The 64,245-nt window shown below is 46.2% G+C and overlaps 1 protein-coding gene across 5 annotated transcripts; it reads right to left on the bottom strand.

Moving 5' to 3' along the window:
* Nucleotides 1–5,194: 5,194 nt before the first annotated feature.
* Nucleotides 5,195–55,717, bottom strand: LOC146188524 (uncharacterized). Of its 5 annotated transcripts, none has more exons than XM_084603128.1 (5): nt 55,654–55,717; nt 16,565–16,676; nt 16,178–16,304; nt 7,078–7,189; nt 5,195–5,578 (listed from the first exon to the last, which is right to left on the bottom strand). In XM_084603128.1, the coding sequence occupies exons 2-5, from the start codon at nt 16,571–16,573 to the stop codon at nt 5,503–5,505; spliced, it is 324 nt and encodes a 107-aa protein (XP_084459254.1). In that variant the 5' UTR covers nt 16,574–16,676; nt 55,654–55,717; the 3' UTR covers nt 5,195–5,502. The 5 variants fall into 5 exon arrangements, with proteins under 5 accessions (XP_084459254.1, XP_084459257.1, XP_084459255.1 ...); XM_084603131.1 differs by lacking the exon at nt 16,565–16,676 and adding an exon at nt 55,171–55,211 and having other exon boundaries at nt 55,654–55,681; XM_084603129.1 differs by lacking the exon at nt 55,654–55,717 and adding an exon at nt 55,171–55,211.
* Between the last annotated feature and the right edge of the window lie 8,528 nt (nt 55,718–64,245).

The following is a 64,245-nucleotide window of genomic DNA, read 5'->3' on the forward strand; positions in this document are numbered from 1 at the left end:
GCTCTCTTCGGGACAGTAAGGCTAATGTGCGGAAGGTAACGATATTCTAGATGCGAGGGCCGTTACAGCTAGCGGCACTTGATTATACATTGTCAAGACGGACGTTTCATCTATGAGCGAAATCAAGGCACCTGGCGTCGATGCCAAAAAAAAGTCATTTATGTTGTGCCTCAATCAGTAACCGAAGAATTGAAGGAAGTGATGCCATCTCCTGCCATCCCATATCCCGCTGTCACGTATTGCCATTTAGCTTGCATCGGTTAATATATTGTTAAGTTATTCCACTTCGGGTGTGACGATTGCGCTATTCTTCTTGCAACTAGCGAAAGAAGCAGCCCCATGTACTAGTGCGCACAAAATAAAACGGAGCGCGAGTTTGGGGAAAAAGCGGTCTTCTTCGTCCGGGCTGCTGATAAGGCGAACACCAAATGTGTTAAGCTGAACATGCGCATCCGCTTGCAGGGCGCGCCACGAAATAAAATTTTCCGTTTTATTTTCGGGGCACTAGTACACCCCTCTACGACAACAATATTCTAGTGGACTGCATTATCCGAAACCAGAGTTTGTTGCCCTGTTGCACAAGCTTTGTTTGTTTTTTGTTTTTTTAAAAAGCTGCCGTACACCTACTACACACAAAGGTTCTCGAAGTATTAAAGATCCCGATTCAATCAGCACTTGAAAATTCAACACTGAGTTGCCCGAAAGAAATTGACAACAGTCATGTCATAAGGACCGCTTCTTTGATATCAGAAAATTTTCTCAGAATTCTTCTTCTCAATTAACTATACCAAGAAAGTGACGGAGAAGAACGAGATACCAATTAAATAACTCCTCGTGTGCACAATCCGCGCAGGAAGATTTTTAGACTGAATTTTCTAGACGCAGGTACCATTCTGATCAATTGATGAATATGTAGTGCAATTTGTAACTTTGAAGGATAATTTTTTTATTGTTCGCCACTCTTTTCCATTCTGCTAAGCTGTTTATGCCCATTTCCTTGGTTAAAAGTAATCGCTGGACTACATATACATCTTTTGTCTTTCAACATTTCTTTTGAACGAAGCTAGAACAGCTCACTCCACTAGACGAATGCAATTTTAACTAAACGAGTAAATTTCGTTTTTTACTCTGAATCTGAGACGCACCATGAATTTTCGCCGGTGTCTCTTGATCTAAACGGAAACGGTAGCGGTTGACAGAATCTCCACCCAGCAGTTCACCATGCACTCACGTCAGGTCGCTCTACACCTGCTTACAACATCCAAAGGCACATTGCATAGCCTGGTAAATTTATTTTTCTACAAAACATAGGGGCAAAAAAAAGTGCACCCGAAGCTTCATTCGACCGTGCACGGCCGCACTGACGAAGACGCGCGCCCGCATGAGCGGATTGTTGACTGTATATTATTCCTCGTACACGATAAATGCTCGATGCTGATTACGGCCTTTGTATAAACCATAAGGGGCAAAATGTCAGAACCTGCCGGTTGCAACTGACGCGGGCGGAGCTAAGAGCGAGCCCACGTTTCCCTTGCACGTGAACGGCTGTAGCGGAGGAGCAGCAGTGGGGTGGTGGCGACCCCACCGAGGCGCGGCGGGCGGTGGAAACAGACCCCATTGGAGAGGCCGTAAGAGAAGAGAAGCGTGCTCTCCCTCGAGACCGGCCGTGTTTTGTTGTCCCATTAAGCGTCTGTTCATTTCGACATGAGCCATCTTTCGCATACACTTAGTACATTCTGAGCATGCGATATGAACCAAAGAACGCCTTGTTCATTTACGATCGAAATATTTGGTTGCGGAAGCGACAATACGCTTGTCGGTGAGCTATTTCGAGGAGCCTCCGATGAGAAAAGATGCGCATGCGCGAGGAGCAAGTGACGTCAAACGGAGCACAGCTGGAGAGTCCCATCATACCCACCGACTCACAGGTGCCGCCACTGCCGCGCCGGCTGTATATGCGCCAGGAGGGAGTGACGTCACACGGTACACAGCTGGCGCGGCGGAGTCACCACCGCGATTCTTCTGCGTCGCGGTGACTCAGAGGTGCACCGCCGCCGCGTTCGCAGCGCCGCTCATGCGCAGTGGCGTTATTGCTTTTCCGATACTCCGAAGCCCCCACGCATGCGCAGGGTGTATAAATGTTGCACCGAGCTGGTAATATGGTGCAGTTAGCCATGAAGTGGAGGCCAGCAGAGGCTGATCGCCTTAAGCGAGCAAATCTTCGTAATTCGTTGCTTAAGCAGTTCTACCTGAGGTGATCATTGGTCAAAACACAGAATATTTTTAATTCGAACAGTCGAATATACTAATCATCAGGCACAAATATGAAGCAATTTAACGATTAAAATTGTAAATCAAAAGCCACCGTATTATGCAGTTTTCCAAGGAAGGAGTTCTTTTCAAAAAGATTGAAAATAATTTCCCCCAGGAATTCAGTTTGGTGCATAGGATGATTCTTAGAGGCAATCATAAATTTCTGTGTTTAAGATTGCAGCCGCATAGCGTTAGTTGAGGATCTTGAATTTCTGCTCGCAGCAGCAGGATCCACCGGACACCAGTACTTAGAATGATCCATAGTGGTGCCACGGGAACGACAATTTTTTCCTAGTCACCAGCGTTCCTTGAAGAGTTTTATCGCAATACAAAAGGACGCATAGATCGTGACACAAAAAGTGCAGAGAAAAGGAGGAACACGTAACACAAAGAATTGTTCAAAATTTACAGTATGATTTCCTAATTGAGAATTATTATAGTATCAGTAACTATCGTGCACGATACAACAGAACAACGAATATGAAGCTAATACGAATATTGGGTATAAAACTGCACAGAGATGCTTTGAAAGCGGAGCAATCAGCTTTATAGGTCGCAAGAAGGAAACACAACGGTATATTACGTTGGGTAATGCTATCTAGGCGGAAGTCGAGAGGAGCTGGTGGCACCCTCTAGCGGCCAAGTTGAAAACAACCGTCATGCTGGTATGTGCGGTTCCATTCTCGGAATAGGCGATAAATAGCATACATCAATATTTTGGAGCATTCGTATGCAAATTTTCGCTTTCCGAATGTACATGGCTGAAAGACAAAATTTTTTTTTTTTCAGAAGCAGTCCAGCCATTCGGTCAGAAATAATCTAAATTTATGCTCCTGATCGGGTAGGCCAAAACTGCAAGGCTGATTGCAACTAGTGTGTAACTTTTATGGAACAGAGAGAAGTTGTGGTGCAGCTCTGGCTGCGAGGGCGGGGAAGCAAATAATGCAGGGCTGATTTAGATCTACTTTTTATTCTTAAATAATTTCTAGAGACGGGTTACTGTAACAATTTCAGCAATGACAGCAAAGGAATGTAGCCGTTTCATGTCACGTTTAGGAGCAATGCTAGTCGCGCTACATTTGTTGGTTCAGCCGGTCATTCATACACTGTTTACTGCTCCAGCATCAAAAGAATCCATCATCCTTCTATTCTACCCTAGGCTACTTCCTTGAGAGAAAAAGCCGAGGCGGGCCGTTGAAGCGTCCATTATCGGGCAATCGAATTTCAGCGTTGCCTACATGAATCAAACCCCGGTCTGCGGATATGTGCGGGGAGTGGCAATGACTGTTGTCTGCGGCGGAAGCTGCTATCCTGCAATTTATTTGAGTGCCCGCTACCTGCGTTTGTCTGGTGGTGCCGTCATGCTGACATTCAGATAAAATAGGAAATTGAAATTTTCTACTTATGGAATAGTGACAATAAATTCTGTCCCATAATGACATGAGCTAAATTTGCTTTTATCGACAATTATATAGCCCATTTGTCATCGCAAGATTTGCTTCAACAAATGGCTGCTTTTCCCGTGATCATATTCCCACTTATTATCGGCAGAAAAAGCTTGCGGGATGTGCGTTTTAAACAAAATACGTAGACCTGTTTGACTAAATAATAGGCTGGCAGCCAATTTATTAGGCACTGTTACCTTCTAAGTGGGACATGTTCTTTCATACTCGCATGAAGCTCAGACGACTGCATCGAAATAGGTTTTCTTTCCCAGCTGGCATCTCGTAAATATTCGCCGCAAGAACATCATCCGCTTGTTGCCTAAAGGCGGCCGTTGTTGCACTAGTATTCAGTTTTCCTGTCCTCTTTCTACAAACAAGAGTGTTCGAAACTCGCACGAAAGGCTGCTAAGGCGAAGCACTTTAGTTTGGGGCTTGAAATTCAGAGACTTTTCGTCTTCACCCAACTGAATTAATTGCGATTGGAATTGCGTAGAACGACACACGCACCTATCCCCGCTGTTAACTTTTTAAATTGTGTGATTCATCACTTTTTTTCTTGTTAATTTCTTATTAATTGAAACAACAGGGAAAAAAAAGATTTGCTAGCTGCAGAACCTCTCAGGAAATAAACTGTTGCCGGCGAAAATGAAACGATCAGAGAAAGGAAGGAAAGAAAGGGGCGAAAAGCAGAAATAACAGAAAGAGGGTATGAAAAAAGCATACAGAATATAAAAAAGGCTGCAAAGATAGCGCATCGCTCGCATCAGCTAACCAGTTTAGGCATTTTGCGGCTATTCAAGACGATTTGTTTGCAAAAGACTGCGCAACGCGTGCGCTTTCATTGTAGGGTGCCCTGGAGCCCTCGCTGCTATCACCTTGTCCACACATACCAAAGAGGAGGAGCGGCGCTGCGCTCTCCGGTTAGAGGCTATTTTCCTCCTCGTTTCAAAAGCGGTCTATAGGAAGCCCTTTTCGGGCAGCGTAGTAAATTCCTTGAATATACTAAGAAAATCTTGCATGCGGGCTTATTGGTTGCACAAATATCTCAACTGTTAGCGCTTGTTCTTCACATATACAAATGAGAACACAGAATGACGTGGACACCAGTGTAGCGTACGGTATCAACCGGCGATTTATTTCTAGCATGAAGAAAAAGAAATAAACGTCACGTGAGAAAAGAAAAAAAAGCGAGAGGGTCCTTTAGATGTCTCTTAAGAGGAGATCAGCGGTAATTGATTTAGAGGGAAGGAAAGGCGCAGAATCTGTCACACACTGTCCGGTCGGCGTGTTTCGACGATACGCCATCGCTCCTGTCGCGTCAGGTTCCTTGACGCGCGTTCAGGTCAGGCATTGCAGACGACTGGAAAGCTAAACAAGAACTAATCTCGTGGATTCTCGGGGAATATGACACATCTCGAGCAAGAGATTTTGTTGGATGAACATTGAAAGGTTTTGGTGTAAAAAATGGTCCTATTTCATTTCACCAACCATAGATACATAACGTTCCATCACCAAACCCTCCATGGCCAACGACTTTCCATCATTAAAGGAAAACAGTGTTCCATGAAAAACACAAGATAACTCTTTATGTGAAATAAGGCCTTTTAGATGTATAGTGGTAACCTTGACCCTTTTTTGAGTTTGGGATACTCAATTTTTTTTTCAAAACGTACGCTTAAGTTTTAATGTCTGCATCTCAGTCATGCCGTCCACTCTTCTGCAAAGAAATCCGTACATCAGGTAGCTACGTCGTCCCGCAACAGTTTGGCCATGCCGTCACATAAGGTTCATTGAGCCGAGTTCCCTTAGGAGCTGGGCACCTGTTTTGGGATGAAAAAAATGGATGCATTATGTAAGTGGTTATTTGTAGTAATATAATGCCTAGCACAGAAACAATTTTTTTGTTCTCACTTTCATTCCTAATCCTACTTCAACCTAAATCGCCTATCAAAACCAAAAACCTCGTTATGCATTACGTTCCATGGCAAACAGTTGGTTTGCATAGAGAGAGATTTGGTTGACAATTTTCCGCATGCAATATTTTTTATGCATTCTACCCTGTATACTTAAACATAGTTTCCGTATTCAAAATGAAAGATGTATATTATGTATCAAGCAGATAAAAAATGCAATAAATTTGTTATTCGAAAAACCTGTGCTCTTTTTATACGCTGTGCATCCGCAACAAAACAGTGGATGTGCAGTGCCGATAATAGTTATTTTGTGACACAAATACTTCGAGAGATCCTTCCCTAATTTCCGTGATAACTCGAAATTGTCCAATTGTCGGGGGTACTTTTCCACGTGTCACCAAATTTTATAGACTACGATCTATCGGGGCTCTCATTTCAAGAAGGCTCTAATGCAGCATGGTTGTGCAAGGCAGAATTTACTGAAAGTTTCTTAAACACACTCTCTCTTAAAGAATCTATAAGTCGGAAGTGAGTTCTCTAAATTTTTGTTTTCCTGATGGCTTTGGTGCGCTACATCTGCATAGGACGCAATTAGGTAAAGTACCAATGAACACATTAAATCATATATAACTGAAAGCAGCCAAATAGCCTGAATGTTTGAACTGGCCGGAGCTGCAATATCAAGGTTTTACCCTTCCTTGTTTTGAATGTCGGAATCCTAAAATTACAATGCGTTATTATTGGTTCATTTAACGCAAGTATATGAAAAGTGTTGTGCACGCCTGCATTCCTTCTGTTTTGTAGCATCCGACAACTCAATCGCAACATTACCGATGTAATAAGAAGGGTGAAGAAACAAGTACGATGATGTCACTATTCTGCAAGCCTGAGATAGAATTTGGCATCCCAGTATTATTTAATGCGTAGTGGTGGGAAAATGTTAGCGAAAAGATTTTGCATTCTGCCTCCTACAAAGTGCTGAAGTAGCGACAAGGATGGAACTATTATTCACCTTCAGCATCTGAGTGCACCAGCAGAAATGCCAGTAGGGGAAGCATATAAGAAAGGCATGAGATCGGGACTCACTACTTTCTTTACATTTCCACAGTCACAAATGTTGCACTTAGGTATTGCAAGGTGGAGAATGAAATCATAGATGAAGCCGCCTAGTTTCTGTAAAACCGAAGCGCGAACGGCGCTGTGTGATGTGCGGTATCAATTATTAACAATTGCGTATCTACGCTGTTGGAAATTGATCCACATTTTCGTTTGCCTCACAGAGAATATGACAGTCCCGGCATCTTCAATCTTTAGTATAGCAGGCTTCTTTATTCGCCCTTGTTGAATCTCCACTTACTTGAACATCGATAGGAGCGAAAAGAAAAAATATGGAAGAAAAATCTTACCCGGTTAGAATAACGCGTCTCCTGTGAGCCTTGCATAAGGCTTGCACGCAGGGGTAAGTGTATCGAGCTGTCATATTTGTCGCAATGTGGATACCATTGTAGTAACACCTACCTGATAAAAATAAAATACAGGAATAAAAGTCTCAAATATTCAAATCGCCACTCATAGCTGGTAAAACATAGTTAATTGACAACAGTGCTTCAAGAGGTCCGCAAGATTTACGTGTACTAAATGCACAATAAAGAAGGAACTATACTGTTTGATTTACTCTGATGTGTATAGCGGCACTTTCATGACAGTGGTACCAAATTTGCAAAATAATTGCATGTCATAGAACGCTCTGTGTGGTTGCCCACTATTTCTCGTCAATATCTCATGTATTTGCCACATTAAAAGCCACCTTGCCACAAAGACTCGGGATGGCAGCATGCGCTCATCAAACTATATGGCTTGTAATTATTCTTACAGTCCTATCTGAAAAAGAGGCCCTCCATTGTGACACATCCGTTTGTTGATGCAGTTTTATTCTTGTTGTAAACTATATCTGCTAGTTCTGTTTAAGGAACAAAAACGTATGTACTTCCAATTTAATGGCTTTAAAGAAGAGGTTTGGGTGATTACAGCTCCTAAATTCCACATACATTATGTAACTACGCCCCGAATACGAATACGCTTACGCATGATAAACCAGCAGACGAACGTTGAAGCAGTAAGGTATCCTTGATCGAAAATTTTTGCTTGTTGAATTATATTTATTTCGCGTTTGTACACATTGCCAGACTGAGGTGTGAGTGCCTAATTTTGATTATGAATTGATTTTTTAAACAGGGAAACTGCTAAAAGAGGAGACAAGAGAAGAATGAACATTCTCTGCTTTGGTCCTTTTTTGCGCTGCTCCTTTTTTACCAATGTTAAACTAACTGGTTCAAAACTGCACCAGCTGGTGCTCCTCAGTAACCGAATAATGATAGTTGAAGGTACAAAGCGCTAAACTGAATCAAATGCAGCTGAGAGACTATGTACCTGCTGCTCACATCCTTTGTATGTGCGAAGTTGTCTCTCGTGTATTAGAATGAACTTGTAACACAAAGCATCTATTTGTTAATTGCTTCTTTCGAACTGCATGTAAAATACCATAAATAGTTTTTAAAGCACGCATTTATGAAATTCACAGTTTCATAAATTAACTTGAAGCGAGTGCTTGCTTGGAATAAAGAAAAGCAAAGTACATTTATTGCATCGAATTGCTGCAAATGCGTTTGAGCTTCACCATTTTTGAGTTGGCTTGATTGGCGTACCATGTCAATCATTGTATTTTGGGGTGAATATTTTGAGAAGCTGTGCAAGTGACATGTGCACCTGGTGATGATTTCTTCCAATAAATAAGGGTATGATTTCAGAGTAATCCGTCTATCGGCCTGCGAAGGAAACAGGTCTATAACTTTATTTACGCCATTTTTTGGCAGGCATGTAAGCACCTATTACCTCGGCTTTGAGATAAAAAGAGTAGCGTGTGCTTTTGCACACCTGGTTCTCTCCATATCAGTTTTTCTCATGTCAATTTATTTAGTAATTGACATACAATATACTTGAACACTAACTTGCTTTCTCTAGAGCAGACTGCTTTCTTTAAATACGCTTGAGCACAACAGTCGGCTTTAGAATTTGTGCCCTGGTGGCCTTATAAAACACATGCACAATATGTGCATCTAAGCCGATAATCTGGAACATTTCAGGAGAGGGAAGCGTCGGCTAGAAAGGTTCCTCTATTCTGACCAAGAATTACGTTTTAAAGCCTGGTACGTTGTGTTTCTCAAAGAGACAGAACATCGCGGCGTACAGACAAATTCGATCAGGGTTCCGTACTGTTAGGTTTGGGGTCGCGAGTGCCGGGGGTAGCGTACCGCTGCGGCGCGCGGCCCCTCGGTAGCGTTGGCCTGGCGGCTCCGTGGACGGCATCAAAGGTGCCAGCAAAGACGAGGCGTCTTTTAACGAAACAACCTTTACTGCAACATCATGAAGAAACGGGCAGTGAAGCTGACCCGGAGAGATTACAGACACTCTCACACAGCTGGTGTCTAGCGTCGTAACAACGGCGCGTCAAAGTAGTCTCTCTCTCAGCGGAGTCGGCCGCTGCTTTTTATAGTTTTTCCAGTTCACAGGGAAAGGGTAAACCCTCACAGGAAAGGGAGAGCCAAACATGTTGGTTCACGACGAATGACTCAATCGCAGGTGTTCCGACCTCATCTCCTCCACCTCCTGCAGACAGGAGAGGGCGACGCACTTTCCCTCGAGCTCCAGGCTTGGCCAGCTTGTGCACACACACGCACGCACACACATTTGGCGCGTGGCAGGAACACGCTGAGACTTGTCGGCGGGAGGAAGCGTTGCGCGGCCGATGAACGGCGTCGAAATGGCCGATCCGCTCGCGGTTCTGCCTGTTGCTATGCGGTGGCCGCGTCAGCTGTCCCACTTCTCGGTGGAGAAACGTAACAGACTGCCCCGCCGGGGAAGGGAGATCCCGAAGGGCAGGGGACTGCATCCGCTGTCCGGAGGGATCGGGATGTTGCTGCTAGCCGGGTTCATCCGACTCTGTTTCTCTTGAGCCAGTCAGCCTGAAGAATTCCTTGGCAAGTCCGGGTTTCTAAGGCACTCTGCAACTTGTCTTCAGGAGAGATTTCTGGCAATCCACAACGTCACAACTACGCTAAAACTCAACCGTTCAGCCAGCAAGCACGGCACAATCTTCACTAAGTTATGCCAGACTATTTCCCTCTTATGCCCCCATCAATATTAAAGGGCAGCTCAGCAGCACTTGGAACGCGTCCACAAATTTGAAAATCGCATTTTCAAAACAGCACTTCAAACAAAGATAATACAATACAAATGTTCAAAATCCTACGTCAGGAAGAAAAACACCGACTAGTGAATAAAGGCTTCTTCTCACGTTATGGGCTTCGACTTAAGCCATCGGCGTTACCGTTGAGATCACCTTTTTCACTAAAGCTTCGGTTGTCCGTTTCACGGAGCAACCTTACCTTCCTGTCTCTGTGCGAAGAAACACATGAGTATAAGTCACTCACTTTTCTGAACAATCTATCCCTCTCCTTACGGGTTGCGCACCAGTCACGCATTTTCTGGGCACGGGCGCATTTGTGCCTTTGGGATAGTCGCTTTCTCTTTCGCGATAGCTTACACTTTCTCCATTCTTTCTCGCGCCTGCTTTTCCGCCTTTTCCTACGGCAGCACTGAAACACATGCTTTCTGCTTTCTTTTTGCAATCGTTTCAGTTTGCTCTCCTTACGATGGCAGCGTTCTTTCTTGCGTCTGCCTTTCCGCGTTTTTCGGTGGCAGCACTTGAATACTCTAGTTCCACTTTCTTTCGGCGCGAGCTCTGGCAAGCTAGCGGTAACCGGAGCTAGTAGGACACCGGTGTCGTCTGAGTGGTCAAAGTGCGGCGCCGCGTCTGCATCGAGGCCAGCAGCGCATGACTCACCTCCAGACATGTCCGAACAACAACTGATCACGCCAGCCCTCAAGCTAGGCATTTCCTCTGGCGGCGCCGCGGCTGCACCGCATGACTCACTTTCAGTCAAATCCGAACAACCGCTTATGCCAGCCCTCAAGCTAGGCATTTCCTCTGGCGGCTCGCCACTCACGTTACACGGGTCCTCCGATGAGCCGCATTGCTCAGCGCTAACCGGCGCACGATCAAGCTCATTCGACAGCTGGGGCGCTTCGGATAGCGTGAGGGTCATGTGTGCTACGTCCGCGTTCGCACTGGGGTTGCTTTCGCGAATACAACCTAGCGTGGTTTCGGAGCACGAACTATTTTGACTCTGCTCTGGTCGCTCACTGTTGCCTTCGCAAGTCTCGCTCTCTACAGCGGACGCGCACTCCTCGTCGGTCTGCCCTGGCTGATCACAACTCGCGGTCTGCGCAGTTTCCCTGATCGGCACTTCGTTTTTCTGCGTGCCCTGCTCTACGACACAGCTGATTTTGGAAACCGAAATTTTCTCATCTCCGTTGCGCTCTCCACAAGCGTTTGCTTCCGACTCGAGAGGCAGTTCAGTTACTGATAGTTCCCCACACTCATGTGATGGAACTGTATCTCCTACAGCTACTTGGGTCGGCGTGCAGTTCACCTCGCTTAACGGCGTCACTTCGGACTTCTCGCCGATTAAGCCTGTGCTAACAGTCTCAGCTAGTGGCTCGACCAAGGTAGCACAATACTCTTCTGTTCTAGAATCGGTCGGCTCACTACTGCGGTCACGTTGCTCGGCCGCTTCCCCAAGCTGTTTCTCACACTCTGGTACCTTTGACTTTTCAGGCTCACTTGTGTCTACGGCGTACGTGGTCTTAATCTCAGCGTGCTGTACCTTCGACCCTTTCTCATTGCTTGACCGCCTCTCCGGTACTACCGCCTTTGCAGCTAGCTCCCGAGCTCTAGATCTGGTCAAGGCCTGTACGCTACCCTCTCCAAACACAAGCCCATTTTCGCGCAAGAGGTGATCGGACTTGTTTGAAAAGAGGTACGGGTACTGAGGAGGAAGCACAGATGACACCGCCGCTTCTGTCTCAAGTGCCCCGAAAGGTCCCTCAATAAGCACTTTGGCTATTGGCAAACGCACGCTGCGAGCTTCCACGGCCTGTTTGATCCACGCGCACTCACCCGTGAACATCTCTGGTTCTACGTAAGAGGAGTGAACCACATCCATGGTAGCCGCAGAATCGCGAAGCACTCGACACTGTTTCCCGTTCACGAGGAGGTCTCGAGTGTAAGGTTCGAGAAGCTTCATGTTCTCGTCACTTCGGCATAATGACAAAAACACGATCTTTGGTTTTGTCTCTGGACACTGTGCCGAAAAATGACCAGGCTTCTGGCACGTATAACAGACGCGCGATTGCCTTGCCTCGAACCTCTTTTTCCGTTCGGCTTCGGTTACCACCGTCGCTTTATCGTCGGCCGGACTGCTTTGACTCGCATCCGCACCGCGTTTCTTCTCCTTAGCTTTAAAGGGCTTGAATTTCGGCCTCTCAAACTTAGAGCCGAATTCTCCCTGTTGACCGTCCTTAGCTCCACGAGCCCGACGCGTCACAAACTCTTCAGCTAGCTCGGCGGCTCTATCCACCGTACTAACATCTGGCCTATCCATGACCCAATACCGCACGTTCTCGGGTAACCGACTGTAAAACTGTTCTAGCCCGAAACACTGCAGAACCTTATCGTGGTTACCATACGCTTTTTCTTCTTTGAGCCACTCATACATGTTTGACATGAGCTTGTAGGCAAACTCTGTATACGACTCACTTTTGCTTTTCTCATACTCCCGAAAATTCCGACGGAATGCTTCTGCTGACAGCCTGTACTTTTTTAGCAGACTCGATTTCACTTTGTCGTAATCCTCTGCTTCCTCTTTTGTCAAGCGAGCGATTACGTCTGCCGCCTCACCGGGTAACAAAGTGAGCAAGCGCTGTGGCCACGTTTCCCGAGAAAACCCTTGCCTCTCGCACGTTCGCTCGAAGTTAACCAGGAACAAACCAATGTCCCCTCCAAGCTCAAACGGCCGCATTAGGTCCCTCATTTTGAACGATTCCCGTTCTCCTGCACCGTGAGCCCGACTTGCACTACCACCGCGTCCCGCGTCTACCTCGATACGTTTTATTTCTATAGCGAGTTGACGGTCCAGCTGCTCTTTCTCTTGCTTTTCCTTACGGTCTCGCTCCTCTTTCTCTAGCCTTTCCTTACGTTCACGTTCACGTTCACGCTCACGTTCACGCTCCTCTTTCTCTAGCCTTTCCTTACGTTCTTCAATGATCTCAAGGCATTCCAAAAGCTCGTCATCTTCAGCTTTCGACTCAAGAATAGCCTTTAACACTTCTGGTTTTCTGAGTTTGTCTGACAAATTCAGACCCAGCTCCTTCGCAAGCTCTAGCAATTTCGGTTTGCGAAACGACTTCAAATCCAAATCCATGGCTGTTCCGAATGCTGCCTTCTCTACTGCCCACTATTGCCTTGCTGCAATTAACCCAGCAACAACGACAACACAATTACCAGCCCTGTTCTCTACTTAACAAAAGCCTGGCAAAACTCAGTAGAAGAAAGTCCCGCACTCACCAAACCTCGCAGCCAAGAATCCAACGCAGTCGTTCCGCTGCAGGCAACCAGTCATCACACAGGGCTCGTTGCACTGCTCCCGCCTTTCCGCTGAGCTGCTTTGATTCACGAGTCACGCCTCGGACATCTCCGCTCTTCCCACCAGATGTTGCACCTCGGTCAGGCCTGGCTCGTTTCACCGACCACGGTCACTGCTTGGTCGTCCTCGTCTCTCCGCTGTTCACCAGTTGTTGGACGACGGTATCGTCTGGCTCGTCCCTCCAACCACGGTTACGGCTTGGTCGTCCCACCGATGCCTACCAGTTGTTACATTTGGGTCGCGTGCTCATCCCACCGCTGCCACCAGTTGTTAGGTTTGGGGTCGCGAGTGCCGGGGGTAGCGTACCGCTGCGGCGCGCGGCCCCTCGGTAGCGTTGGCCTGGCGGCTCCGTGGACGGCATCAAAGGTGCCAGCAAAGACGAGGCGTCTTTTAACGAAACAACCTTTACTGCAACATCATGAAGAAACGGGCAGTGAAGCTGACCCGGAGAGATTACAGACACTCTCACACAGCTGGTGTCTAGCGTCGTAACAACGGCGCGTCAAAGTAGTCTCTCTCTCAGCGGAGTCGGCCGCTGCTTTTTATAGTTTTTCCAGTTCACAGGGAAAGGGTAAACCCTCACAGAAAAGGGAGAGCCAAACATGTTGGTTCACGACGAATGACTCAATCGCAGGTGTTCCGACCTCATCTCCTCCACCTCCTGCAGACAGGAGAGGGCGACGCACTTTCCCTCGAGCTCCAGGCTTGGCCAGCTTGTGCACACACACGCACGCACACACATTTGGCGCGTGGCAGGAACACGCTGAGACTTGTCGGCGGGAGGAAGCGTTGCGCGGCCGATGAACGGCGTCGAAATGGCCGATCCGCTCGCGGTTCTGCCTGTTGCTATGCGGTGGCCGCGTCAGCTGTCCCACTTCTCGGTGGAGAAACGTAACAGTACATAATTTTATCCCCTGCTATTGTGAAAAAACTTTCTTCAGTCAATTGGGTATTTTCGTCCACTTTTATACTGAGGAGCAGATAATAACATTGTAATAAAGGCCCCAAAACTTACCAAATTTCACATGGTACGCCTATGTTTATAAAAGGACAGAACAGCTAAATTGCTGTAATGTATGTACGCGACAGCGCATTGCGGTATTCGGCAACAGCGTGTTGTCTGATTTGTTTAAACCCTCAATGTAGCGTATTTTTGGTTTAAATCTGTGAATGACGTTGATGAGAGAGTACGAGGATGTATATCTTCGAGACTAAAGCAATGACTGTGACTACTACAACTGCTAAAATTTCGCCGTACATCCGTTGAAAGACGCAAGCATGGCAAACGATCAAATGAAATAATATATATATATATATATATATATATATATATATATATATATATATATATATATATATATATATATATATATATATATATTTCATGTAGATGGGCTAATAAAAGGCCAAGTATTCTAAAGAGGCTCCTTTAAAACTTATAAATTTGTTTGAGGATTACGTCGTAAGCAGATTTATATTATCATTTTGTGTAAAAAATATTCTCCCTGAGTGAGGAAACGCAAGAGAGCATTCCTAGAATGCAAAGTTATTACTGTTTAATGGCCTTGGTCAATCTGAAAAGCCGCCTTTCCTTTATTTAATCCCGCCCACCTTTGTCCTGACAAAGGTAGATCTCAAACAAACTTATAAAAACGTGCATAGGCTTTATACACACAAGAAAAATTACTTAACAGTCGGAAAAATAAGTTATTTAAATTGTAATTGCACCACAATAAGGGGAGCATATCAACGAACTTAGATTTCAATAATTCATGCTAATAGAGTAGATAAATTGTTTCTTGCCTAAACAAGTGTAACGTTTGAAAACAGTTTTGCATATCGCGTGAACAAGATTTTCACGTAATTTATTTTTGAGCGATTTTATGAGCTCACTACAGCCGAACGAGATACTGTGTAAACGGGAAAATGGCCTGAGCGAAACATTGATCTAGTGATGGCTAGAACAGTTTATAACAAGTAGGCCACTTCTTCTTGAATTGAACCTATTGGGAGTTTCTCTTAACAGCGGCCTTGGAACAGCAGAAATTTACATCGCTGAGAAGAATGGTTTATTAAAGATGACGAGGACCATTAAAAAAAACACTGTACATGACAAAGAGGCTAATGCATGAACTGTAAGCAAAAACTATTGCGCAGCAGACCGTGCGTGTATTTAAATGTAAAAATCCAAATCTGTTCCTTATGATTACCAAGGGCAGGATGCAGCAAAAATACACACTTAAGTATAGCCGTAAGAAAGCAAAAACTAGATCTTGTCATCCTAATGACAGCTCAGGTAGACAACCAGGTAGAAAACATGGTACGTTCTATAGGTCGCACAGGCGACATCAAGAAATCTATAGAGACCGGAGGAACAACTTTTGTTACAAAATAAGCCCACGGGAAGCATTATTGTTATTATGCAAGTACGTTATGGGGGGGGGGGGGGGGGGGGGCGGGGGGCGCCGAAATTGCGGTGCATGTAACGCGCAGTAATGTAGCAGTTATTCTTCACCTCCTGGCAGCCTCCTGTTGCGGCTTGGACGGCTGAAATACGCGCTGTGGTATGTACATAATCTCTAATACGTTCAATAATGTTAGCATAAATAGGGCTTCTCTCGAGGTACAGTTTATTATTATTAGATTTTTGTAAAATCTTTCTTACTTGCGACTACGAAAGTCTCATTTTTTTTTTAAATGTTTTCGCTCTTGAACTAGACTCCAAAATTATGTTCACCGCTGTACCAAGAGCCTTCGAAATGTTAATTGTGATTCTTTGGAGTTTTTGGATATGATCGCACAAAGTTGTTCCTAGCGTCTGCGTTTGATAAGGAACAATGCAGTGATGTAGTTCCATTAATTAAGTACCCAAATATTGCCCACTCAGAGTTTGTCACCGCACCTTCTTCAAACCGCAACACTCCGCCGTGGCTAGGATCGAAAGCAGATTCTTGTGTACGTGTTGAGCATGCGATTTTGAACGATACCACCACTATCCAGAGCAGTGTCATTGGCCAGCTCGAGGGTACCTGCAACCGAGTTTAAAATCACTCATTTGGACAAATATTCACTTATATGATGACGCTAAAATTTAGTCTCTAATCGATTATTTGTTGACTGCATTGGTCCTAGTCGCCGGCTGGAAGAAGGTGGCAAAACCAAAATAAGAGTACTGTAAAGAACGTCGACTTACCAAGAATAAAAACCTGCTCTTTTTCAACCCCTAACATACAATTAGGCATTAACTTTTATAATTGCTCTCACAGAAATTATACAGAAACAAATACACCTCAATCATTTACTGCAATCAACACCTGTTCAGATTATGGAACTCAGGATAATCAGTCCCTTCGTACTTCGTTTCACTGTGGGTCAAAATTCGGCCACCACTCAGTATATACCTGAAGAGTGCAATTAAAGGAAACTTGTTTTTTACCCTTCGAAACCGTTTGTCTTCAAGTGAAGTGCTTAATATCATCTAGCAGCATTTGATTTCCCACAATTATTTTTTCTTGGATAGAGCAATAGTTACAGGACGCCATCATCATCATCAGCCCCAATATACTTACTGCAGGAAGAAGGAGTAGAATTTATGTCGTTCGTTCCATTTCGGAAGGTTCTTTAAACCCTTCCTGTTATGTAGTTCGGCGTAGGGAAGGGCAGGAGGCGTACATGAAGGCGATGATGATAGAGCATATATTTACAGCGTGACATATACATATATATATATATATATATATATATATATATATATATATATATATGTTTCATAAAAGTCTTCCAGGATCCAGAAATATGTATAAGATGAGGTAGGGGCGCACAAACGAAAACAAAGGTTTATTTCCGACGTTTCGGCCGGGGCCCGGCCTTCGAAGGCATATATATATATATATATATATATATATATATATATATATATATATATATATATATATATATATATATATATATATATATATATATATATATATATATATATATATATACAGAGAGTAAAACTGGAAGTTGAAAGGAATTTACAAAAACAACACTCTGCGCTACTTTACTCTTTGACCTAACTGGTTACTCTTTGACCTAACTGCCTACGCATGGAGCCCCAGCTCAGACTGGACTGAACACTCTTGGATCCCATCTCGTTTTACACCTTCAAAAAACAAAGAAATAGGGGCGCTCATTTTCAGAGGCCAGCCCCACACATCAACTGTCCAATAAGGAAATATGCTAGATGGGCACGGCTTATCCTCTAACATAGGGCCGCACTAGCAATACAGATTACATCAAAAAAAGCACGGCGAAACTCTTTCCGTGGTGAGCGTGTCGAACTATCTCCTCTCGGGAGACTTTCTTCCCACTTGTTTCCCGCACCCCGCCTCCCCATCTATGCTGCCGCTGCTGGCTAAATCCTTTCCACAGTGCATTGCCCCGCGCCACCCGTGTTTACCACTTCGAGCAACGACATGCAAAGGGAAAGATCAACCAGCCGCCATGCTGAAGGCCTGGTGCCGGATTAAAGGGGAGCTTCTGGCTTGCCCGCTCTGAGAACAATGTCCGAGTCACATCCTGAGTGCTTCTTCGGGCGCTCTTTGTCACATCTGCAGACAGGATAAACAAGACTGCCTTTCGCGCTGCTAAAAGTCGCTGTGTAAAAAAAAAAGGCTTAAAGGTCATATGGGTGCTCGTTACCGGCCAGCACGAACGGTGCCACACATGCGAGCACCCGGCAGCACGTCCCGCTGCGCCTGTCTCCATAAATGACCCTCAAGTCTGAAACGGTCCCGAAATCCGGCGTTGACGGTCCGGTCGGCTTTCCCCACACGCGGCACGCTTGCAGAAGGGGGACCGCGTCCACAATACAAGAAGCAAACCGGCGGGTTGCGGCGCCATGCAGAGACGCGCACCTGCAAGCGAATATCCTCGGGCGCGACCCTACAGAAGGCCTCTCCCTTAATCTTCCAATTAAACCGACCCTGTTCTAGCGGCATCCACAAGATCTCTGTAAACTTCACGGCCTCATTATCTCACCAGATCTGCTACCGCTCTCTCTTCCGCTTATCTTCAACAAGAATCCAATCTGTGGCTCTTACCAACACACATTTAGTCTCTTCGTTCTAAATATCCTGGCCATGAAAGTCTCTTCTTGATTTGGACTTAAATGTCACTAACTGGAGATTTTCTCTGACCAAATCTCTGCCGGGATAATCCGGGGAGCAGAGCAGAGCTCGCGCTGTGGCGCTGCCCGAGGGAGCAGTTCAGACTGTATGAAAGAAGACTCGCTTTATTTCATACTTCGCTTTTACCTAGTGGCTTCATATGCCAGTAGACCCCCTATCGCAGTGCTGCTGCCGATTACTGTTGAGTCAAGCATGAAACAGGAAGCGATGATTCCTGCACATCCCCATTTTCAAGCCTTATAACATCACACAAATACACTCTGTAGTGGTATAACAATACTCTGGCATCATTGACACAACAAAAATAACACAAGCAAATAAAGAAAAGAACCGCTAGAAACATCAATATTCCACAACCCGCCTTATGGGCTTGCAAACAACTCTGCCCAACCTTGTCGTGGTTACATTACTAGCTTCAGAATTGTTACAGCCAGTCGAAGTCCGATTTAAAGGCACCAAAACTTTACGATCTGCTTTGTCTGACTCAATCGATTGCTGCTAGGCTGTTCGTACCTGTGAACTCGCAGCTGCTGCTATCTACCCGGTCTTCTTGGAGACTGTTGAGCATTGTTTGTTGCGAATGACGCTGTCCCGTTTTCGGTTTAAGCATAGCTTTAACGCGGCTGTGATACTGCTACGAGTACGTTACTTTTAAGACGGATATCAGTCACTCTCACCACATCTATCTTTTTTAGCTCAGGAAAAATTTAGACCGGTGACGAAAGTGGAAGTGGCAGCTTTGCCCCATCCTGACCTTCTGGTCATTGGCCACAGCTTTCTACATACAGCATTGTCCCAGATTGCGCCGCGAGGTCGTATTTGAACTCTCGTCCTTAGCCTTCTATCCATTAATATTGCTGCAGAGTTGACTTTCAGAACACAAGGCGTAGCCCTGTACCCCAGTATAGATAACGAAGTGTCATTCAATTTCAAAACGAGATTCTTAGCTGTCTTTACCCTACGTTCGAATTCCCCATTTCCCTGGGGATGGCTCGGACTCGCGTGAAGTGATGGAAACCGTATTAATTGACAAACTGCTCGAAGTTTGCATTATGAATAGAGGACCATTATCGGTTACCACAGACTCGTTAATGCCATGACTCACAAAAATGCTTTACGCTCGGCTTATCACTCTAACATTGTTGACAGCAGAATGGCGACCTCTGGGTATCGCGAAAGAGAATCTATTATGACAAGATATGATGTAGCTGAATTTGACACAGAACGACCGCTACTTTCTCCCAAAGAAAAAAAAAATGTTGGCAATGCCATCACCTGTAACCATCGTTTTCTGTGCATTTATCGCGGAAACATTTTACTGTTTTACGAAACATGCTATCTCAGAGCTAAGTAGCGACCATCAGACAGAACCTGTAACCACGCTGGGCCATCGAGATATGCCATGGTAACCTTCACGCAGCTCGCGTAGTGTTTACTTTTGAAGAAACTGAGGAATGACCAGCCTGGTAGCGTTCAGCTGTAAACCGTCCACCAAAGTTATTCGTGCGCAATTCTACCAGTATGGCCGAAGATAACATAAAATTGTCATTCCGTGGATCGCTCTGTTTGCAGAATATGCGCAGACTTGGATACACTTCGTAATTCGCTTCACCTTCGTTTACAATTTCCAGAAAGTCGTCGCCTGTTTCTAAGCCCAATAAACAAGTATTGAAGTAAGAGCTGACCTCTTAGGCTGTCAAGCGGCTTTCTACGTGAAAATGTCGCCATTTGCCTGAAAAGTCTACTACAGAAAACCCGCACCACACCAGCCGCGGACGAAGAGTTGAATTGCGGCATAGAATCGATTTCTTGGGGCCGGGCAATGATACCAAGGAAATTGGTCAGTTACAAGGATACTTCTGGACTACGCATGTATTAAATAAATCAAAACAATTTTTACCAAACATTCCCGCTGTCCAAGTCAACAGCAGAGCTTCCTTCTGTTCAGACCGAGAAGCGAACGCGACTGATCTGCATTGAACGCCTTTTTGTTTTTGAAACAAGGCGGCTCCCAGAACAAAGGGCGACCTCTGAGCTGAAAGAGCGGTTTGTAAAGTAGTCTCGTATACGGTCATGCATAGCGCTGAACAAATGATCCTTTTGAGTTCTTCAAACGATTTTTCCTGACTGCTGTCCGAGATGGTGCCGATCCTAGTAAAAAAAAAAAAAAAAGGCATGAGAGCTGTCAATTGGGCTAACAAGGCTTGAAGAGGTACAAACGGTTGACTGTTCCCAAAATTCTTCAAAGCTCAGTTATGCTTTTCTGTGACCTAAATCTTTATTAGCAGCTGGTCTAATGATCAAAATAAATGCCTTGTTCATTTATAACTTGACCGAGGAAACATACTTGGCTAACACCGAGTAAGCGATTCTCCGTGCCTTTTTTGCATATTTGCCTTTCCTAGACGGTGGTCACTTTATTTAAACGCTCATCATGCTGAGCGTTGCTTCTCCGAAACACTAGGGCATCGCCCATACCGTTAACGACCGCCGGAAGAGCACGTAATATCTCACAATTCCTCTTCTCAAAGTATTCAGAGCTCAGCTATTTGCAATGGGTGTTGGAATGAAACACCATTTACCGAAGGTTGTTGAGAGCGTGGTTGCCTCTCCTGAGTCTTTACTGAGGCGTACCTGGTGGGAGCTCGAGTTTGACTGAATATATAATATCATTTCGCTCCCAACAGCGAGCATAAAGCCGGAGCAGGGTCGGAAACGTAAACATTCTAGGACTCCACATTTCTTCAATTTAGAGACTTTATGCAAAATCTAGTATCCTGAACGCTTCACATGCGGAACTGTCCATCTCGGTGTACCATTCCGCTGGGTCATCCGCTTTTCTCATTATAGCTTAGTTCTCAGTTTTATCTATTGCACGCTTCAGGAAGCTTCAGTCAGGCCTCAGAAAATTGGTTTGGGTTTTGGGTTTAATGTCCCAAAGCGACTCACGGTATGAGAGACGCCGTAGTGAAGGGCTCCGAAAATTTCGACCGCATGGGGTTCTTTAACGTGAACTGACATCGTACAGCACACGAGCACTTAGCATTCGCCGCCAGGGAAAAGCAGCCACCGAGGCCGAGATTCCTTCCCTCATCCTTGGGCCCAGTAGTCGAGCGCTCTATGCACTAGGCCACACCCTAGGTGTAGATGAATTGGTGCCTTGCGGGGAGAACTTATGGCGTGCGGGATAACGGCGGGTGGTTGTCTTAGAGTTTACTGCCCTGATATCATACCTAGACTGCGTAAGGTCATTATTAGTTTTCCTGACTAGATTGCGTCAGCAAAGTTTATGAATCCTAAGGCTTCAAGGGCTGGGAATGCTAGAAGAACATCGCTTACCTGTCTGACTACGTAGCATGTCTCACACACAATGTTTCCTTTCAATGCAACGTCTGCTACACATTTAGCTAGCACCTTAAGCTTACCCAATCCTGCGCCCTCCAAAACTTCATAAGTTTTCAGAAATTGATTAGGAAATTCGGGAAATCTTGATGGCAATACTGACACTTCAGCACCTGCGTCAACAATTTCAAATATAGACACATAAATGTTTTAAACCGGAACAAATTGCTCTTTCTGCATATATCTATTCCTCCAACAATTTTTTTTCTAGTTTTCTGGTTGACGGCGGAAAGGGGTCCCTATTTTCAAGCAGGCCTTTACAAACTGTGCCTTCCTGTTTCACTTGTGACATTTGACAGCTCTGGTTGTGGACACCGCCTGGGATGGGCCGTATCACTGCTGAAAGTGCACCCTTCCTTTAGCGTTCGTCGCGCATGTGACGGGTGCTCCTACAAACTTGCTCTCGTGAACTGAAACATACGCATTTGTGTCCTGTGCGCACAAAGTTTTCACTTCTCCTGACTGTGTTCTCCATGTAGAGCACCTTGCTGTTCTGGACACCATCTTTTAGGATAGCCTTCGCCAGTGCCGAAGCCAGTGTCAGCGGCGAATCTATTCGCAAGTCATCCGACAGCTTTGCGTTGCGAAACCATACATAACCAACATAACCAGTCTGTTATGGATCATCTAATCATTTATTTCACTCAAGGCGCAGTAGTCCTCGAAGCCAGTAACGCAGTAGGAAACGTTTCTACTCACTCGTATGACATTTGTGCACGTATGTGAAAACAGTTGCCTTCGTACACGATATTGCTCTATTTTGTAAAGTGCCAGTAGACTTTTTGCTTTGGTTTCATACTTCGTTGCGTGTTTGTGTGATAGGGGAAACACCCTGAAAGTAAAATCACATGTTCTTCGTGTTTTTTTATTCCTCTGCACCTCTTCAAGATGCTCGACGATTCGGCAGGCGACGTGTACTACACACACACACACACACACACACACACACACACACACACACACACACACACACACACACACACACACACACACACACACACACACACACACACACACACACACACACACACACACACACACACACACACACACACACACACACGCACACACACACACACACACACACACACACACACACGCGCGCGCGCACACACGCACACACACACATACACACACACACACATAGACAAAGAGACGAAGGACGACGATCTTGACGTAACACGACAAAAATTAACATTATATGACGCGAACACAAGGTACAGAAAACTTTTACACAAGACAGGAAGGAAATGACACTCTACTGCGCGAGCAGACGCATTAACCGACACTTGCGCCTGGGCCTACCTGCTTCCGAAATTTCTAGCGAGATCTCGCCCCTGAACTGCGGATAGCTGCGCGTCGCGCTCTTAATTAACCGGCCTCGAAACTACCAGAAGCGGAGGAGGCGCGGAAACAGCCTAGCGCTGCAAAAAATAAGCCTCCCCCCATCGGCTCGCTAGAAAGATCTCGAAGCGTAAGCAGAAGCCATCGTCAGCGTGCGCGGCCTTCTTAATTATGCGAAGTGAGGAGGAAGGCCAGGACCGTGCGGAGAGATGCACGCGTGAGTCAGCTCCACTGTGGTTAGCCCGTATCGATGAGGGCGAGGAAGCACAGCGCGGTGGCCGAGATTACGCAATCGGTCGCGTCGCCGTCCGGAACCTTCCATCGATGATCTCTGCGGCGCGCGTCGAACAATAACAGAATAGGCCATCGCGGCCTTACGCCGAATATTTCACGAGTATTCCCCCTTTTGTGTGCCTTAGCTTGCGTACATGAGCCTCCCCAGAGCATTCGTTGAGTCCCACTGCGTATGTGTACTAATCGAAATGCTCTATCCACGCTGGTGACTATGATGTTCAGTCAAAATTGCAGGAGCCCATGCTATCGGGTTGAAGGCGTTTTCAATATCTTTGATGGCAGATGCCTCGTTCAGTGGGCAGATCCTTGACCATCTAACAACATTTGTGATAAGCCGGGAAGAGTATCCGAGCGCGCACTTTTGCGCTCTCCAAGGAAAGAGTCCAGAAACTGAGATCCCGGTGATGAAAGAAGTCCCGCTTTATTGTCGTGCTCCGCTTTTCTACACTCGCCTCATATTATAACAGATCCACTATCACAGCCGCAGCTGCCGATGCCTTCTTAGTCACGCGTGAAGCAGAAACTGACGATTCAAGCAGAGTTAGCACGGTTCCTAGCTCTAAATGTTGCAGGAATGATTTTCCATTACACAACTCTAAGCGTCATCTTCATCATTCGTACAACATTTTAATGATCTTGCATGGTTTCACTACTATAAGTGAGTAGCGCAAAAATGCTACCGTCATGTGAACTTTCAACATGAGTGTTAAATATTAGTAATGACCTGTCAGCACTTGCCTAGTGCGTTTCATCCCAACCTTTGCTCTCCTATGTATTCCTCACGCATGGTCCAGATCAGTTGTTGCAACTTGTCCAATGTGCACATATTCAACTACTATATTGAGGACTTCACTACTTATTCTAAACTGCTGTCCTTTTTCAAGGCTGTTGAGCATTTCCTTAGTATTCTGCGTATGATTTTCTAAACTTGCCTTTTTCTTTATCCTATCTAGGTCACTCATATCGCTTTGTCGTTCACTGCCTCAACTACCCTGTAAGACTGTGTCCCATGTAACCTTCAAATTACAGAGGTAATCACCATCAACCATTAGTCCTAACTGTTCTCAAACCAGTGCTCAGAATACTTCTCAGTAAATAGTGAATTCTCTGGAGAGATCATGTCTTTTTGCTAGACACCCTTCTTTATGGTATGTCATTACATTCAATATGAAGAACTATGCTTCCTGTGTAGCCGCATTAGACATGTTCCAGTACTCGCAGAATTGGCTCATCCACAGCCTGATTTCGCAATGTCAGCATGCGTGCGGAGGTTTCTACTTGGTCACATGCATTATCGTAAGCAACGAATGCTGTGTAATTGGTTGGATATATTCTCAACTCTATTCTATCACACTGTTGATATAATTGATATTTTTGGCGATATTCACCCTTTCCGAATGTACAGGAGAGTAATATGGCCTAATTCATCAGACGCCTTAACTTGTAGCCACAGTAGCTCTTCTGTCGAATTATATATATATACACAAATGGGTCGCGGGTAAACGGCCTTCTGTGATGAGAAAACATGGCTGATAAATCCTAGAAAAAGTGGTCGCACATGAGTCATTAATTTGGCTGCTGGTCACCTTCGTAACAAAATGACGAAGTCGGACTTAATCGAATAGAATGTCCGTTTCACCCATTTCCAAATCTCAAAATTATCTGGCTTCTTTTGATTTTAACTGTCGCGCAATGCAGTTAACGTCGCCATCATTTTCGAAGGCCTACTGAGCAAGCCTAATATCGCGCGTGCACCAGTATCATGCATAACGGTGCCGCCAACAAATTGCCATGATTTGGTTTTGAACCCTCGCAAGAAGGAGCAAATGAACTTCCATGGCATGAGCCCACTATCTTATCAGCGGACATTTTTAAAGCACGGTATACAATTCTCTTCAAATCCGCCATACAATATATATATATTTATATTTATATATATATGAATATATATATATGTATATATATATATATGTATATATATATATATATATATATATATATATATATATATATATATATATATATATATATACATATATATATATATATATATATATATATATATATATATATATATATATATATATATATATATATATATAAGTAAATAGACGTACTTGGTTGCTAGAGGTTACATACAAGTGAAAAATTGCTTCATACTGTTTCCAAGCGTGTCCAGCTGATTCACCTGTATGTGCCCATATTCTGTATCACCTCTTGCCAACCCTATAAGAAGACGAACAAGAATCATGTACCCTCAGTCTTGAGAAAGGCAGGGCTCCTGCCGAAACGTCGACTACAAATAAACTTGGAAACAGTATGAAGCAATTTTTCACTTGTGTATATATATATATATATATATATATATATATATATATCAACGACCAACGTTATCGAAGTGTTTGTTGATGGCGTCGCAGTTCTCGCTCTTGTGGACACTGGCGCCGCTGTAGTCTGTTATAAGTGCCAACCTTTGCCGCCGACTTCGTAAAGTTACGACGCCTGTTTCGAAATTTTTTCTCCGAACTGCCAGCTCACATCGCATTCAACCGCTTGCGGCGTGCACAGCTCGCATTGTCATTCAGGGTGTTTTGTACGTCGCCGAATTTCTTGTGCTGCCTCACTGCTCTCACGAAATGATTCTGGGTTGCGACTTTCTTACCAGTCGTCATGCGATTATTGATTGTGCCCGAGCCAGCATCGAATTGTCTCCGCTTTAACCGGCCGCCTCGTCTGACACACCGCTCCACGTCGATAAGATAACTGTGGCCGAAGATACTGACATCCCCGCCTGCTCTACCGTCCTCGTGCCCGTTTCCTGCGCCGGCTTTTCTGATTCGACAGTTCTGTTCACTCCGACTCACGCCGCTAATCGTCGCCATTGCTTAGTCCTGCCTTTCGCCCTTTTTACTTTCTGTGGTGGCTACAGCGCCATATACGTCTCTAACCCGTCGCCTTGTCCGTCAACGCTTCTTCGTGGAGAACGTCTTGGTCATGTCGAGTCCTTTGATGACGCTATGACATCTGTCGTCTCAGAAGACCCAACCCCACTGCAACTCGATACTATTGACTTGCCCGCTTCTGTACAGAACGACGACTCCACTGCAGCTTTTTCTGGCTGTCTGGATGCCAGCCTTTCAGCAGATCAACGCGACCAACTCGTCAGCTTGCTGCAGCGCTTCCGTTCCTCATTCGACCTTCCTCGGACATCTTTGGGGCGCACATCCGTAGTCACTCACTGCATCGACACCGCTACGCACGCCCCAGTACGCCAGCGCCCTTATCGGGTGTCGGCTGCTGAACGTCAAGTTATCACCGAGCACGTTAATGACATGCTTCAGAGTGGCGTCATCCAGCCTTCGCACAGCCCTTGGGCCTCTCCAGTTGTTCTCGTGAGGAAAAAGGATGACTCTATACGGTTCTGTGTTGATTACAGGCGTTTGAACAAGATAACGCGAAAAGACTTATACCCCCTTCCACGTATTGATGACGCTCTCGATTGCCTTCAAGGCGCCGAATTCTTTTCATCTCTGGAACTTCGCTCGGGCTACTGGCAGGTACCCATGGCAGCTGACGATCGACCAAAAACCGCCTTTGTGACACCTGATGGTCTCTATGAATTTAACGTCATGCCGTTTGGATTGTGCAACGCGCCGGCCACCTTCGAGCGCATGATGGACACAATTCTGTGCGGACTCAAGTGGCATGACTGTCTTTGTTACCTGGACGATGTTGTCGTGTTTTCAAAAGATTTTACGTCACATTTGGACCGTCTCGAGCGTGTGCTGAAGTGTTTGACTGATGCCGGCCTGCAACTAAATTTGAAAAAGTGCTGCTTCGGGGCTCGTTGTTTCGAAAGACGGTGTTTGTCCAGATCCTGCGAAACTCCGTGCAGTAGCTGAGTTTCCACGCCCAACTTCTCTAAAAGAGCTGCGTAGTTTTATCGGGCTGCGCTCGTATTTTCGTCGCTTCGTCCGCAATTTCGCTTCGATCATCTCGCCGCTGATTGATCTCCTTGCCGGTGACGCCATTCTTTCGTCTTGGACATCCGACTGTGATGAGGCCTTTTTGACACTTCGGCGCCTTCTAGTGTCGCCTCCTATTCTCCGCCATTTTGACCCTATGGCGCCTACCGAAATTCACACTGATGCCAGCGGTGTAGGTCTCGGCGCTGTCCTTGCACAACGAAAGCCCGGCAATCCAGAGTACGTTGTTGCTTATGCCAGCCGTACCTTAACGAAGGCTGAAAAGAATTATTCTGTAACCGAAAAGGAGTGCTTGGCCATCATTTGGGCCATTGGGAAGTTCCGCCCATATCTCTACGGTCGTCCCTTTTCTGTTGTTACGGACCATCACGCACTCTGCTGGTTGTCCACCCTTAAAGACCCATCTGGCCGTCTTGCTCGTTGGGCCCTCCGCTTACAAGAGTACGACATTCAGATCACCTACCGGTCTGGCCGTAAGCATTCTGATGCCGACGCCCTGTCTAGGTCACCTGTTCAATGTGGCTCTGACTCGACAGCTATCACCATAAGTGACTCATTTTCGCTAGAAATTGCCGACATGCCCAATTAACAAAGGCGAGACCCTTGGATCGCTTCTCTTCTCAAGCTTTTATCTACACTTTCTATGCGCCCAGCTTCACGAACGCTTCACCGCAAAGCTCGTCATTTTTCCATCCGCGACGGCATGCTTTACCGCCCAAATTACCTTTCCGACGGACGCAAGTGGCTCCTTGTCATTCCTCGGCATCTCCGTTCGGAAATATGCGCCGCTTTTCACGCCGATCCTCAGTGTGCCCACGCCGGAGTGTTGAAAACTTACACCCGTCTTCGCCTCCGCTATTACTGGCAGGGTATGTACCGCTTCGTGCGTCATTACGTTCGCGCATGCCAGGAATGCCAACGCCGCAAAAACCCTCCACACCACTCCACCGTTCCGATGCAGCCCTTTCCCTGCCCCAGCCGACCATTCGATCGTGTTGGTATTGATCTTTACGGGCCACTACCAGTCATTCCAGCTGGTAACCGTTGGGTCACCGTGGCTGTTGACCACCTTACCCGCTACGCAAAAACATCTTCCTTACCTTCTGCGTCGGCGCCAGACGTTGCGTCTTTCGTCCTGCACTATCTCGTTCTGCGCCACGGTAGAATTGCTCACCCCGCCGGGGTGGCGCAGTGGTTACGGCGCTCGACTACTGTTCCCAAGGATGCGGGATCGAATCCCGGCCTCGGCGGCCGCTTTTCGATGGAGGCGAAAAGCAAAAGCGCCCGTGTGCTGTGCGATGTCAGTGCACGTTAAAGAACCCCAGGTGGTCGAAATTTCCGGAGTCCTCCACTACGGCGTCTCTCATAGCCTGAGTTGCTTTGGGACGTTAAACCCCACAAACCAACCAACCTAAAGAATTGCTCAGTGACCGTGGCCTTGTTTTTCTTTCCGAGACCATTGAAGCCCTTCTTCAGCAGGGCCGCATTGTCCACCGTTCTACGTCGGCCTACCATCCGCAGACAAATTGCATGGCGGAACGTTTTAACCGCACCTTAAGTGACATGCTGGCCATGTATGCCGCGTCCGACCACTCAAACTGGGACCGGCTTCTCCCATTCGTCACGTACGCTTATAATACTGCCATACAAAGCACGACCGCCTTCTCCCCCTTTTTCCTTCTATACGGCCGTGAACCCACCTCAACTATGGACACGATACTTCCTTATCGCCCTGACACCTCCGAAGCGACCACCGTCTCTCAAGCAGCAGCATTAGCAGAAGAATGTCGCCAATTGGCCCGCTCATTTACAACCCAGAACCAAGGTCACCAGCAGTTCCTTCGTGCACCGTCTTGTCCAGCTCCTTCATACAGCACAGACTCCCTCGTGTGGCTTTGGATTCCTGCCACCCCTTCCGGCCTCTCTACCAAACTTGCCTCCAAATACCATGGCCCATATCAGATTATTTCGCCAGACCTCTCCGGTGAACTATGTTATAGAACCGCTTGTACCGACACCGGATATGAGTCGTCGGGGGCGTGAAACAGTGCACGTTGACCGCCCCAAGCCCTGTTACGACCCGCCTGTTGTGTCCACACCATGAGTCGGCAGGATGCCTCTTTTTCCTCCCGGGGATAATTGTAGTGTAACACCAACGCTCGGTGATTTTCGACGGTGACAAAGACGACGAGCGTATGTTGAAAGGCGCGCGCTAAAAAAGAAGACGGCAGACAAAAGACGAAGACGCAAGAGACTGAGGCGCTAGTTAAACGGTCGACCTGAACACCGACCTGAGCTTCAACGCACCCTTACAATATATATATATATATATATATATATATATATATATATATATATATATATATTTATAGATATATATATATATATATAACTCGATGAAGTCGTGAGCTCTGCTGTGTAGGGCCACCCAAGATAGACAGGTCACGGCAGAGAGTTCTGACAAAATGTGATTCACTGGAGAAGGTAATGGCAACCCACTCCAGTATTTCCTGCCAAGAAAACCCTATGGCCAGTCACAATACCATTATCGATATGGCGCCGGAAGATGAGCCCCCCAGGTTGGAAGGAGTCCCACATGTTACTGGGGATGAACAAAGGGCGATTCCTAGTAGCTCCAGGACGAATGAAGCGGCTGGGCTAAAGCCAAAAGGACGCTCAGTTGTGGATGTGTCGGGAAGCGACCGGAAAGTCCGATGTTGCAAGGAGATGTATCACATAGCAACATGGAATGTAAGATCTATGACGCAAGGTAAACTGGATATCGTCAAGCGAGAAATGGACAGATTGAACATTGATATCTTGGGTATTAGCGAGCTCAAGTGGACCGGAATGGGAGAATTTAACTCCGGCGACCATTATGTCTTTTATTGTGGGCACGAATCCAAGAGAAGGAATGGGGTCGCTCTCATAGTAAACAGAAGAATGGGCAAAGCAGTGCTAGGGTACAACCCCAAAAACGACCGAATGATTTCACTTAGGATCCAAGGTCACCCTTTCAACATAACAGTTATCCAAGTCTATGCACCGACCACTGCTGCTGAAGAAGCTGACGTTGAGAGATTTTATGCGGACCTACAATGCCTTTTAGACCGCACCCCATCATCAGACGTCGTTTTTCTCATAGGAGACTGGAATGCTAAGGTCGGGAGTGAAGAAATATCCGGAATTACAGGCAAGTTCGGTCTTGGTGAGCCAAATGAAGCTGGGCAGAGGCTAGTAGAGTTCTGTCAAGAAAACAACCTGACCATAGCGAATACTCATTTTCAACAGCACAAGAGGCGCCTGTACACATGGATTTCACCGGACGGTCTGTACAGGAATCAGATCGATTATATTATTTGCCGGCAGAGATGGAGAAGCGCTATACAAGCAGTAAAAACAAGGCCTGGGGCCGGTTGTGGCACCGATCATCAGCTTCTTGTTGCCAAAATTAAGCTTCGATTGAGGAAAACGCAGAAAACTAGAAGGCCTTTCAGGTATGATCTGGATCAGATTCCATTAGAATATGCTGTGGAAGTGAGGAATCGATTTCAAGAATTAGATCTAGAAGACAAAGAGCCCGAAGAGATGTGGACTGATGTTCGTGATATAATACAAGAAGTTGCTACTAAGGTAATTCCAAAGCAAAAGAAATGCAAAAAAGCAAACTGGTTGTCTGAAGAGGCTTTGCAAATAGCTGAGGAAAGGAGGATGGCAAAAGGTATGGTGGAAAGAGAAAGATACAAGGTTCTCAATGCGGATTTTTAGAAAATAGCAAGGAGAGATAAGAATGCCTTCCTGAACATACAGTGTCAAGCAGTTGAGGACAACAGCCAATTAAGGAACACAAGAGCTCTGTATAAGACAATCAAAGATATCAAAGGAAGCTTCTGTGCTAAGCTGGGCGTGATAAAGGACAAACGAGGCAAGGACCTCACTGAAGCCTCAGAGATAAAGAAGAGGTGGCAGGAATACACAGAAGAACTGTACAAGAAGGACCCGGATGTGCAAACCCAACATAGGACGGTTGTGATTACTGATCTCGAGCCGGGCATCCTGAAGAGTGAAGTTGAATGGGCCTTAGCCAGCCTTGCTAAGAACAAAGCTAGCGGAATTGATGGTATTCCAGCTGAGTTGCTTCAAAACCTCAACCACGACGCTGTTAACACACTGCATATATTATGTCAAAAGATTTGGACAACCCTGCAGTGGCCACAGGATTGGAGGAGGTCAGTTTACATCCCCATTCCAAAGAAAGGCAGTGCCAAAGATTGTTCCAACTACCGCACGATCGCGCTTATTTCGCATGCTAGCAAGGTGATGTTAAAAATCCTGCAAGGTAGGCTGCAGCAGTATGTGAATCGGGAGCTTCCGGACGTGCAAGCTGGGTTTCGCAAGGGCAGAGGAACTAGAGACCAAATTGCCAACCTTCGCTGGACCATGGAAAAAGCAAGCGAGTTCCAGAAACCCATTTCATCATCATCATCAGCCTGATTATACCCACTGCAGGGCGAAGGCCTCTCCCATATTTCTCCACTTAACCCGGTTCTGTGCTAGCTGCATCCACTTGACCCCTGCGAACTTCTTAATCTCATCCGCCCACCTAACTTTCTGCCTCCCCCTGCTACGCTTTCCTTCCCTTGGAATCCAGTTTGTTACCCTCAGCGACCATCGGTTATCCTCTCTTCGCACTACATGTCCTGCCCATGTCCATTTCTTCTTCTTAATTTCCACTAGAATGTCATTAACTTGAGTTATTTCTCTGACCCACTCTGCACGCTTTCTATCTCTTAATGTTACCCCTACCATTTTTCGTTCCATAGCCCTCTGGGTTGTCCTCAACTTAAGTAGAACTCTCTTGGTTAGCCTCCACGTTTCAGCCCCATAGGTGAGTACAGGAAAGATGCAACTGTTGTACACTTTCCTCTTGAGCGATACCGGTAAGCTGCTAGTCATAATCTGCGAGTGCTTGCCAAATGCGCTCCATCCCAATCTTATTCTTCTTGATATTTCCTTTTCATGGTCTGGATCTGCGGTTACTACCTGTCCTAGGTAGACATATTCTCCTACTATTTCCAGTATTTCGCTACCTAATGTAAACTGCTGTTCCTTCCCGAGGCTGTTGAACATTACCTTAGTCTTCTGCATATTGATTTTCAAGCCTACCATTCTACTTTTTCTGTCTAGGTCATCAATCATTATTTGCAGTTCATCCCCCGAGTTGCTTAGCAAGGCAATGTCATCAGCAAATCGCAGATTACTGAGGTATTCTCCATCTACCCTTATCCCTAACTGCTCCCATTCCAAGTCTCTAAATACTTCCTCTAAACAAGCTGTGAATAGTACTGGGGAGATTGTGTCTCCTTGCCTAACACCTTTCTTTATGGGAATTTTATTGCTTTCTTTATGTAGAACTATGGTTGCTGTGCAGCCACTATATATATCTTCCAGCACTTTCACGTACGGCTCGTCTACCCCCTGATTTCGCAATGCCTGCATCACCGCCGAGGTTTCAACTGAGTCAAATGCTTTTTCGTAATCAATGAATGCTATGTATAAGGGCTGGTTATATTCCGAGCATTTTTCTATCACCTGATTGATGGTATGGATATGATCGATAGTAGAGTACCGTTTCCGAAACCCTGCTTGATCCTTTGCTTGATTGCAGTCTAAGGTTGTCCTGATTCTATTGGCGATTACCTTAGTAAATACCTTATACGTAACAGACAGTAAGCTGATTGGTCTGTAATTTTTAAGGTCCTTAGAGTCCCCTTTCTTGTGAATGAGGATAATGTTTGCATTCTTCCATGCTTCCGGTACCGTCGATGACATCAGGCACTGCGTATACATGGTGGCCAGTTTTTCTAGCACGATATCCCCCCCGTCCTTCATCAAATCTGTAGTTATCTGATCCTCTCCAGCTGATTTCCCCCTTTTCATAGTTTCTAGTGCTTTCTTGACCTCGTCCTTCGTCACTGGTGGAACGTCTGACTGTTTTTCCCTACCGCCAATCTCACTACGGTCCTGACTACTTTGGCTGCTGTAGAGATCTGTATAGAACTCCTCGGCTACTTTGACTATCTTGTCCATATTAGTGATGACGTTGCCCGCCTTGTCCCTTATCGCATACATCTGGTTTTTGCCTATGCCCAATTTCTTCTTTACCGCTTTAAGGCTTCCCCCGTTCTTTACAGCATGCTCAATTTTCTCCATGTTATACTTCCTTATATCGGCCACCTTGCGCTTATTGATTAGCTTTGATATCTCGGCCAATTCGATCTGGTCTGTTGGATTGGAAGCTTTCATACTCTGCCGTTTCCTAATCAAATCTTTCGTCTCCTTAGACAGCTTACCGGTATCCTCTTTAACTATCCTACCGCCTACTTCTACTGCGCACTCAGTAATGATATCTCTGAAATTATTGTTCATTGCCTCTAGGGTAATGTCGCCATCCTCAGTTAGAGCTGAAAACCTATTCTGTAGCGAGATTCTGAACTCTTCTGCCCTCCCCCTCACCGCTAATTCGTTGATGGGTTTCTTTCTTACTAATCTATTGCGTTCCTTCTTCAGATTTAGGCTAATTCGGGACCTCACCATCCTATGGTCACTACATCGAACTTTCCCGATTACCTCTACATCCTGCACAATGGCGGGGGTTGAACACATTATGAAGTCGATTTCATTTTTGGTCTCTCCGTTAGGACTTTTCCATGTCCATTTCCGGTTCTTCCGTTTGCTGAAGAAGGTATTCATGATTCGTAAGTTATTGCGCTCTGCAAACTCAACTAGTAACTCCCCCCTGCTATTCCTAGAACCAATGCCATAGTCACCTACTGCCTTGTCTCCTGCCTGTTTTTTCCCTACCTTGGCATTGAAGTCGCCCATTAGTACAGTATACTGCGTCTTTACTTTTCGCATTGCCGATTCTACATCTTCATAGAAGCTTTCAACTGCCTGGTCATCATAACTACATGTAGGTGCATAGGCCTGTACAACCTTCAGTTTATACCGCTTATTAAGCCTAATTACGATGCCTGCAACCCTCTCATTAATGCTATAGAATTCATCTATATTACCCGCTATATACTTATTGACAAGAAAACCTACCCCTAGTTGTCGCCTTTCTGGTAAACCTCGATAACACAGTACATGCCCATCCTTCAATACAGTATATGCCTCATTCGGCCTCCTAACCTCACTAAGCCCTATGACATCCCATTTCATGCCCTCTAGTTCCTCTAACAGCACTGCTAAACTAGCTTCACTAGCAAGGGTTCTAGCATTAAACGTTGCCAGGGTCAGTTTCCAATGGCGGCCTGTCCAGCGGAGCCAGGCTTTCTTAGCACCCCCTGCTGCGTCACAGGTCTGACCGCCGCCGTGGTCAGTTGTTCCGCAGCCGCTGGTGACTGAGGGCCGGGGTTTTATGGAGCTTATCATAGGAGGTTGTGGCCAATTACTGCACCAGGGTGGCCAACTCCTGTTCTGGTGAGGGAGTGCGTTGCCGGAGGTGTTCACCGGCATCAGGTCGCACCCCAAACCTGTATATGCAATTCCATCGACACGCGGATTTTTTTTTTTTTTTTTGTCATCCGGTGGAGAATTGCGCGGCACCCATTTACTTCTGCTTTATTGATTATGCGAAAGCGTTTGACTGCGTAGATCACAGCAGATTGTGGCAAGCTCTCCAAGAGATGGGAGTTCCAATTCACCTCATCTGTCTCCTCAGGAACCTTTATGAAGGGCAAGAGGCCACAGTCAGAACTGGGCATGGTCTTACTGATTGGTTTCCGATTGAGAAAGGGGTGAGGCAAGGCTGCATACTGTCGCCCTGCCTATTTAACCTATATGCAGAGTGCATCATGAGGAAGGCCGGTCTGGACGAGTCTTCAGCTCGAGTGAAGATTGCTGGAAAACGTATCAACAACCTTAGATATGCGGATGATACCACTTTAATGGCAGAAAGTGAAGTGGAACTCAAGAGACTTCTGATGCGCGTACAAGAAGAGAGTGAGAATTTTGGGCTTAAACTGAACATTAAAAAGACGAAGATCATGGCGTCTTGCCCTATCAAGTCCTGGAGCATCAGTGGACAAGAAGTGGAAGCTGTGACAGATTTTCTGTTCTTTTGCGCCAAGATTACCTCGGAAGGGGACTGCAGCCATGAAATTAGGGGACGCCTGCTTCTGGGAAAGAGAGCAATGGTTAGCCTTGACCGCCTAGTAAAGAGCAGAGACATTAGTCTGCCAACCAAGATCCGTATAACCGGTGCTATGGTCTTTCCAGTTGTGATGTATGGATGCGAGAGTTGGACTGTGAAAAAGGCTGACCGCCGAAGAATTGACGCGTTTGAATTGTGGTGCTAACGAAGACTCTTAAGAGTTCCTTGGACTGCGAGAAGATCAAATCAGTCGATATTGTCGACCATAAACCCTGACTGCTCATTGGAGGGTCAAATTCTAAAGTTAAAGCTCAGCTACTTTGGTCATCTGATGAGAAGAGAGGAGTCGCTGGAGAAAGATTTGATGTTGGGAAAGGTTGAGGGTCGCCGGAGAAGGGGTAGGCAGCGAACGCGATGGTTAGATGGCATTCTCGAGGCATTGCAAATGAAGCTATGTGATGTTAAGAAGATAGTGAGAGACCGGAAAGCGTGGCGTGACATGGTCCATAGGGTCACGAAGAGTCGGACACGACTGAACGCCTGAACTGATATATATATAATGTCAGGCATGCGAACAGAAGAGAACAAGGAAGTGCAAAAAGAGGCTCTCCGGGATAGAAGTTGAAGAAGAGGAAGCTCACCATCTGTTGGTTAACACATCAGGCTAAGGTGCAGAACCATTCTGTAAATAAACCTTAACAGTGTGGTGGAGGTGCTTGGTTTGGTTGGGATAGAACTGTCATATTTCGAGGTGTAGGGGGAGAACCATTGGTTCCACTTGTTATTTGTTATGTAAATGTAGCGATGGCTGGACACGAGTTTAGAACTGAATTTACAGTGCTCTCTCGCTCTACGCACGACGTTATTCTAGGAGTTGACTTTTTACAACAGTGTGGCGCAACTCTCGACTTCAACAGTGGCGAGATATCAATAAGCCCCAGCCTTCGATCGGCCCTCATAGAAGACTCGCCGCGGGCTGTCCAAGTGTTTTCTGTCTTCGAGGATACCGTCGTTCCGGCGATGTCCGCCATCTTTGTCCCAGTTGTGTCTTCGGGCGCGGTTCCCAATGCCTTCGACGCTCTGGTGGAACCCGCTTCCCTTTTCGGTGCTAAAAAGAGTGTGTTGGTGCCCCGCAGCATTGTTCGAGTGAACGAGGGCCGTGCCACGCTTTGGACTATCAACCATACCAATGAACCTGCCGTATTGCCGCGTGGTTTGAAACTCGCCGACTTTGAAGAACGCCTTTCTATGCACATCACCGCGTTCAGCGACGGCGTTGCTCGTTCAACTAGACGTCCAGATCATGCTGATTCCCAGTTTCATTGCATGATAAATCAATCGCTACCCACCAACGATCGCCGAATATTGATGGAGGTTCTTATGAAACATGCGGACGTGTTCGACTTTGCTCGAGATCAGCCACCACCGATTCCGCCTTCCCGCACCCATCACATGATCGACACTGGATCTGCACACCCGATTAGACAGACACCAAACCGTGTTTCACCTTCAGAACGTAAGATAATTGATGAACAGGTCCGTGATATGATTCAAAGAGGAATCATTCAGGAATCATCTAGCCCATGGGCCGCCCCTGTGATTCTCGTGAGAAAGAAAGATGGCACCTGGCGATTTTGTGTCGACTATCGCCGCCTCAATACTGTCACCAAGAAGGATGTTTACCCGCTCACGCGTGTTGATGATGCCATTGACTGCCTCCATTCAGCTTCCTACTTTTCATCTGTTGATTTACGGTCCGGATATTGGCAGATACCGATGCATCCGAAAGACAAGGAGAAAACGGCATTCGTGACTCCCGATGGGTTGTATGAATTTAACGTGATGCCTTTCGGCCTATGCAACGCTCCGGCTACCTTTGAAAGATTTATGGACACTCTTTTGCGTGGACTGAAGTGGCAAATTTGCATGTGTTACCTAGATGACGTAGTGATCTTCGGGAGGACCTTCGCCGAGCATAACAGCCGTTTAGCTGTGGTCCTTAACTGCATGGAGGAAGCGGGTCTTGTGCTGAACTCTAAAAAGTGCCGCTTCGGTGAACGACAGATCGTTGTACTTGGGCATTTGGTTGCCAAAGACGGTGTTAGGCCTGACCCACAGAAGATTGAAGCTGTCAGTTGCGTCAAAGAGCCCAAGTCTGTGAAAGAACTCACGAGCTTCCTGGGACTTTGCTCTTACTTTCGACGCTTCATCCCTAAGTTTGCTGAAGTAGCCTACCCCCTCACATGCCTCTTGCAGAAGGACATTCCTTTCAAATGGACTCCTGAATGTGATTCTGCATTTCGCCAGCTCAAGTTTCTTTTTACCTCGCGGCCCATACTGCATCATTTCAGCCCGACAGCTCCAACTGAACTCCACACTGACGCAAGTGGCATCGGCGTGGGTGCTGTGCTCATACAACGGCATGACGGGAACCAACACGTTGTCGCTTACGCAAGTCGCACCCTTAGCAAGTCTGAACGCAACTATACCGTGACGGAGCAAGAGTGCCTTGCCGTCGTTTTTGGCGTACAGCGGTTTCGCTCGTACCTTTATGGACGTTCCTTTACAGTCATCACCGATCATCATTCGCTTTGCTGGCTGGTGAATCTACGCGACCCCTGCGGTCGGCTGGCCCGCTGGGCATTACGCCTCCAGGAGTTCAACTTTACAGTGTCTTACAAAAGTGGCCGCCAACATGCTGACGCTGACTGCCTCTCGCGGCTGCCTCTCGCAACTACCCTCTGCGATGACAACTTTGACGACTATCTTGCCGCCGTTTCCTTACAATTTCCGGATCTTGCCACTTTCCAGCGAGAACAACGAAAAGATCAAGACTTGGTATCACTTTTTGAAAACGCTCATGATCCGACATCTGCGAACCCTTTCTGCATTCGCGATGGTTTGCTGTATCGAAAAAATTACTCGTCTGGCGGTGCACGCTTTCTGCTAGTCGTTCCGGCTAGCCTCTACTCCTCTGTTCTACACTCTATGCACGATGACGTTACAGCTGGGCACTTGGGGTTTGCCAGGACTCTTACGCGCATTAAGGAACGTTTCTACTGGCCAAATATGCGTCGAACGACTCAGCGTTACGTGAACTCCTGCGTGCAGTGCCAGCGGTTCAAACTCCCCACCACTTCTCCGCCGGGCCACTTACATCCGGTGACACCACCGACCACACCATATGAGCAAGTGGGTGTTGACCTCATAGGCCCGTTTCCCCGCTCGTCCAAAGGCAATCGCTGGGTCATCGTGTGCGTTGATCATCTCACGCGTTACTGTGAAACTGCCGCCATCACTTCCGCCACCGCCGCTGACGTCTCGTTCTTTCTTCTTCACGCTGTCGTCCTCCGTCATGGGCCTCCTCGTGTAATTATCAGTGACCGAGGCCGCCAGTTTACGCCAGATGTTGTGGAACAGCTTCTGCGCTATTGTACTTGCCAGTTGCGTCACTCTACGCCGTACCATCCCCAGACAAATGGCCTCGTCGAACGTACAAACCGGACACTGACGAACATGCTTGCGATGCATGTTGACTCGCGGCACAAGAACTGGGATGACGTGCTTCCTTTCATTACTTACGCCTATAACACCACGAAGCATGAAACAACTTCCTATAGTCCATTTTTCCTCCTCTACGCCCGTACGCCTCGATGTTCTCTTGACACCATTTTGCCGTTCTCTCTCGACACCGAGCCGTCTGTTTCGAGCACCCTCTGCCGCGCTGAAGAGGCTCGTCGGGTCGCCCGATTACGCACTCTGGCCTCGCAGGACCGCTCTAAGCAGCGCTACGATCGTCGGCATCGGGATGTCTCCTATCTTCCCGGCGACTTAGTGTGGCTCTGGACACCTCTCCGCAAGCGCGGTTTGTCCCAGAAGCTGTTGTCGCACTACACAGGCCCGTTTATTGTGCTCAAACGCATCAATGAGATTAACTACGTCGTGTCTCGCCAATGTTCCCAAGGTCGCCCCTCTCAGAAAACACAAGTAGTTCATGTCGCAAGAATGAAGCGCTGCCACTCTCGCTCGGGACTCTGACTGACAGCCCAGGGGCTCCGTCTGCGAAGGGGGAAATGTCAGGCATGCGAACAGAAGAGAACAAGGAAGTGCAAAAAGAGGCTCTCCGGGATAGAAGTTGAAGAAGAGGAAGCTCACCATCTGTTGGTTAACACATCAGGCTAAGGTGCAGAACCATTCTGTAAATAAACCTTAACAATATATATATATATATATATATATATATATATATATATATATATATATATATATATATATATATATATATATATATATATATATATATATATATATATATATTGTATCGCGTATTGCGCCAAACGTCCAGGCAACGCCCTGAGCCTAGAAGACTGCCGAAGTCCGAGAGCGGTACGAGTCGCGGTCTGAGCATGGTTCTAGGCAACCAACATCGTCGTCTACGCCAACCAGCAACCACTTCATTGTCTACGTCAACTAGCCACTGATTGTCTCCGCTTCGTCGTCGACTATAGTTTGTATCACTACCCCCCTCCTCTGTAGCATCGACTCGATGCGACGCGATGCTACTAGGAACAAGTTAGTGAAAGGGTGCACAAAAGTGTCACAAGGACCCAGCGGCGTTGACGAAAAGTTCAGTCATGCACGATCTTGATAGGGCTCTAGCCGAACCACGTGCACGACGTCAGGACGCTGCGGCCTTCGGGATGGAGCTGAAGCTACGGGAACAACGGCGTAGGTGACGTTACTGATACGGCGAACAATCTCGTAAGGGCCGAAGTATCGACGTAGTAACTTTCCAAATAGGCCGCGATGACAAACAGGTGTCCACACCCAGACGAAGTCTCCCGGCTCGTAAGTGACGATTCTTCAGCTGAGGTTATACTGAGCAGCGTCATTCGCCTGTTGTCGGTGGATTCTGAGGCGTGCTAGTTGCCGCACTTCTTCAGCACACTGAAGAAAGATGTCGGCGTCACGTTCGGCGTCAGAGCCGCAAGAAGGACCAACTGGCATCATGGCATCCAACGCCGTGCTCACGTGGCGACCAAAGACAAGTTGGAACGGGGTCAGTCGCGTCGTCTCTTGAGTGGCGGTATTGTACGCGAAAGTTATATAGGGCAAAATCGCATCCCAGGTGCGATGTTCTGCGTCCACGTACATAGAAATCATGTCGGTGAGGGTGCGATTGAGTCGCTCCACCAGCCCGTTGGTCTGAGGGTAACACGCCGTCACACGTCGATGGCTATTGTGAGTCAGAGTCATTACCAACCGAATTAGGCGAGCCGTAAAAGCTGTTCTACGGTCAGTGATTACCACGGCGGGGACGTCATGACGTAAGACAATGTTATGAACGAAAAATTGAGCAACTTCGGCTGCAGTACCTTTAACAAGGGACGCGGTCTCTGCGTACCATGTTAAGTAGTCAGTCGGGACGACTACCCAACGGTTGCCAGACGAGGACTTCGGAAAAGGACCGAGAAGATCCATGCCCACTTGATGGTAAGGGGTCTTCAGCGGAGCAATAGTCTGAAGAAATCCAGCGGGCTTCAATGGCGGAGACTTGCGACGTTGGCAGTCACGACATGAGCGTACAGCCCGCACCGATGGGAGTAACCTGGGCCAATAATACTTTTGACGAATTCGTACAAGTGTACGGCTCATCCTCAGGTGGCCGGTTGTGGTTTCATTATGACAGGCACTCAATATACCTCAGCGCAACTCGGAGCGCACAAGGACAAACGTCTCTTCACAGTTAACAAAATTGCGTTTGTAGAGCACGCTACCAAGCAGAGTGAACGTGTGAAGCCCCCGATGAAAAAACATGGGGAATACGAGCGTCAATGCCCTGCAGATAGTCGACGAGTGACGCACAGTCTGGGTCCATTCTCTGCAGCTGCGCCATTTTGGTTGTACTAATAGCCCCAAGAAAGGGAGAATCATTGGCCGTTTCTTCTGGACATATGGTGATTGCCGAGCGCGAAAGACAGTCAGCATCCTGATGCTTCCATCTTGATTTGTTTACGACTGTTGCGTCATACTCTTGTAATCTAAGGCTCCATCTAGCCAATCGTCCTAGGGGTCTCTGAGGCTCGCGAGCCAGCATAATGAATGATGGTCGCTTATAACGCGGAAAGATCGGCCGCAGAGGCATGGTCGGAACTTGGTTATGGCCCATATTACCGCCAGACATTCTCTCTCAGCTGCTGAATAGTCGGTTTCAGAGCGGGTTAAGTGTTCGGCTCGCGTAAGCGATATCCCGTTCTGCACCGTCTTGCCACTGAATTAGTACTGCACGAACCCCAACGTTGCTGGCATCAGTGTGAACGTCAGTTGCGGCGTTTTCGTCCAAAATGGCCTAGTATCGGGGGATTCCGTAGGCGGCTGCGAAGCTCAAGGAAAGCGGCCTCTTGTTCACTTCCTCACTGGAACGGCGTGTCATCTCGAGTCAGTGTGGTTAGTGGTTCTGCGATGTGCGAAAAGTATCGTACAAAGCGTCTGTAATAAGAGCACAAACCTAAGAACCGTCGAACAGCTTTCTTGTCAGTAGGGTGCGGAAAGCCAGAAACGGCAGCTGTCTTTTCAGGGTCCGGGCGAACGCCTTTTGCGCTGACCACATGACCAAGGAAGCGAAGTTCCTCAAAGCCGAAGTGACATTTCTCCGGTTTGATTGCCAGGTTGGCGTCTCGGAGAGCTTTTAACACAAGGCGTAACCTTTATAGGTGTTGGTCGAAGGTGGTCGAAAATATGACGACATCGTCCAGGTAAACCAAACATGATTGCCACTTCAAACCGGACAGAACGGTGTCCATCATTTGTTGGAACGTAGCCGGTGCTGAGCATAGGTCGAACGGTAGCACTTTAAACTCATACAAGCCATCGGGTGTCACGAAAGCCGTCTTCTCCCTGTCTTTCTTATCCACTTCTATTTGCCAGTACCCACTTTTTAGGTCTAGCGACGAGAAGTATCGGGCATATCTCGCAGTCGATCGAGTGCGTCGTCTATGCGGGGAAGTGGGTAAAGGTCCTTTTTAGTGACGAGATTAAGTTTTCTGTAATCGACACAGAACCGTAGAGTGTTGTCCTTCTTTCTGACGAGAACAACCGGCGAAGCCCACGGGCTTGTAGACGGCTGAATGACATCGTCGGAGAGCATTTCGGTGACCTGTCTCTGAATCGCTGCTCGTTCCGTTGGAGAAACGCGGTATGGGCGTTGGCATACGGGGCGCGTGGTCTCGTCTGTTATTATACGGTACTTGGCGACCGGAGTTCGGCCCACTTTGGAAGACGTTGGAAACAGTCTGCAAAATCTGCCAAGACACCCGAAAGCAGATCCTTCTGAGCCGGCGATAACTCGGTGTTTATTTCGACAGGCGGCAGAAAGTGACGAGGTCCAGTGTCGTCTTGAAGGGCTTCTTCCACGGTGCACAAATGTGGACACTCCGCGACGTCTTGGAGGAAGGATATCACCTTGCCTTTGCCGAGGTGCTGAAATTCGTTCGAAAAGTTGGTGAGCAGAACGGTAGTGCAGTCATCCCATAGGTGGACGAGACTTTGGGCAACAGTGAGACCCCTCTCAAGCAGCAGCGGGATATAACCCTCCGCCATGCCCTCAAAGTCAAGGAAAAGGTCATTCTGCACGCGCATTACGACACTGCACCGTGGTGGCACCGTAACATCATCCTCCCCAATACGCAGAGCATGGCTACAGGTATCGCCGGTGTCGAAGTGTGCCACTGCCCGTTTAGTCGAGAATGTGACTCGTGCCTCGTGTAGGTCGATCACAGCACCGTTTGCCTGCAGAAAGCCCAGCCCCAGAATCAACACTCGAACATTCGCGCAAGACAACGAATTCCCAGATGTAGACGAAACCGCGGATGCCAATTCGGGCTGTGGACCTTCCGGCCGTGCTAATGAGGTGACCTCCAGCCGTGCGAATGCTAGGGCCCAACCATGGCGTCACAACTTCGCTCAGTTCCTGGGCGAGGGCGTGGCTCATTACTGAATCGTCTGCACCGGTGTCAAGTGAAGCGATCGTGTCAGTTCCGTCAAGTGTAACGTACAAATCAGAAGCAGCGCGTTGGATGCTGCCGCTACCCTGCCCCTGTGAGAAATCAGCGTAGCGGTGTATCGGAGGTGGAGGATCTTCAATTTTTCCGACATCAGCGGCCTTGCCTCTGGGGACCGCTGGAATTAATTTTCCCGGTGTGGGCTGGGAGAACGCCGCTCAGTACTGCTGGCGTCTCTGCGAGGGCTTGGGGAACGGTACCGCAGCGGAGATGACAATCCTGAGTCATAACGCCTGTATCTCCGAGGCCTCTGACGGGCCGACAGATGAGCTTAAATTTCGAGCGGCCGTTCGCCGTTCCGTGGACAGGGCGCATCGGGTCCGAAGCCGCGAAGTCCCACTCGGCGATACGGGCATGCACGGTAAAGGTGACCGGCCTCCACGCAGTGGTAGCAGATTGGCCTGGGGTCCCGCGTGCGCCACACGTCCGACTTGCGAGGGCGTGGAAGAGGCACCACAGCTTGAGCCGATGCGTTGTACGGACTGATGTGGCTAAACACCGGTATCGGGTCAATAGGACCACAGGCAGCTGCTTGACTTGCAACGAACGCGTACGTTAGTTTGTCATCGACCCGTGGAGGCATGGTAGCGACAGGATCGTAGGCAGCTGCCTGACGAACAACGATTGTTTGCGTGGGCATTTCATCGTCCCGCTGCAGTACGTTGGTAACCGGGAATTGATGAGCAGCCTGGCGTACTTCATCGCTGACGACTTCGGTAAGTGATGTCACTGGCGCACTCTGAGGCAGACGGATACGTTGGAGTACCTCTCGAACAACCGACCGAATGAGGTCACGTAAGGCGTCCGCACCGCCTCCATAGTATGACGAAAAAACATCTGGGACCAGGCTGCTGACATCTCGGTTGTACTGCCGGGCCCGTTGTTGGAGCGTCGTTTCCATGGTCGTTGCCTCCGCGAGGAATTCAGCAACGGTGCGCGGTGGACTGCGGACGAGGCCCGCAAACAGCTCCTGCTGAACTCCACGCATGAGGTGGCGAAGCTTCTTCCGCTCTTTCGTAATTGGGTCTGCGCGCTGGAAAAGACGGGTCATGTCTTCACAGTACTTGCGCCCACTTTCATTTGGCCGCTGGTTTCTGGACTGAAGTGCAGCTTCAGCTTTCTCGCGGCGGTCGGCGTTGGGGAATGTGGTCAGAGGTTCAAGGCAAAATGCTTGCCAGGTGGTAAGGGCGCCCTCGTGGTTTGCGAACCACGTACGCGCAGACTCTTCTAGGGCGAAGTAAACATGATTGAGCTTTCGCTCGTCACTCTAGCCGTTGTACCGAGCCACTCCCTCGAAGGTCGCCAGCCAATCCTCAACGTCTTCGAAAACGTCGCCGTGAAAAGATGGTGGTGTTCGCGGCGGGTGGCAAAGGATCGATGCTGAGAACCTGGGATCAGTGGCCATGTCGAGGTGGCTCGAGAGTTGCGGCTGCGTGATCCTCGTAGGGGTGGAAAGGGGCCCAACCTCAGGCGACTGTCCGCGGAGGCGGCGACTGAGTCGCTGGTGGACCGGAGTCAGATCCGTCGTGAAGCGTGTAAACATGGGAAACCGCACCCAGCACCTCCACCAGACTGTAACGGGTATTGCGCCAAACGTCCAGGCAACGCCCTGAGCCTAGAAGACTGGCGAAGTACGAGAGCGGTACGAGCCGCTGTTGTTGTTGTTGTCCAAATAACTTATGGCACATACCCACAGAGGGGGATCGGCCAAGAATTGGGTAGCAAAGAATTTTTTTTAATATACTTGCATTAAAAAAATGATTTGAGGGGTAGAGTAAAGGAAACAAAACGGGAAGTAAGTGAAATATAAAATGAAAAGTGGTAACACTCACGGGAGATTGACACTACAATTGTAGAACAAGTGATGTTTAAATATTTAGCAAGGCAAACGATTTGAGTCCAGTAAAAAATTTTGCATGGCGGTAAACACATACCTGTGACTGTGCCCAAGGATGGTGGCGCCAAATGATAACAATGTCGGGCTGCTTAAACTAAGGCCAAGGTGTTGCAATGGCCTTTCCATCAACTGTTTTCTCAGCGTAGTAAAGCGGCGGCACAATAAAAAGTGATCTAACGTTTCTTGTTCACCGCAAAATGCGCAGACGGGAGACAGTGCCAAAACAGACCTGTAAAGATAGAAATTTAAAGGTGGGATACGGCATCGCAGCCTTGTTAGTGAAATCTCAAGTTGCCGTGAATGACATAATTTTCTATTCCAAGAATAATTTAGATTCAGGTAGTCATCAGATATTAAAAGATGTCCATTTTTCATATTTAATAGGACGTTTCTTCGAAACCTCGCTGCGGTGATGTACGCGGTCGCCGGAAGGATAGATAATACGGGGCCATTAAGGAACTCTTTTGCCAAATTGTCAGCATATTCATTTAAAGTCACATTGCTGTGGCCTGGTACCCATGCCATATGTACAATTTTAAAATGTCTAGGGATCAGGGAGACAAAGGTTTTTACTATTGCAGAATCCACCGACGAAGAGAGAGATGAACATAAGGATAGAGAGTCGGAAATTACTGCCACTTTAGAAAAAGAGGAGTCTAATTTCCGTAAAGCGAGTACCACCGCCAGAAACTCCGCCTCAAAAATTGGGGTGAAGTCCGGAAGCCGGACAGAAAAAGACCAGTCTAAATGTGGACAATATATACCCACACCCGCCTTTTCATTACTTTGAGGTGCGTCAGTAGCTACAACTAAACTAGCAGAAAGACTTCTTAAATGATCTTCTCATAATCCGTTTAGAATAACGGATGATAAGGTTTTAGCATTATTCGGAAATATGTCGTCAAAGACAATTTTAATAGATGAACCGATGGTTTGTATGGGTAGAATACTAGGAAGGGAAACATTTAAAGGGTCCAGCAAATTTTTGACCATAACAACCTGCGGGGTGTGAAATTTAGACCAATGGACACCGAAAAAGGAGGTCGGTTGACAGCAAAAAATAGACATAGATCGGTGAAACTCTGATTCATATATCCTTAAGTACGTCTGAACGGTTAGAATCTGTAATCTATATATCAAGGGTGGAATCCGGGCTTCAAGATAGAGCACACTGTTGGCAACAAATTTTGGAAGTCCCAAACACAACCGAAGTGCTTCTCGCTCCAACAGAACAAGCGGTCGAATTTTATAAGTTGCTGATCCAGAAAACAAGACTGAATCGAACTCTAAAATTGGACGCACATACATAACATAAATCATTAAAAGGACATCTCTCCGCATTCCAGACCTGGGACGACTAATTCTGCGCAACATGCCCACGGCCCGAGCCCCTTTCGTAGCAATATGGTTAATGTGGGGCTGCCATGAAAGATTATCATCATAAGTGACCCCTAAATACTTTAATGATTTAACCTGTGGTATTATTTGCTGCTGATACATTACAGACAGACTTACAGAATCTTTTATATTAAATACGAGGACTGCGCTTTTGTTGACATTTAATGTGAGATGCAAGCCACACAACCAATTCTCAATAGAGTTTAGGTACGTTTGCAAGTGGAGGTAAAGGGATTGAATATCCGATGCAGTTGCAAAAAACGCAATATCATCCGCATATACGTAAGTGCGAACGTCATGATTAACTGGTATTGAGCTGAGTAGTGTGTTGAAAAGGACTGGTGAAAGGACTGCTCCTTGCGGCACTCCCCTGGCTTGCTTATATCTGCCAGAATGGACGCCATTTAATGCACAGTAAAACTCTCGGTTTTGGAGGAATTCAGATATCCAGGCTACTAAATAATGTGGAAACTGAAGAGATTTTAATTTTTGCAATAGAATGCTATGCTCAACGCTATCATAGGCCTTGGCTATATCTAGCGTTATCAAGGCAGCGTGCATTTTTTGACGCCACGTTAAAAGAACTCGACTCTCGAGATCAGCATGCGCATTCCAGATGGAACAGTTTTGACGGAAACCAATTTGGCAAGGGCTGAGGATATTTTCTTTATTCATGAATTCCGAAACACGTATAAGTATGACTCTTTCAATTAATTTTACAATGTTTGATGTTAATGCAATTGGTCTAATATTATCAATGGACAAGGCACCGCCTTTATTCTTAAGTAAAGAAATTATCTTGGCAAATTTCCATTCTGGGTGTATCCAAGCATGTTTGATGGAATAATTTACTAGCTCTAATAACGTCTGAGGTGACTCGTCAAAAAGAATTTTTAAGATTTTTGAAGTTACTTTATCAGGACCGGGAGCAGCGGCTGGTAATCTCATAACTATAGGAGAAAGCTCAGAAACGGAAATTTGAGGATCATAATTAACTGGTTCCATTGGCATTACAGATATCGAGCCCGAAGGAAGTGCAAACGAGAAACGCTTCTCCAGTCCTTTGGCAATTGTTTCAATTGTGTCTATTGCTTCATATGGAGTCAAAATAAAGGAATGTAGATTTTGTGCTTGCGGAATCTTTTTCCGCGAGCGTAAAAGCCAAAAAGAGCAGTTCGATTGCCAGATTTAGAGAGGAAATCAAAATGCTTAGCATCATACTCGTCCTTCGCTTTTGCAACTGTACGTTTAAAAGTAGCTGCAATGAACTTGTAATCCTGCCAGTTTTTCGGGCACTGGTTGTGGAGAAGCTTTTTCCATGCCGCCTTTCTACGTCTGTAATCTCGGGAACAATCAGCATTCCACCAAACAGCTGAAGTATTCCCCTTTGAGCTCCGTACCAAGATCTCAGACTTCTTATGGCAATCCTCAATCACCGAACATAAGCGTTTTGATTTTTGTTCTTCATCCGTGTTAGTCAATGACTCAAGATTAGAGCGTAACGTTGACTGAAAGTTATTATAGTTGATAAATGACTTCAACTGAGAAGTCGCTGGAGTTACAGGGTGATTAACCTCAAACGCAATCGGTATGTGGTCACTAGAGGTGCCACAATCAAGGGTCGACCAATTATTAACGAAGAGACTGGGAGAGGTAAAAGTTAAATCTAACACAGATTGACTGTGTTTTCTTATAAAAGTGGCCGAACCCGAATTTCTACAGGAAAAGTTATTATTTGTTATCCAATCCCAAAGACGCTTGCCACAACTGTCTTGTAGCCCCATGACACAGGCTGTGAATTAAAATCACCATCCAGAAGAACTGAGTTTCGACAATTAACTAATAGCAGATCTAGAGGTTTTGTATCTTGTACACCGCTAGGGAAATAAGCATTCACTAAGGAAAACGGACTGTGCCCTGGAATTTCGAAGTCTAGGGCCAATAACTCACAATCTATAGAAGATAACTGGAAAGAAATCTTAGCCCTGTGACAGAATTTTGTACAGACAAATATAATTAAACCTCCTCCTTTTGATTGGCGATCTTTTCGGAATGAATGATAATTTTGTAAATAGAAATGCTTTTCGGCTGTTAGCCAAGTTTCTTGCAAAATAATTATGTGTGGATTATATTGAGAAGAAATGTAAACTAAATCTGTTGAAGCTGTTAGAATTTAACGACAGTTCCACTGGATAACTCTTAGAGCCCCTACGATTGTGAAATCTTGGCAGCCGCAACTGCCTGCCCCAAAATATTATCCTTTGGCTTTAATGTATGCTGATGTTTCTTTGATTTTGGTTGGGACCGCGGAGAAGAATGATTGGACATGGGAGACCCACACCGTTTTAGAATTCTTACACCGATTCTACCATCTCTGCGTCATTAATGTTTTCATCGTCATCTGGGGGAGCAGCCCTGTTAGGCGAAGCAACAATAGTGCTTTCAAGCAGTTGACAGCTTTCAGAGGGCATATTTGCTATGAAAGGGGCTGTTCCTGATTGCAGATCTTGCGTTAGCTGAACTGCCAGAACGTTAGAAAAACACTCTGTGACAGTAGCTGCTATTCGGTCGACCATTTTAGTCATTGATGCTTCCACTGCAGTCATTATCGCCTTTGAGATTGATGCATACAGAGGCACACCTGATCGGGTTGACACACCTGCATAACCGTGTAATCGTTCCTTAACTTCTGTTACAGCGTCACGACGTGAACAGCGTTTTCTATCTATTACCTCTAGAATTTGCAGCTCCTGTTTTCGAGATGGACACTCCAAGGAGTTTGCAGCGTGGGCTCCACCGCAAAGGCAGCATTTGTCGTGTTGTTGTGAACATGATGACAAATGATGACCATCGCCACATTTGGAACACCGCACGGAGGACTTACAACCACGAGCACTGTGACCATATCGCCAGCAATTAGTGCACTGCAGTGGCTTAGATTCAAGAGGATCCACACGGAAGATCAATGGCCATGCTTTTATCTCTGACGGGCATGAAGTTCCCGCAAATGTGGCAATCACTGACTCTGTTGGTACCCGCGTATTATTAACCTCCCGGCTGCAACGATACACCGCTACCACACCAGCCGCCGAAAGAAGGTCGAGGGTCTCAGCTGGAGTTAAAGAAGAGTCTACTCCTCGGACTAATCCCTTTGTGCATGCAAGATGAGATGGGATAAAGCTGCTCACCTGAAGCGATCCAAATGAATTGCATTTAAACAGATCATTCACGCAATTGAGGTCTGGAGATCGGCACAGTATCCCGCCACGCCCAAACTGCCTCACTTCTGTGATCGAGTCATACAGGGTAGAGGCTGCCTGGAGAGCAGCTCGAACAGTCCCAGGGTTATTCATTTTAATAAATCCGCCATCCTTGGGCACCAGCGCTACAGGAATGTTTGGAACGCCAGATCGTTGGAACGTTTCCAGAGGTAGATCGTGAGGAGTAATGAAAGCCGACCAGGGGGAGCGCCCCTGGCCGGGAGACTGCGTAGACATCACTTTACAGTTACAATCTGTCTGCGCGCGGTTCCAGGCAACCAACTTCGTCGTCTACGCCAACCAGCAACCACTTCATCGTCTACGTCGACTAGCCACTGATTGCCTCCGCTTCAGCGTCGACTATAGTTTGTATCAATATATATATATATATATATATATATATATATATATATATATATATATATATATATATATATATATATATATATATATATATATATATATATATGAAACATTTTGCAGAGGGTTTATAATATGTAACAAAAGCACCTGAAAAACAATGCCACATCCGATCACGCTTTGTGTAAATCAGCAAAATAATCTCGCGTTATGTACCCATCTTCGTAGTCTTTATAACGTTCCAACTCCAACCCACTCACGTCTCGAGGATTGAAGATCATGGTTTTCGTGAAGTGTATAGGAAAGGAAAGGGTGCGTGATTATCACCCTTCTGGATGGACACCTGACCGTGTCGTAAGGAAAGGGAGGGAGGTTGATTGAAAGAAGAAACAGAGAACGCTGTGCTTGCTTTGATTTTAGCGCTTTCGGAAATAAGTATCAAGGAGGGTCCGACTGGCCAACCTAACCATGAATTTGCAACATTCTGCAACCAAGCACAACAAATGTGTCCACCTATGCTTAACAGAGCTACAGTAGAGCACATTTATGTCTAGCCGAGTTGAACTGCAGATTTTGTTTCTCGAGTATCAGCGGCATAATGGTATCTCAAAGAGAGAGGATTACTGGCTTGGCCCACGACTTCCAGAAAATATTTTAAGTGCATCCTATTTTCTACTGGCAGATATTGAGTCTCTATAGAAAGCTTTTGAAAAACACTTCACGCAGAATGCGAAGGGACATCGGGCTTGAATGCCGTACAAACGCAAAGGAAAATCTCATACTATATATAAATAAAACCACTGCCACCTCAAGGACCAAAACAGTACATGGGTACATTTATCAGAGCCACACAAGTAGGATCTGGGGACAGTAGGTTCCCGAGCTTACATCAAAATATCGCATCAGTGACAGGTGTTTCAGCTTCCCATAGTAATCTGCAATCGGAACGAGAAGGAGAAAGCAGAGGTTTTAAGCTAGGAGAAAGGCCGGCAGAGACGGAGTGAATGTTGGCATATTGACTGCCGGAAGTACAGCCGGGATGAAAACAGTCAGAGGCGGCCTGCATGGTGTTTGCCCTGCTTTTTCTATAATAAGTACCTAGTGAAGCAAACCAGACAATACTACATGGTCGACGCACTAAAGTAATAAAAAACTAATGAGAAGCGCAAGAACACTGGATATGACATAAAGTCAAGTTCACCTTTATTCTAACAAACACAAACGCTTTACAGATACAAGCATCCGTCTCATTAATCTTAAGAGCATTTACAACTCCTTCGGCAGCCAAATTCATTCCCGGCCGATAAACGGCTGTGAACAAAGGAAAACTAGGGCTGTATTTTTGCGTCTCAGCCCTTACTTTTGATTTCCTGTCTAGACAAATGCAAATGCATGTTTCATTCACTATATGAATCCACATGAATACCAAGTTTTTTGAGACCCTTAAGAGACAGCTGCCATTCTTACATATGTAGAGAGGACCAGATGTGATTGAAATCATCTACATCCAATTAAGAATGCATGTTACACCCTGAGGTTAAGGTTTTATGTCCCTTCTTTCTTTTTCGTTCAGTCTTGGTACCTGCTAGGTATTGCGCGCCAGTCAACGTTTCAAGAAATTTGTTAATAGGCGTCCAAGCAAAAATGTTTCCCACCTTACTGACATTTTGCGATTGTTAGCGCATGCATGGAAGTACTTCGAAATCCAACGCGAGACTGGGAACGGAAATATTGATGGGCCTCTCACGCATCCGCCTTTATTTCGTCACTGTATCCGCCGAAGAACAAATTATCGAACGGAAAAACTCGAGTTGCTGTAAATATTGAATTGTGTGTTCAAACATCATTTCATTCTATTACTTACAGAACTGCGGAAGAAAAAACCTTATTAATGCGCTCACAATGACAGAGTTTACGACCTTGGAGTGACACGAAAAATTGGCGAGAACTTCGTTGAAAGCGATATACAGCCCAAAATATGTGTATGTTATTTGTAACAAATAATATTCAGTCTACATACCCGTAACATTGTTAATTGTTATGGATCAAGGGTAAAATTTAAATTTTTGGAACTGCCAAACTTCCGCCCCACCATGTCAGCTACCAAAGAAACATCTAGAAATGCAGTTGTTTTGTTGTCAAGGTCAGCAGTCAATTTTCAGCTATACGTGGTAAAGAAATATTTCTCACAAAAGCGACGAGACATAGATGAGTGTACTTATACAGTATTTTCAATCATAACATTCATTCTCAAAACTAACAGTCTTGTATTGAAGTGCAGTATAAAACTGTAATAATGCATCTACTGAAACGTTATTCCAGTTCTGAAGTAACTGAACTAGCAACTTTTCTGCATTCACTGACGGACGAAAAAATTTCTTGTGCACCGTCAAACAAGACTGTTCCCCGATTCCTCGAGAATATTCGCTGGATAATTTCGTAGCTTCTACCAGAATTGCTTTAACATTGCTATTAGCAATCTGTTACATGCGTTCTCACGCCATCTTGTGGGAATTTCGCTTACAGGCGCCTGTCAACAGTCTGCCTCCTCAATAATAGCTTTGCAGGTGGGTCTGCATGTTGTGGCATTTCACTGCAAACATTCTTTAATGAGTCCAAATTTGCAATTTCCAGACGGCTGTGGTTAGCTGAATCATTTGAGAAATAAATTCTTGCGCTTCTGCGCAAGAAAGCTAAGATATTTTCGTGCGAATAGGATAGAGATTGTCGGCATCGCTGAAGGGGCTGACACTGCCCAGCAGCTGCTCCTACAATAGAGTGGAAGGGAGATTTTGTGTGCTATTTTGAAGTTCAATAACTGCAACGTGTCCTTGATGACAGCTGGCCAAAAGGGCGTTATTGCTGTCGTGGCACGCCATTTGTCCAATGAGAAGTCCTTGACAGCTGGGCTAAAGAGCATCTGTGCGTGATAGCTAAAACCGCTAAAATAAAGCTATCGCTAGGGCATTGCTGTGTGGTACAAAACAAACGAGGGTAAAGACACCTGTGTCGAATTACATATAGGGCATGTTGCGGGTGCTTTTTAAAGTAAAAATGCCCAAACCGCTGAACCTTTTTAAGGCATTCGTAACGAAGGGTAGGGCTGACAGGCTCTTGCAAGTGGATTTCTTTACATTCCCGTGTGAACACTTCTGATAGAAACACCTTTCAAGCCTAGAAATTACAACCTGGTAAAATCACATCTGGAGGAAGCTGCAAAATCCATCTGCGGAAATTCAGAACATGTTTTATTTGGTGCAAGAGGAAAATTTTACTTGCCCGTCCGTGAATACACCGAAGTGGCTTGCGCAGAGGATTTCAAAATATCATTGTCGTTCCAGTGAACAGCTTTTAAGAGGTATTGAGCCCATATATGAATAGTGTTATTCTAGGTTTGATAATGGGTGTTATGTTCGCAAACGTGGGGCTTGCATTGGATCTTGATTCGCGCCGGTTTCGTGCAAGATACCTTCAGCCCATAAGTTCGAGAAATAAACGCCGCTCTTGTATGGTGAGCATTTTAAGAAGCGTTGCTCATTCTAATCTTTATACAACTTGAAATAAAATTTGACGAACTGTGGTTTTGGGTGGTTCGATGGTAGATCATCATTATATATTAGGAAAATAAGAAGCCTAGTAGTGTGTCTTGGTTGACGCGAGATTTTACGCGTAAACGTGATGATGAGTAGAAGTTAGTATGAACGAACGAAGGCAGGGATGCAATGAATGATCAAGAGATAAAGATTCAGATGCGATAGTTTGTTAATTAAGCCATCATGAGGAACTTTATCAAACATCTTTTCGAAATCTGAAAACAAAGAATCACATGAAATCATATAGTCTAAACATGAGTAAATTATGTTCAAAGAGAGCAACATGAGTTTCACATGAGCGACCTTTATGAAAACTATGCTGGTTATGATGGACGAAATTCACAGAGGTTAGAAAGGTGGCAACATGGTATTGTAGAACATGCTACATGATTTTGCAACAAACACATGTGAGCGCAATTGGGCGATAATTGTACGGGGATGAAAGGTTACAATTTTTAAATACAGGGATGAATTTACCAATCCGCCGGTCACTTGGCAATGATGCTGTTCTAAGCGCATGGTGGAAAATGACTGACAGTTTAAGCTTCAGGTATTGTTAGCATCTTTGAACAGTTTTGCATTAATGCTAACAATACCCGAGGATGAAAAATTGGTAAAATTGTTAATAAATTTAGCTATGCCATGGGGCACAAATGAAATGTTTTCCGCTACCGGATGGTCAACAATGGGATGTCAAGAGTGTTGTCAACGGGTTCATTGATAAAGATGGAAGAAAATGCAGAGTTAAGCATACATGCAACATCGGATTCAGTAACAGGACTTGCGGGGTCATCACCGACAGAATTGTCATTAGGAGCATTAGGCATAATGGTTTTCCAAATTTCCAAACCTCTTTAGGTTAGTTACAAACATGGATGATAAAGTGCTGGAAAAAAGTTACACTTGGTTTTGATGCTCATGTGCTCTAGAGTCTTTCGGAATTTAAGGGTCTCAATGCCGCCATACACTCACCTTGCACCCAGAATATTGCTCTCGAATTTGGCATCAAAAGCCTGCATAATAATGTACCATTTCAATATTTAGTGCTACCTTCTTTCCTGTCAACGTGTTACAGGTTTGGCTTCTGCAATGTTGAACAAGTTTTGCTTATTCGAATTATGTTTTCCGTTGCATCCGGGATGTTTGTTTTTAATATAGAAGGAAATCTGTTTATCTCCGTTTAGTATTTCAAGTACGAAAGTAGTTTTAGTCCAATACAAAACATTGTTTTTGCATGCACGAATAGTGGTTCACTTGTGGTTCTCTACAATGTTTACTGTTTTAATCTTTTCTCTGAGGTTGTCCACTAGTTGACAGCAATATATTTGAAGTACTTTGAAACAATTCTCTTGTATTGTTTGTGGTGCAAGTTGCAAGGAAAGCATCCCCTCTATACAGCTAGGCACACATTTTTCAGGGGATGATCGAGATCGACAAAACATGGAGCATACGTACCATACTTGCAATTCGTTACTCGAGGTCTAAGAGTCAGTCAAAGTGCAAGGCTTTTTAACGTTTCTATCCAAAGCACTGATGTATTGCCGTGCTCTTTGCCGACATACACAGTGTATGGCATTGACCGCAGCCACGTAGAAGAGCATACTTGGGCATTACATACTGTCACGTAGTGGTGACAAGGCCGTTGACATCAAAAGAAGACACAGGCTTGATGGTACTGAAATTAACTCTCTATAGGGCTGACTTGCGCCGCAAAAGAACTAAGCAACTCGGTGGCGGCGATAGCAACAAACATGCTCGTCGATTGTCGAACAAGTCGCACTCGTCAACGCTCAATTTAAAGGCTGCTCAGAATAATTTAGATAACGTCGCAAACTGCTAGTAGCACAACCTGGAACATTGTAGAAACATACGCGAGTGATCGGAATTTTCGAGACAGATCTCGGCGCATAGTTCGCGACAAAGGAAATGATAACGCTTCGTATCGCGACAACGAGCATGAATAAACGCGGTATACAGAATTGTTAAGTGCGCCAGAATAATAATGATAAGGCCGCATGCCAGTGGCTGTCGAACAGGAACAAATTAAGATTTAAACAGTTCGCGGCAATATATATACGGCTAAATTAAACACTTCTGTGACATTTCTTTGAATCTTTTATTTAATTTGTAGGAAAATCGGAACACATACTTAAACAAATATGCGCAGCAGAAATGGAAAATTAGGTCTGCGAAGACTTTCGGGTGTTGAGACAGTGATGTTTTTTTCTTTGCAAAGCACATGTTGTTTTACTTCTCGATCACCACTGCGATATTTAAGGCAGTGAAACTCTAGAACCAATTTCACTGTCCTCACTGGTTAGCCTTTTGTAGTTCCAAGAAGCTTGTAATGAAATATTTTTATGAGCATTGACTAATAGAAAGTAGGTCTAAAGTATTTGCCATTTAGGCATTTACACAATTTCAGCATTTATATTTTCCTTGAAGCTAAGCATATCTTTGCCTCGAACGAATTTTTGAAAATGATCTTTTCTTCTACCAACACCCCGCAAATATTCGCAAATTTACCGCATAAGGAAGGAAACAATACTGAGAAATCAGATATGCAGCACGCCTAGCATCAATCACCAGCTTATTCACAGGCGATAATAAAATAGCATAAAGGTAATAACTGCACAATCGGTGTATGAATTTCTTCGAGCGCCTTTCCCATGCATCTTGAAGTTAGATTTCAGATCGTGTTTACGTATTACTCGCACGTGGGCTTCTAGATGATGGTGAGGGAAGTTTGTTTATTTGTGGGAATCGCTACTTGCGAGAAAAGAGGACTCGGTCTGTGGAGGGTAAGAAAAGGCTTGCAGTTGGTTAAAAAACATAGATGCGTGCGTTCCCAGTGGAGGCAGCTTTCTGTCTTAGAGAAATAAGGCACAGGTTCAAATATTTCCGAGTCGCTAGATGCGCTTGAGTCATGTAGAGAGCGTGGAATGGATGCTCGGATAAAATACATTAACCGCCACCTTCTCGTCGAAGTGAATGTACTAGCGCTTTCCATTTTAAGTTCCGTCTCTTACAATATGGCTTATGCCTATTAAAGAATGTTTGAAATAAATATCCTCTAGTATGTAATGAAATACGTAATGTCATTATATGTGTCTATTGGCTAATACATAGCAGGCGCAGAAATTGTGAAATAGGTTGATTTTGCTACCTATATTTGAGATGTGCGGAGGGGATGCCGGTGTGGACCTTTTTCAGTTCTTGACTAGTGATGGATGTATAAAAACATCTGCATGATTTAAGATGTAAAGGAATTTTCCAAATAAGCGAAGGCATGATAAGTGCAAGCATGTGCGCATTTCTGGCAATTAGATCCCTTCTAATACTTATCACATTAACAATGTTTCTCGTGACGTTGTTTTTTCTATAAACACCTTGGTGCTTATATCTCTCCTAACCTCTCGTGGAAAGCTCACCTCGAATAACCCAATATCTACAGGTTTGCTGATGGTCCACTAAATCATAAAAAATTCCATAGGATTGTGCTTGTGTGGAGCAAAATAAATGTTTTCATTTCACAAACTCCCTGCCCTCTTTTCTGGTATTCTGCTGTTGGGTAAAGCCAGAAACAGAGACGTGTTATTGGCCAGAAAACGGTACTGCGACTGTAATATTAATTTTGTGACGCTGAAGCAGAACATCAAACACTAATGGATCGTACAAATCTTAAACGAACAAACTGGCGGCAGAGTGCCGCACATAGAAACATTCAAACTGCACGCGCCGCACATAGAAGCATTCAAACTGCACGCGCCTGGAACCAGAAGTTGTCTCCGGGTGGCAAGGCGCAGAGAATGCCACCTCTCAAACAGTGCGCCTAAACCGCAAACCAAATCTTGCATTCCTTTCGCTTGTTGCGCTACGCTAAACTGGGCCGCTGGGTCTTATGGGAGGGTTCGGTGCTTACGAATATATTTTTACGAGGTGAATTAAGCCTTCAGACACGACGCGGTCTTGTCAGACGTTGGAAGGCAGATCTTGGTACCGTTCAGCTCAGCGTTTCACTTATTTCACCACTCACACATATATCCTTCCACTACTTCGTCTCCGTTCCCCCGTGGAAATTACTCCCAGCGCATCCGAGATCTTCTGGGATATGCTGTCTCCCGGGAGTGGCATGGCGTTGCACGGTAACGCGTGCAATTTCATAGGTGGTGTCACTAATTCTGGCCATGAGCACATAAGGGCCATCGCAGTGGGCGAGTAGCTTTTGATGCAATCCGCGGCGCCGGACTGGACGCTAAAGCCGGCCGCGGACATGGTAGCGCTCCTTGAAACGCACTTGTGATGCAATCTATCACAAAGCGGGCACCTTGACAATCTTTAGCGAAGGACAGTTTCTCAGCGACATCCAGGTTTTCACAGGTAGATAACTGCAGAATTGTGTCGAGGGTGTAGCGTAGCGGACGAGCATACAAGAAGTAGGATGGATTGTATCCGGTAGTTTCATGAGTTGCGGTATTGAAAACTTTTGAGATGTACGGCGGTATGGTATCCCAGTTCTTATGCTCCGAGTCCACATGCACAGCAAGCATATTGGTTACTGCCGCATGTCGATGTGTTCCGTCAAACCACATGTCTGTGGCTGATATTGTTCTGAGTGCCTGTAGCTGATTGTGCATTGACGTTGCAGTTCCTCAACCATATCGGCGTGAATTGGCGACCTCGGTCAATTAATACGACTCGCGGAGGTCAATGTCGTAAGAGGACCGAATTCAAAAAGAACAGCGACACTTGTTTCGCGGTAGCCGATGGTAGAGAAGCAGCTTCACAATAGCGAGTAATATAATGGGCTCATATCACGATCCAACGATTGCCGTTCGGAGATTTGGGAAAGGTCCAAGAAGGTTAACCCCAACATGCTCAAACGGACTCCTGGGATGCGCCGCAGGGTGATGTAAACCAGTTGGAGCGGATGAAGGGCGTTTATCACGCTTACATTGCGTGCATCTGGACACACTGTTCTGTCGCGGAACGCATTTTCGGCCAGTAAAGCCGCTCTTGAACTCGACTGCGTGCGTGAGCAGATTCCAGATGTCGAGATGCGGGGTCGTCATGCAGCACACATGAAATAGAGGAGCACAGAACCTTTGGAACAACATGCAGGTACCGTGGGCCTTCAGGAGAGTAGTTCTTTTTCCACAAGAGACCAACGCGGATACATAAATGGCCTTTTACTCTCTGGTTGAGGGCTGTGGAAAACAAAGGCTGTAGAGCAGGATCTTCGCGTTGCTCACTCCTAAATACCTCAAGGTCAGGAAAGCCTGGGACGATGGTGAAATGTAGTGGTCGAAATTGTCCTTGTCACACTCCACTCGGTTGATGGCAGCGTCATTCGCGAGAGACAGTCTTTATCGTCGTGTCGACAGCCGCTCCTGTAGAAAACAGTGAAGTTATACTCCTGGAGACAGAGGGTCCAGCTCGCGAAGTAACCGCTGGATCTCGAAGATTGACGAGCCAGCATAAGGAGTGATGATTGGTCACAATTATGAATGGGCGCCCATACAAGTACGACAGGAAGAGCTGCAAAGCGCGGATCACAGCAGGCATTCCGGTTCTGTGACGGTATAGTTGCGCTCTGGCTTGCTGAGAGAGCGGCTCGCATATTCAATAACGTGCTCCTGATCATCTCTGCGCTGAACCAAAACAGCGCCGATTCCAACACCACTAGCATTAGTATGAACTTCGTTTGGTTCAGAGGTGTCGAAATCCCGAACAACGGGATGTTATGTCCGTAGTAACTTCAGCTGGAAAAAGGCGGCATCGCACTTGGCATTCCATTCAAATTAAGCTCTTCTGTGAAGAATGCATGTCAGCAGGTAGGCGATATCTGCAAAAGATGAATAAAACGCCGCAAAATAGGGTCCTAATCCCAAAAAACTGCGGAGCACTTTGACCATCCGTGATGCTTGAAACCACTCCACAGCTGCTGTTTTCTGAGGGTCTGGTCTCACGCCCTCCTCATCAACGAGGTGGCCGAGCACCAACGCTTGACGCTCGCTAGAGGCACTTCTTGAATTGAAGGCTAATCCAGCATTATGTAAAGTCTATTACGCGCGCTAAGCACTCGTTAAGCTCTTCGAACGTTTTACCAAGAATACGACGTCATCAAGATAGCACAGACATATGTCCCATTTCATGCCGTGCAATACTATGTCAGTAATTCTCTCAAGCGTCGCAGGCGTATTGCAAAACCCAAACGGCATCGCATTAAATTCAAAACGTCCATCCGGCGCTACAAGCGCTGTTTTTTCTTCGCCTAATGCACCGAAATTTCCCAGTAACCGGATCGCAGATCGATGCAAGAAAAATAAAAAACGCCAAAGCGGCAGTCCACGGCGTCGTGTATACGAAGAAATGGGCATACATCCTTCTTCGTCATGACATTTAACCAGTGGTGGTCCCCGCAAACTCGCCACGTGCCGTCATTTTTACTGCAAGAATCACGGGATCAGCCCAGGGGCTAGATTATTCCTGAATGACTTTCTTCTCAAGCATCTGGGACTTGCTCGTTGATTACTTTGGGCTCCAATGGCGACACACGATAAGGCTTTTGACGAATCAGGCGAGATGAACCGGTATCCATAATCTGGTGGGTACGAGACTTGGGAAAGAGGGTGGTCCACGGGGCTTATAGAAATGTTAGACAGCGGAATACTGAAGAAAGATGTCTACAAGTGAGCGGCGTTTTGCGGTGCTCAGAGTTTAGTGGATCATGCCCAGAATTGTGTGTTCAGCGCTGATCGCTTGAAGGGGATCAGAGAGGGCAGCCGTGACCGAAGCCACAGCTGGAGGCGCTTCGGGTTCACATAAAGCAAATTTTAAGCCACTTTGTAAAATGACTTGCTAAGATGAAGAATTAACTGTCCACAACCAAGCGACGCCGTTAGCCATAGATACCAGACTGCGGCACTAGAGCATTGCACGTTAAGCAGGTCGAAGGCACTGGTTCTATTAGCGCTTTAAATATTTTACCTTTGCCAAAGGCAGCGAACACCAGAACACATACTGCAGCTCGTGATGGCACGATGGTATCTTGAGATACACAAAGTACCGTCCTGGCGTCACGCCCACTTGCCATGAGGCCGCGCGCATTCATATGCTCAAATAAACTCCACCCATTGCGAAATCGACCGTCGCTCCGGGCAGCTTGATGACGTGATGGGTAGAGCTAGGGATAAAAATGAATTCGCTACATAAACGGCTCCACCCAATCGATATTAAATATTACGCGCTCCAAGAGGACGCAGCGGCTCGCCAATCACACCACAGAACGTTGAGGGTTCATCATACTTGAACGCTACTTTGCGTCCCAGCAGGTATTTAATTCCCATGCTAATCACGGAAGCAGTTGCACCAATATCAACGAAGGCTAGTGTAGACAGTCCATTAAAGACCGCATAAGCTTTGTTCTTAAGCACTGAGGCAGGAGGAATATCGGAGCAGTGCGAAGTTCCATGGGCTCACTTCCATCGGTGGCGCTGGTTAGTTTCCCAGACGAAGTTACGAGGACCGGCGACGAGGTGCCAGATATCGCCGTGTGCGAAACATGGGAGGAGGAGTGACACTCCGATCTTACGCCGGGGATGAATTAGGATAGGGTAGCGCCCCAAAGTTCGGTTGAAGGGGATGAGTATGCAGTCAAGGTAGATGCACCCTGGTAACCCATCTGCACTGATACTAATGGCGGCCCGTATCGATAAGGTCGACGCCGGTAGCAGAATCATGCGATACGGCCTGGATTCCTGAAGGGGAAGCAAACCATAGGTGAACGATCAACAATTCTTACCTGGCATTCTTCATCTGAGCGATCAAGGGTCCGTGTCTGATAGCGGTCATTGGTGCCGGGATCCATTGAAAAGGCATTATGCCGGGCGTTCTGGTCATGAACGAGTGGTGGCCGCTCATAGTAGAGTTGGTTCTGGAGCGACCTCAGCGCGTTATATTGTCGAGAATAGTTAGATTTGTGGTGCGCACCAAAGTTCGCTGCGTAGATGAAAAATACTCGCCCAAACACTGCATAGATGTGGACGTGTGATCACAAGTTGCTTGGAAGTGAGATAATTCTCAAACTCCTCGGCTGATAGTTGAGTTGATATCAGTGGCCTCGGAAGTGGTTTCAATGGCATCGACTGTTTACACTTTGCCCAAGCGACCGAACGTTCGTGTTATTCGATGCATTTTCAAGCTTGCAGAGGTTCAGCAATACCGGACGACATCATCGACTACGATCAGGGTTTCTTTACTGTGTAGATGTCCTAAGCGAAACCATTGAGCAAATATCCCATTTTGTCTTGGTCAGACATACGAGCTGAGCCGGCCTTGCTGATCTTCACTAAAGCCTCAATAGACTGTGCACACGTCTCAAAGGGAATTTGCGCCCGATGAACCCATGTCTGTTCAGCCATCTTCTTTCTCGCCGAGAAATCACCAAAGCACTTTGTTAGTTCTTCCACAAAACGAGCTCATGGTGTCAAAGTATCCTCACTCTCACTCCATGTGAGGGCCGTATCCGGGAGCGAGAACAATACATTCAATAATTGGTCCTTATTGTTAAACTTGTTAGAGCAGCTCACTCATTGATAGAGGATAAGCCATTCGTCCACGTCATCACCAGCTGCTCCTTCGAAGGAGCGGGACTTTCGATAATGCGGATAGGATGCGCTGAATGCAGGCCTGTGTGGGGCTTTTTCGTCCAGGGAAATTTTGTGTACTTAGATGGGAAGGCCAGCAAGACGTCAAATACGACGAGTTTCGGGTTGATCCGTTATAAATTAGGACCTACCCCGCACCTCCACGAAGAAGTTACCAGGGGAATTGAGCCTTTACATAGGACGGCGTCGCGCCAGGCGTTGGAAGGCCCACCGAAGGCACACCGCTTCCACTTCTTTCACCACGGACTCCCCTGTCCTTCCACTACTTCATCTTCGTTCCTCCGCGACAATATTTCTCTATGGCTCGTCGACCACGTTATCGGCCCCATCGGATTCCCACCAGAATAGAAATGGCTCTTCCGCCGTCCTAATCTGTGCGCGCTGATGCGCGGATCACACGTCGCCATCACAACTTACAGACCGCTCATGCGGAATCATGCTGCTCGCGCGTGCGCAAAGAGAAATGGGAAAGAGCGCTCGTAGTTTGAAAAATTAGTCGTGGCTTATCTCAGCTAGGCCACGACTATATGTAGTGAAATCATGTTTGACTAGCGCTGGGTGCATTCTTCTCTCCAATCGAAACTAATCGCGCCCAATCCAGTGTAACACAATCCAATTCTGTCTAATCTAATCCAAATGAAAAAAAAAAACAAATGGAATAAAGTGCGCATAGTTTGAAGCATCAGTGATGGCTTAGCTCAACTAGGCCAAGATTATGTAGCGAAAGCGTGTGTGCTCGGCCCAGGGCTCCTTTCTCTTCAATCCAAACTAATCCCGTCCTCTCCGGTGTAACACAATCGAATTTGGATTAAGCTAATCCAACCCAAATCGATCCTAGTCTAATCACATCCAGTCCAGTCAAGTACAGCTCATTCCAGTTAATGAAAATCCAACCAATTCAATCCAAACCAGTCCATTCGAGTCCAATGTAATGTAGTCCAATCCAACCCTGTTCAATGCCTATCATTATCACTACCATCATCCTCACCCTAGAGAAGGAGAAATAAGGTACACTACTCATTGTGTGTAGCCATGTTGTTGTTGCTTTAAAGACTAGACACCTTCTTCTGGTTGCTTATTGATTGCCAGGTGGCGCGGCGAGTGCTCGACGTCCGCCAGCAGCAGCGGTTGCTAGGCAACGGCTTTGTGGCTCCCTGCACACGAAACGCCTCGAGCATGGCCAATGTAGCTTTCGCTACAAACATAAGAGGACACGATCACGCACAACCAGGGTTAATGTGTCGGGAAAGTTATCAAAAATAACATCCCCGATGTGTGTAGGGGGCGGGGGTGGTTCTGACGAAGTCTGCACTTGTACTGAAGGGCCCTGACTGGATGTGCTCATCGCGTTTAGGGTATATGCCATAACACACTGCCC

Source organism: Amblyomma maculatum, chromosome 5 (assembly GCF_055883805.1).
Source record: "Amblyomma maculatum isolate TAMU_Amacu chromosome 5, ASM5588380v1, whole genome shotgun sequence".
In the NCBI taxonomy this organism is placed as follows: domain Eukaryota; kingdom Metazoa; phylum Arthropoda; class Arachnida; order Ixodida; family Ixodidae; genus Amblyomma; species Amblyomma maculatum.

Coding starts and splice junctions, on each gene's coding strand:
- LOC146188524 (XM_084603127.1), bottom strand. Junction 7,190..16,177: donor AGTGTTGCGGTTTGAAGAAG/GTGCGGTGACAA, acceptor TATTTTTATCAG/GTAGGTGTTACTACAATGGT. Junction 5,579..7,077: donor AGACGCGTTATTCTAACCGG/GTAAGATTTTTC, acceptor ATCCCAAAACAG/GTGCCCAGCTCCTAAGGGAA.